At 33.0% G+C, this 59,924-nt stretch overlaps 5 protein-coding genes and 1 long non-coding RNA gene across 7 annotated transcripts; 2 read left to right on the plus strand and 4 right to left on the minus strand.

Moving 5' to 3' along the window:
- The first annotated feature begins 5,854 nt into the window (after positions 1-5,854).
- LOC134249651 (uncharacterized) lies at positions 5,855-23,400 on the plus strand. The gene is made up of 20 exons (XM_062731981.1): positions 5,855-5,882; positions 6,802-7,035; positions 7,129-7,303; positions 7,585-7,691; positions 7,886-8,014; positions 8,738-8,922; positions 9,024-9,125; positions 9,204-9,308; positions 9,421-9,850; positions 11,272-11,505; positions 11,603-11,777; positions 12,061-12,167; positions 12,371-12,499; positions 20,186-20,385; positions 20,506-20,607; positions 20,685-20,789; positions 20,893-21,316; positions 21,487-21,578; positions 21,912-22,063; positions 22,290-23,400. The coding sequence occupies exons 2-20, from the start codon at positions 6,804-6,806 to the stop codon at positions 22,459-22,461; spliced, it is 3,357 nt and encodes a 1,118-aa protein (XP_062587965.1). The 5' UTR covers positions 5,855-5,882; positions 6,802-6,803; the 3' UTR covers positions 22,462-23,400.
- On the plus strand, positions 13,534-14,340 carry LOC134249652 (uncharacterized). Its single transcript, XM_062731982.1, has 3 exons — positions 13,534-13,619; positions 13,697-13,800; positions 13,913-14,340. Exons 2-3 carry the CDS (start codon positions 13,792-13,794, stop codon positions 14,336-14,338), a joined length of 435 nt encoding a protein of 144 aa, XP_062587966.1. The 5' UTR covers positions 13,534-13,619; positions 13,697-13,791; the 3' UTR covers positions 14,339-14,340.
- Positions 23,401-31,533: 8,133 nt separating the features above from the next.
- On the minus strand, positions 31,534-32,699 carry LOC134249654 (E3 ubiquitin-protein ligase TRIM33-like). Its single transcript, XM_062731986.1, has one exon. The coding sequence runs from the start codon at positions 32,695-32,697 to the stop codon at positions 31,534-31,536; it is 1,164 nt and encodes a 387-aa protein (XP_062587970.1). The 5' UTR covers positions 32,698-32,699.
- Positions 32,700-34,608: 1,909 nt separating this feature from the next.
- On the minus strand, positions 34,609-36,535 carry LOC134249656 (uncharacterized). Its single transcript, XR_009988339.1, has 2 exons — positions 36,119-36,535; positions 34,609-36,046 (listed from the first exon to the last, which is right to left on the minus strand). It is a non-coding gene; the product is annotated as an uncharacterized LOC134249656 (long non-coding RNA).
- A 10,847-nt stretch (positions 36,536-47,382) lies between these two features.
- On the minus strand, positions 47,383-50,827 carry LOC134249657 (heat shock 70 kDa protein 12B-like). Of its 2 annotated transcripts, none has more exons than XM_062731989.1 (4): positions 50,468-50,827; positions 49,936-50,154; positions 49,307-49,457; positions 47,383-48,469 (listed from the first exon to the last, which is right to left on the minus strand). In XM_062731989.1, exons 1-4 carry the CDS (start codon positions 50,516-50,518, stop codon positions 47,418-47,420), a joined length of 1,473 nt encoding a protein of 490 aa, XP_062587973.1. In that variant the 5' UTR covers positions 50,519-50,827; the 3' UTR covers positions 47,383-47,417. The 2 variants fall into 2 exon arrangements, with proteins under 2 accessions (XP_062587973.1, XP_062587972.1); XM_062731988.1 differs by having other exon boundaries at positions 50,421-50,827.
- A 3,848-nt stretch (positions 50,828-54,675) lies between these two features.
- Positions 54,676-58,542, minus strand: LOC134249655 (uncharacterized). The gene is made up of 2 exons (XM_062731987.1): positions 56,730-58,542; positions 54,676-54,809 (listed from the first exon to the last, which is right to left on the minus strand). Exons 1-2 carry the CDS (start codon positions 58,540-58,542, stop codon positions 54,676-54,678), a joined length of 1,947 nt encoding a protein of 648 aa, XP_062587971.1.
- Positions 58,543-59,924: the final 1,382 nt, after the last annotated feature.

The following is a 59,924-nucleotide window of genomic DNA, read 5'->3' on the forward strand; positions in this document are numbered from 1 at the left end:
ACAATATGTTTTTCATAAGTTCTCTGTAGTCTTTTTCTTTTTTTACACATAGGTCCTTAAATCGTTTCTTGTATTCAAGGTATTCATCTAACTGTTCTGGTGCGCGTGTTGTTCTATATTTATTAAGAAGTTCACACTTTTTTTTCTTAAGTAGATCACACTCTTTGTCGAACCACTTTTGGTTAGTTTTTTCTGTATTTTTCTCAGTGACTTTTTCTTTTACTTCCATGTGCCTACCACACCTCTCCAAGACACCCCTCAATTTACAGACAGTTTCCTCTGTACTTAAGTCATCTAACTCAATTATACCATTGATTTCTAATACCACATCTGTACTACAGATATTTTGTAAATATTCAACAGATTTGTTCATATCCCACTTGAATTTAGATAAATGCTCTAGTTGTATATCAACCTCCATGACCTCCGTGCTATCTTTGACTACACTTAATGTACAAAGTATGGGTAAATGGAGGGAAATATCTACATCTAACACTTTAAAGTCACTAATATATTCGAACAAAGCAGAATCAGCTATACAGTAATCAATTGTGCTACACCCTCTGTTAGAAACAAATGTAAAGTTTCCTGATAAATCACTATTGGTCCTACCATTTACAAAATGTATACCCTCTACTGCACACAATTCAAGTAATTGTTTACCAAAATGATTTACCTCTTTGTCTTGATTCTTACGCTTTTTAGAAAATTTATCTGAATTATACAGTTCATCCTCACAGTCTTCTAACACAGGAATGTACTTAACTGAATCATCAATCACATAATCTAAACTAACACCTGTTCTTGCATTGAAGTCTCCAGCCAGCAATAATCTACAGTTGCTGTATCTTGTATCGTTTTTTATTTTAAACATATCTTCAGCTAAAAGATCTACTCCAGATTCGCTATCTGTAGAGCTATAGTATATAGATCCTTGTGGGGGTAGATAAATAAAACCCATAAATAAATTGGGGTGCTCTTTATCACTAAATATATTCTTAAAACACAAATACAGTCTATCATCAGCACCAAATATTTTTGTCACACTGTGTTGCAACACCAATGATCTCTTAACTAGAGCTGTTACACCCCCTGCTGGTTTACTACAGACAGTACGCATGGCTGAAAATATTGTCCACTCATTACTATCAAATTCATTATCAAATTCATTATCTCTTGTTTGAAATGATTCGATGAAACCAATGATATCATAATGCTGCATCAAGGAATATATCTCGCTTCTGTTAGAGCGTAATTTGCTTGCTAAGCTTTCTATATTCCATGAGACAACATTAATATTCATCATGGGTTGTACATTTACATCAACATTTACATCAACAATTTCATCATTATTTGTAGCATCAATTGTCATGCAAGTATTTACATTCACATTATTTACAAAATGTTGAGTTGACAGTGGGCGGCCGAATCCCTATTTGTGAGCACTAAACTCCAGATCCTCTAAATCTTCGATGGAATACATCTTGCTATTTATACGCAGCTTGTCTTTAATAAGCGAAGCCTTTTTACCATTATTCTTTGCTTCTATAAGGTATGGTATTAGTTTTTTCCTTGTATCTCTTAGTTCAGGAGGAAAGTCTTCTGATAGCTTTGGACGCTTTTCATACGGTATTTCTCTGCATTTGTTGATTATTGTTTCCTTGTCTAGTATACTTGTGAGCTTGATCAAGATTGGGCGAGGTTTTTGCGAATTCTGATCTATATATGGTTTACCGAGTCTGTATACCTGATCTGTCTTGATATTATCAAGCTGTAGTTCCTCGAGGAGTATGTGGACCTTCTCGTGGGCTTCTTGTGGTTTGGTATCTTCTTCAATTCCATGGTAGATAACGTTATATTTTCTCTTCTGGTCTTCATTTGATTTTAATTTCTTTTCCAGCAGTAGCACCTTATCTTCTAGGTCTTTGTTTTGCATTGTCAGGTTTTCTACTGTTGTTTCATAATAGCTTATCTTTTTCTCTAGAGACTCTAGTTTTATATTGATAGAACGAATGTCCCCTCTTAAGTCTTTACCTAGTTCTCCAATGGCTTTAAGAACTTCCGATTCCCCTCGGCTTTCGAAAGTTAGCCTTTTTTGCGTTTGTCTCGTGAGTCTACTTTCATCCTCATTTCCAGGTCCAGGTCCTGGATTCGTCTCAACATCCCCGCACAGTTGAAGAGCTATGATGAAGACTATAGCGATCACCAATCCGAAACGAGTATTCAAAATGGCGGACGTGGGTTTACCCTCTGATGTTTTACGTGTTGTGATGTTTGTCCGCATACCTCGGAACGAGAACTGTCCAATTCGGATCCTCCAGATTCCAATCTCAATCATGTTTCACGCACTCTGCTTACTCTTTAGATTTTAGCCTATTTTAGCCTATTTTACCACTCGGTTTTACTCTTGGAAAAAATGTCCACCTGTCTTGGCCGAATACCTACTAGATCTTGACCTTAAGGAAAGTGATGATTGCAAAGTTAAAGTCATCACGCTTATCAAAAAGCTTGGAAGTAAGATAACCAGGAACATATTTTCAAGTAAAATATCTGAAAATGACTCACTTGTGTCAAGATTGGTACCTTTTATCACAAGCTCACCGGTATATTTAATTTTATATAGACATTAGAATGAAAACAATCATCATTAACTGACAATACGTCATCGGTATATCGAAATGTCGAGTTGAAGGCCTCAACAAGTGTTTTCTTCTTTTCACGTATAAGATATGGGACAAATTATCCTTAATATGAATACAAAAATAGATCTGCTGATAACGGGGAACAATTGATTCCAATGGAAATTCCAATAGAATTTAAGCATACAGATATATTGTCAATCAGAAACTCAGGCATCCTTTTAACATCAACTTCAGTGTACTTATATGTACAATTTAGAATGTTATGTTAAAAAAAATAATTTTGCAAATGACCATTGACAAGATAAAGATTAACTAAAGAGCAGTTTTATTATAAAGAAGCTGTCAGTAATAAAAGAAAAAAGCCTGGACTTTAATTTATCGTGGAAAATGGCTGTATTTAAAGTTGAAAAGTCATAAGTTTTAAGCTGTTGATGCTGTTGATTTTGGTAAAATCTTGTGATTCCAAATTTTTCAAAATTTCCTTCATGTTTTCAGTATAAACATCTGCTTTACACATGTATATTGTTGCACAATACTCCTGAAGTTTTTCATTCACCACTGTTAATATTCTAGTGAGGGGAAAAGAAGTAGATAGGTAGAACATTTACTGCAACCCATCAAGTATCTTTATTTTGGATTTTGATGAAGTATTGGAATCCAATAATCGTCGGTATATACATGTTTATAGATATGTTAATTCAAATTCAACATTTGAATTCATTCTGGTATTTAGAATATGAAAAATATTCAAAAAATGGCATATGATTTTGATGAATTTTCTCTTTAGACAGGAAGCTATAGGTCTGAGTTGCATTACCGCAAGTAGAATTAAATCCAAGTTCCTGTAAAATACAATACTGCGCCTTACAAACATGTCCAGCAGAACTATAGTTGAACATGAACAGGAAGGGTGATTGTGTTTCAGATATTCGATATCTAGGCTCTGTAAAGTTTTCATGTAATTAAACGATTTGGAAGCAAAGTCGATGGATATTTATAAGAATTACCACTTTTAAAAATACTCCCTCTTGAGAATTTTTCTCTCGTACGGAGACATTGCCATTACTGATGAACTTCCTGTTGCAAGAGGATGCTCCGTTTAGCGCAGTGGTCTTGTTTTTCAATAACTTGCTTTGCTTCAGAAACTTTTCGAGCAAAGAGCATATTATTGTTTTTTTCCTTGAAGTAGACGACAGTTAAACACCAATATGATCAATTTGTTAATGACGAATTATAATCATTTTTCATTTTTAGCGTGTTTTATTAAACATTTTTATGGTGTATACCTTTCATAATTGATATATGGTCTACACCATTACGACTTGATCATTTATTTGTCAGATATTCAAATCATGACCCCCGGTGATAGGGTTGGGCAACTTCGGACGACCAAAAATTTACAAAGGAATATGTAGGAAACATCATTAAAACACTGCAAGAATAGTAAAGCAATGATTGCATGGTCAAATACATATTCATATGGAAGCATCTTCGGGTTGTGTAGAAGTATGTTCAAATCATGAACCCTAGTCCAGAAGTCCACACAGTTCTAGCAAGTCCAACGGCCAAGTCCTCTCCCTCTCCTCGTCTCCCAGTACACCTCCTGTGACACACCTAAGTACTTCATAATTAGTACACTGATATGACAGCCCCCTACATTATTCCAAATAGACATTGTTTGTAATGATACATGAATCATTATGCTTTGGCGACTTGATACGTTGAAATTTATTTTTAAATTTCAGATTACTTGAATATAATCATTGTAACAGAAACTTACCGGTGCCATGTTTTCGATGCTGCCATCGGCCACACATAGCACAGCATAAAGCATGTTGACTAGCTGTTAACTAAAATCAAATCAGATTCAATATAGATATTTACATGCAAATGCCTTCATAGAAAGGAAATTATATTTTTTATACAGGGCTCAAGTTGTCTAGCTGTTACCAAAAAATTAAATCTGTTCTTTTTAATTTTGTTTTACACTAACTTGAGATCGATTTTATTTATTTTAAGCCTATATAATTTTTTTAAATTTAGCCTTCATCATCTTTTTAAATCTTACTTTTTAAAAACATTTTATAGAATGATTAAAAAAAATTAAAGAAAAAATGACATATTAACGGTTTGAATTTTGAGAATAATCAAAAATAAAAATATTTTCATTTTTTTTCTGATAAACATGCATGGCCAGATACTAGTAGAATATCAATTAATTAATATCTTTTGGCAAATGAATATTTTTGATTTTCAAAAGTTTAAACATAAATTTGATGTGATTTGGTAAGTAGCTGAATAGAATATATGACTTTGTTTTTCTTTGGATGCTGGAGCTTGTGGAACTGTACACTCAGTACTGCAGCAGCATAACAAAACAAATGTAGTAAATAACAAATTTGTTGACCCCCACCCAGATTTATATTAATTTATTCATAGAGTTTAAGTATTTTTTGCCTAAAATTATTTTCTGTATTCAATTGTTTTGTTTTTGTTTTGTTTTGTTTTGTTTTATTTGTTTGTTTGTTTGTTTTTTGTTGTTTTTTTTTTTTTTTTTTTTTTTTTGTTCATAAAATTTCATTACTCTTAATGTGGTAAATAATTTTTTTTCTGCATTGTTATTTTTTTTGCTCTTTTGCTCATAAAATTCCATTACTCTTAATGTAGTAAAAAAAAATTAATTTGTATAAATTTACACTTAGAATTTAAGTATTTTTTGCCTAAAATTATTTTCTATCTTGTTATATTTTTTCCTCGTAAAATTCCATTGAAAGAAATGATGATGTACTTTACTTTCGTTGGCATGTACTTCCTCTTTCCAATCAAACTAGCAAATCTAAAATTTAAAAAAAGTGGCAAAAACTCTGAAAGAGGAAAGAGGAAGAAAACCAAGTCAAAGATGTTAGAGTTAAATTATGTAACCTTTTTTAAGAGCCTTATTTATAAATCGGGAACATTATCAGCTAAAATTAGCATTGTATTTCTTATAGAGTTTTAAGACCAAAAAAAAAACATTTTAATTTTTATTCGAGCTTCAGTCCTTAGATTCTAGATTTTTTTTTAACTTCATCTGCTTCTCAAGATTTTTTGTAAATAATTACTCATGTTACTATTCCCTGGAAAATGCAGTCTATTTTTGGAAATTCAACCAACAGGAATTTTCGTAGAATAAAAAATTTCCTGTTATGTTGTATAAATTTCCACTTTCAATTTGATTACTCAAATGTCTTCTTCTTTTGGGTAGGTTCTCCTTTAGATTTTAAATTGATAAATGCACATTTTTAATTGAATCTTTGAAAAAATTTAACAAACAGGATTTGTTTTCATAACAAAAAATTATTTCCAGTTATATTGTATAAATTTTCCCTTTCATTTTGATTAATCAAAAGTATTTTTTTTTCTTTTTGGTAGGTTCTCCTTTTCATTCTAAGTTAATTAATGCACAGTTTTAGTTGACTTTTGTTTTAAAGAAACCAATTCAATTATGTAATAGGTAAATTGTATCTGTAATCTGTAACATCATTTTGTGAATATATCAGTCATATACAATGTAGTTTTGCAGAATATTGTATTTTAGGAAACTTTATTTCACATGGGAAGAAATCTTTTAAAATTAGATCTCTTTAAAAGTCAGACGATCATGTCTAAACATGGTTACAAATTAGGTTCTTTTAAAGCACATCAAATTAAATTAAGTGATATGAAAATAAAATAAACATAACTTTCATTTTGATATTTATGTTATTTATTTTTTACATATAAGAATCAGGAAATATTTTTTCTTCATTCAGTGGCAACCATAATATTATACATTGTATCATAGTTTTTATTACATTTTGTTTGTTTGACATGAAGTTAAGAAAAAAAAACATCCTGAAAACTACCATGTATTGAAGTATATGTTTTGATATTTTAAAAAAAATTGAAAATATCAATTTCTATCTAAATTAACTTTTGTTCATTTTATTTATTTCTACGTTAAATGTTTGTGATGTTTCAAATAAGAAATCTAAAAGAATAAATTCTAAAGTTTGTTTTATAACGTACATAATCATGCATCATTAGGCCTTCTTGAAAAATTTGTTTGGTTGCCTTCTCCCTGTCGACTTACTTTTCCCTGTAGGTATGGTATTTAACATTGGATTGTGTATTATAATAGGTATGGTGTATGACATTGGAATTCGTGTGGTGAGAGGACAGAACTGGTCATGGGGGAACCAGGATGGAGGGGAGGGACACTTAGGGACCGTGTTAGAAATCGGACACGAGGGGAGTTCTGGGAAGGTGCCCCCAAAGTGTGCTCGGGTCAAATGGGACAAAGGGTACACGAATATGTACAGAGTGGGGTATGAGGGGCAGTACGACCTCAGGATCTACGATACATCAGCCCTCGGTTTGTATAACACTACATACCAGCGCATGAATCAGTGTTTTGCAAATGCCCTCCTAAGTACCAGAATATAAATATATGAAAATTCTGATTTAGGATTCAAACATGACAGACAGTGTACGAACCCAGGCTGTGAAGAACCGGAAATATTCGGGATGTTGTGGCAATGTGACCAGTGCTCAGATGTTGTGCTATGTAGTAACTGTTACCATAGTGACAAACATGACATCATACACAATTTCACGCGGTTTGACTACCCCAGTCACGAAGGGTAAGACTATTTCTATCAGTAGTCATATTTCATCATGCGCGTGGACACAGAACTATAAAAGAAAGATTATAATGTAGCAAACAAAGCCATCTCCTTTTGCAGCTATCTATATACATTTCCTTTAAAATGTATAGTATCTATAGTTTTTCACAGAACTAAATAATCCTGATAATAAATTGGAAAATTTTGCTAAATGATAAAGAAAAGTTAATTTTGTAAAGGGAAAGCTTCTCCTTTATAGAGGATAAGTTCATAAGTTCAAATACATATATTTGTTGTAGATGTTCTGTTCCTAAGAGACAATTGAGCAGCAGACAGAAACTATATGGGATTTTTGAGGATGCTAAGGTGACTCGAAGAATTGACCGGAGATGGGAAAATCAAGATGGTACGTTATGTGTAACTGTTGGAAGAAGAGAGTTAGATCCTCTTTTATCTGTGTATTCTCTAAAAAAAAAAGATAAGCCAAACATTATGGTATGTAAAGCAAAGTTTATATTTGATAAGGATGATCATAATGATCACATTTTTGAAATAACTGTTCAATGTATTTCACTGAGTGATGCACATTGATTTCTAAAGGTGGAGATGGAAATAAGGGTATGGTACGTGTTAATGCCCATCGCCTTGGTTACACAGGCTGTGTCGATGTCAAGGATGTTGAAGCTTTAAATGAAAGGTTTTATTACAAGGATCATCTTCCTATCTTCAGTGAGTGTTTGATGTCTTCCAATCATTTACTGAAAACAATTAAATTTTATCAATTTATGTTGTTATTCGTTTCCACTCGAAAAAAAATATAAATAATTTATAAAATAAATAACAACACATTTGTGATAGATAGAGAAGCGCTCTCGTAAGTGCAGTTTAATATTATACACAAAATGAACATTTCCAACTTTTCTTCTTGCCAACTCACACAATCTACAAAACAAAAACATATAATGAATCAAAACAAAGATGATACTTGTGAGGGTGAGTTGGCGGGGAAACGTCTGACTGCACTGAGAAAGATATTTCAAATGGCATTTAACTTTTACATACGCTAAAGCGTGCGTGCTTTAACAGAATACCTGTAGAACAGGTATTCTATAAATACTTTAACCAATCAGACCAACACTCTTCATAGACACTACATAAACACGTGGTCAATTGATAAGCGTGTTGTGATAACTTCGATGAATACATTTATGATTATGTGTGAAGTGGCCAACTACATGTATATTCTTTCAGTCATGTATTCTTCGTTGAATTTCGTGGAAACCAAGTTATCGTAAGCACTAATAAGTACTACAAAGATAATGTCAACAAAAGAACATTCACATGAAACTTAAAAAAAGTTGGTTAAATATTTGGGCGTGTAACTTACAGTCCGTAACACAGTTCTTCAATTATTTTTTTCTTTGATTGATACGTGCATATATCTGGGAACAGAATTGACACATCAGTCCCGACCGTCACCAAACCAGGAGGCTAGAGAGGAGGGAGCTTCAGAAGCCCCTTATAAAGAGGAGGAGGGGAGGCTGAAAAAAGGGGACAAGGTCACGATAGGGGTGGATCTAGATACCCTCCAGGTGATTCTGAAAGAGTCCAAGAACTGGGACGAGAGAATCATAGAGGTATACAGTAAACACAGTGCTTCTCTCATGGAAATTTAATAATTACGAATTACGAATAAATCTTATGGTAATTATTTCTTATATCAAATTTTTTTCTTCAGTGTATTGGAGTGAATGGATCAGTACTGCTTATCAATGGACAACAAATCACGGTGGACTTTAGCGGCAAAGAGTGGACTCTTCCTGAAATGGCTTTAGCCAAGGTAAAAACAAACTTGTGATGCATGAGACGGTAAAACATTAGTGATCAGTGAAATCAATTACTTTTGTGTGATTTTCAGATAGAGCAGTATGTGAAGGACCAAGTCGTGAAGGTAGAAAATGATGCAACAAGTGTACAGCATCTTCAGAGTGGACATGGACCTTGGCAGGAAAGCATGAAAAAGGTATGGGTATCAGCTCAATGCGTTTATTAAACATTTTTCTTTTAGATAAAGTGTTTGATTCGATTCAAACTTGACACGTCATTGCCAAAAATGATGTAAAATCTTATTTTAGTTCCTGGGGAAGAAGGGTCGAGTTGTGAGCGTGGATTCAGACGGAGACGTGATTGTCTGCTTTGGGACCCAGCAGATTAAGTTCAACCCTGAGTGTCTGACGCCATCTGGTGGTAGTCCTGATGAATTTAAAGAGGAGGAGGCAGCACAGCCATCAGAGGACACTGATGAGAAAGGTGAAGATGTTCCACCACCTCAGGCTCAGAAGGAACGTGAAATCCATGACGTCTTGATTTCTGTGACAGGAAGACAGTATCTGGGAGAAAGTTCTACCACCACTCAACAATGCACCTCAGAGCGTACACCACCGCGCACCCCAGATCATACACCCCAGAGCACTCTTCAGTGCACTCCACCTAGGTCTTGCTCTCCCTCCCCTGAGGAACGGAGATCTCGAAGCTCTTCAGATGAACGGTCATGTGAAGAACCAGGTAAACCACCTTAATTCTTTTAAGGGGCGACTGGAGTTTTATTGTGTGAAAACCACAATATCGAAACTCTTCATTTATATAAGATATATAAGTTTGATAAACTTCAGGGTGCATGCAAAAATTTAACGAATTTTCCAGGTTTTATAGAGTACTACAAAATATGACGGGCACAAAAGATTCATATGAAAACATAGATAAAAATAATGGAGAGATTCTCTAATTTCTAGGTTTTGAATTTCAAGAGCGTATGTTTATTACCTTTTCGAAACACATTTTTATTACCCCTTTACTTACGAGCTTCAGTTTATCTTAATAATCAAAAGCACACTACATCGACATCAACCTACCTTTCAGGTGCAAAATCGTTTTAAAAATCAGTAAAATAAAATTGCAATTACATCTCTAAACATGTAAATTCTTAATTTTGTTTAATTTTATTGATTAAGTGGAAAATGCTGTTTTAAAACAGTAAATACGCTTCATTTTACTATGATGCGCGAAATATTTCGCAAAGAACACCCCAGTCGGGCCCCTTAAATGTTAAGTTTCATTTGCTGTCACAGTATATTTTGTCCTCTTTCTAATGACATGGCTGAATTGTAAATATTTGGTGACAAATATATCAAGCAGTATAAAATGAAATTTAAAATTTATTGGTGAATTGTTCAACATTGAATCAAAACTACAGACTCGGGCCTGAAATAAGCATTACATTTCTTATAGAGTTTTAAGACCAAAGAAAAAAATAATTTTAAGAATTCAAGCTTTAGTCCTTAGATTCTAGATTATTTTAAAAACACCATCTTCTTCTCAAGCTATTTTGTAAATAATTACTACTCTCTGGAAATGCAGTCTGTATTTTGAAATGCAACCCTATCTCCCCCCCCCCCCAAGAAAAATCCAGTTTTTTATTAAAAGCATCCATGTAAAGTATATATGCTTTTATTTTTTATATTTGAATTTATTTTTTTTTAAATCATTAATTTCAATCTAAAATTAAATTTTGTTCATATAATTTCTAAGTTAAATGTGTGTGATGTTTCAAATTAGAAATCTAAATGAACAAATATTAAAGGCTTTTACAACTAAAACAAATATAATACATCATTAAACCACCTTTAAATATGTGTTTGGTCGCCATCTCCCTACCGACTGGCTAAACATGGGCTGACTCAACACTTTTAAGAAACTCCAGAAAACAATATTTTTTTATGTATTCTGGGAAAAAATTGAAAATAAAGCTTCAATGTTGAAATTTCTGAGAAAAATAATTTTCCCACCTACCTACTGACCAAATTATTCCATCCTAGGTCGGGAAAGGGCAAACCAGCATTATTTAATTGTATCTTTTTAAACCATTTTGTTAAATATCAGTAGATAATAATTACGGTTAAACTTATTTATATTACTTTTTCCTGTAGGTATGGTATTTGACATTGGAATTCGTGTGGTGAGAGGACAGAACTGGTGCTGGGGGGACCAGGATGGAGGGGAGGGACACTTAGGGACCGTGGTAGATATCGGACTCGAGGGGAGTTCTGGGAAGGTGCCCCCAATGTGTGCTGAGGTCCAGTGGGACAAGGGATACAGGAACATGTACAGAGTGGGGTACGAGGGGCAGTACGACCTCAGGATATTCGATACATCAGCCCTGGGTTTGTATAACACTACACTTCAGCGCATGAATCAGTGTTTTGCAAAGGCACTAACTCCTATGTACCAGAATATGAATATATGAAAATTCTGATTCAGGAATCAAGCATGACAGACAGTGTACCAACCCGGACTGTGAAGAACCAGAAATATTCGGGATGTTGTGGCAATGTGACCAGTGCTCAGATGTTGTGCTATGTAGTAACTGTTACCATAGTGACAAACATGACATCATACACAAATTCACGCGGTTTGACTACCCCAGTCACGAAGGGTAAGACGATTTCTATCAGTAGTCATATTTCTTCATGCGCGTGGACACAAGAACTATAAAAGAAAGATTATAATGTAGCAAACAAAGCCATCTCCTTTTGCAGCTATCTATATACATTTCCTTTAAAATGTATAGTATCTTTAGTTTTTCACAGAAACTAAATAATCCTGATAATAAATTGGAAAATTTTGCTAAATGATAAAGAAAAGTTAATTTTGTAAAGGGAAAGCTTCTCCTTTATAGAGGAGAAGTTCATAAGTTCAAATACATATATTTGTTGTAGATGTTCTGTTCCTAAGAGAAAATTGAGCAGTAGACAGAAACTGTATGGGATTTTCGAGGATGCTAAGGTGACTCGAAGAATTGACCGGAGATGGGAAAATCAAGATGGTAGGTTATGTGTAACTATTTTAAATTTTTGTTGGAAGAAGTGAGTTAGATCCTCTTTTATCTGTGTATCCTCTAAAAAAGATAAGCCAAACATTATGGTATCTAAAGCTGAGTTTATTTTTGATAAAGATGATCATATTGATCACATTTTTGAAATATCTGTTCAATGTATTTCACTGAGTGATGCACATTGATTTCTAAAGGTGAAGATGGAAATAAGGGTATGGTACGTGTTAATGCCCATCGCCTTGGTTACACAGGCTGTGTCGATGTCAAGGATGTGGAAGCTTCAAATGAAAGGTTTTATTACAAGGATCATCTTCCTATCTTCAGTGAGTGTTTGATGTCTTCCAATCATTTACTGAAAACAATTAAATTTTATCAATTTATGTTGTTATTCGTTTCCACTCAAAAAAAATATATAAAATCGATAAAATAAATAACAACACATTTGTGATAGATAGAGAAGCGCTCTCGTAAGTGCAGTTTAATATTATACACAAAATGAACATTTCCAACTTTTCTTCTTGCCAACTCACACAATCTACAAAACAAAAACATATAATGAATCAAAACAAAGATGATACTTGTGAGGGTGGGTTGGCGGGGAAAACGTCTGACTGCACTGAGAAAGATATTTCAAATGGCATTTAACTTTTACATACGCTAAAGCGTGTGTGCTTTAACAGAATACCTGTAGAACAGGTATTCTATAAATACTTTAACCAATCAGACCAACTCTTCATAGATACTACATAAACACGTGGTCAATTGATAAGCGTGTTGTGATAACTTCGATGAATACATTTATGATTATGTGTGAAGTGGCCAACTACATGTATATTCTTTCAGTCATGTATTCTTCGTTGAATTTCGTGGAAACCAAGTTATCGTAAGCACTAATAAGTACTACAAAGATAATGTCAACAAAAGAACATTCACATGAAACTTAAAAAAAGTTGGTTAAATATTTGGGCGTGTAACTTACAGTCCGTAACACAGTTCTTCAATTATTTTTTTCTTTGATTGATACGTGCATATGATATTCTGGGAACAGAATTGACACATCAGTCCCGACCGTCACCAAACCAGGAGGCTAGAGAGGAGGGAGCTTCAGAAGCCCCTTATAAAGAGGAGGAGGGGAGGCTGAAAAAAGGGGACAAGGTCACGATAGGGGTGGATCTAGATACCCTCCAGGTGATTCTGAAAGAGTCCAAGAACTGGGACGAGAGAATCATAGAGGTATACAGTAAACACAGTGCTTCTCTCATGGAAATTTAATAATTACGAATTACGAATAAATCTTATGGTAATCATTTCTTATATCAATTTTTTTTTCTTCAGTGTATTGGAGTGAATGGATCTTGATCAGTACTGTTTATCAATGGACAACAAATCACGGTGGATTTTAGCGGCAAAGAGTGGACTCTTCCTGAAATGGCTTTAGCCAAGGTAAAAACAAACTTGTGATGCATGAGACGGTAAAACATTATGATCAGTGAAATCAATTACTTTTGTGTGATTTTCAGATAGAGCAGTATGTGAAGGACCAAGTCGTGAAGGTAGAAAATGATGCAACAAGTGTACAGCATCTTCAGATGGACATGGACCATGGCAGGAAAGCATGAAAAAGGTATGGGTATCAGCTCAATGCGTTTATTAAACATTTTTCTTTTAGATAAAGTGTTTGATTCGATTCAAACTTGACACGTCATTGCCAAAAATGATGTAAAATCTTATTTTAGTTCCTGGAGAAGAAGGGTCGAGTTGTGAGCGTGGATTCAGACGGAGACGTGATTGTCTGCTTTGGGACCCAGCAGATTAAGTTCAACCCTGAGTGTCTGACGCCATCTGGTGGTAGTCCTGATGAAGATGAATTTAAAGAGGAGGAGGCAGCACAGCCATCAGAGGACACTGATGAGAAAGGTGAAGATGTTCCACCACCTCAGGCTCAGAAGGAACGTGAAATCCATGACGTCTTGAGTTCTGTGACAGGAAGACAGTATCTGGGAGAAAGTTCTACCACCACTCAACAATGCACCTCAAAGGAACTCCACCGCGCACCCCAGATCATACACCCCAGAGCACTCCTCAGTGCACTCCACCTAGGTCTTGCTCTCCCTCCCCTGATGAACGGAGATCCAAAGCTCTTCAGATGTACGGTCATGTGAAGAACCAGGTAAACCACCTTAATTCTTTTAAGGGGCCGACTGGAGTTTTATTGTGTGAAAACCACAATAGCGAAACTCTTTATTTATATAAAATATATAAGTTTGATCACATGCAAAAAATTAACGAATTTTCCAGGTTTTATAGAGTACTACAAAATATGACGGGCACAAAAGATTTATATGAAAACATAAATAAAAATAATGGAGAGATTCTCTAATTTCTAGGTTTAAAATTTCAAGAGTGTATGTTTATTACCTTTCGAAACACTTTGTTTTTATTAAATTTTTACTTAAGAGTTCAGTTTATCTTAATAATCAAAAACACACTACATCGACATCAACCTACCTTTCAGGTGCAAAAGGTAATATAAAATTACAATTACATTTTTTGCAAATTCTTAATTTTGTTTAATCTTATTGATTAAGTGGAAAATGCTGTTTTAAAACAGTAAATACGCTTCATTTTACTATGATGCGCGAAATATTTTGCAAAGAAAACCCCAGTAGGGCCCCTTAAATGTTAAGTTTCATTTGCTGTCACAGTATATTTTGTCCTCTTTCTAATGACATGGCTGAATTATAAATATTTTGTGACATATATATCAAGCAGTATAAAATGAAATTAAAAATTTATTGGTGAATTGTTCAACATTGAATCAAAACTCAGACTCACCTGAAATAATTACATTTCTTATAGTGTTTTAAGGGGGACCTTCAAAGCAGCGTTATTGACGTCACAATCGACGTTTTTTTTAATGTTCAGAAATTTTACAACTGTTATAGGCTTACCATTGTTTAAAATCAATCAAACACAATTTACAAAAAAAAAATACATTTTTAATAGCAGTTTTATTCATTTACTTTTCTCGTCCTTAATTGATAAGCAGCAATTGCAGTTCGAATAAAAACCTCGATAATATGCTCATATTGCAAAAAATAAATTTTTAAAGCTTAAATCAGGGAAATATTTAATTTTATATTTACAATTAATTGTATTTTCTCGATAAAACTAAGAAATTTTTTTTTTTAAACTTGTATAATGCGCTTATTGAAGCAATTTTTTAATTGTATAAAGTCATTCCAGCTTAAAAGTTGGTTGTTGACAAGGAAAGGTGGAGGGGGGGGGGGCAGAATGTTTCAAAAAGAAAAGATTAAATCAGTGTAAATTGTTACTAATCAAAACGAATTACTTGTTTTCAGTGTTATATTCAGATGTTTGTATACCCTTGTCTTGGTGCAGAAGGTCAATATTATGACACATAATTACGAAGAAAAAGGAAAACTTTTTACCTCCATATACTTTTTTCTTTATTAAAATAAAGAGATAATTCATTTCTTTCAAAAACTTGAATTAAAATTTTGATTGAATATTCCTTTTATGCATGTCGGAATTCAAAAAATACGACAGAAAAGCGGATATTGTGTCCATTCTAATTTTTTATCGAGATGAATTATAATGATTTTGCCTTCACTAAAATTTCAAAGATACAAGTCAAATAATTTAAATACATGTTGATTTTAATGTGATTTGACATTTTTGATTCTTTTTAGCGCATATTTGTGGTAGAACAATGATGTCTGAAAATTGCATTTCACACTGTTTTTGCCCCTCCCTGTGTAAAAATAAAATATACAAACTGTTTTTAATACCTAAAAATTAACAGTGGTCATGAAAGAAATAAAAAAATTTATCGGACATAGGTCCCCCCTTAAGACCAAAGAAAAAAAGTAGTTTTAATTAATTCAAGCTTTAGTTGACATTCTAGATTATTTTAAAAACAAGATCTGCTTTTCATGCATTTTGTAAATAATTAACTGTGGAAACCAGTTTATATTTTGAAATGCAGCCCTATGCTTCCCCCCCCCCCAGAAAAATCCAGTTTTTTATTTAAATTACATTAAAGTATTATTAATTTATTTTTTTTTTAATCATTAATTTCAATCTAAAATTAAATTTGTTCATATAATTTCTAAGTTAAATGTGTGTGATGTTTCAAATTAAGATTTTAAAGCTTTAGTCTTTTTTAAATTCTTTGGAATATATATATATAAGAAAAATTGTACAGTACTGTTGAAAATAAAAAAAAAGTAATATTCAATAAATCATTTTACTACTCTGCACTAGGCCTAAATGCTAAATGTATACTACAATATAAAAACTTTAAATCAAGCTGTTCATGACAACATAAGATTAACAATCAGCTTTCTTATTTAGAATTAGAAAAACATTTTAAATAAACTGTATAATAGTTTTTGGAATTTCCCTAAAATAGAAACACAAATTGCTGAAAATTATTCACGCACTAGTCACGCTGAAGGACTCACGCCACCACGTGCTGATCCCCCCCGATAAACTTACAATTGTCAAGATTCACCACGGTAGTTGGAGGCCCGGAAGACCTTTAGTCAAATTTGATCCATCTGTCCATATGTTTGATAAACATATATAGGTCTTTACAATAAATTTTTATGTAATTGAAAATATCATTTTTTTTTCCATTAATTTCAAGAAAAACCCAAACAAAAGACCATTACAACAGTTTGACAAACAAAACAAATGCTTACCGGCAAGTGAGTAGGGAAAACAAAAATATGATAATTTTAATATACCTAGAGTTAAATGTGTGTGATGATTTACCGAAGCCTAGTTTTATTCATCACGTAAAAAAACTTACATAAAAGACATTTATTGTCTAAATAGTCAACAAAAATGATAAACCAAAACTAAACACCCATGCATTCACACAATATAGCAATAATTGAATCCTTTAAATACAACTAAAACAAATATTACATCATTAAACCACCTTTAAAAATGTGTGTGTGCCATCTCCCTACCGACTGGCTAAACATGGGCTGACTCAAAACTTTTAAGAAACTCCAGAAAACAAAAATTTTTTATATATTCTGGAAAAAATTGAAAATAAAGCTTCAATGTTGAAATTTCTGAGAAAAATAATTTTCCCAACCTACCTACTGACCAAATCATTTCATCCTGGGTCGGGAGAAGGGCAAACCCATTGCATGTATTTTAATTGTATCTTTTTAAACCATTTTGTTAAATATCAGTAGATAATAATTACGGTTAAACTTATGTATATTACTTTTTCCTGTAGGTATGGTATTTGACATTGGAATTCGTGTGGTGAGAGGACAGAACTGGTGCTGGGGGGACCAGGATGGAGGGGAGGGACACTTAGGGACCGTGGTAGATATCGGATACGAGGGGAGTTTTGCCCCCAATGTGTGCTGAGGTCCAGTGGGACAAGGGATACAGGAACATGTACAGATACGAGGGGCACGACCTCAGGATATATGATACATCAGCCCTGGGTTTGTATAACACTACACTCAGCGCATGAATCAGTGTTTTGCAAAGGCACTAGCTCCTATGTACCAGAATATGAATATATGAAAATTCTGATTCAGGAATCAAAATGACAGACAGTGTACCAAAAGGACTGTGAAGAACCAGAAATATTCGGGATTTTGTGGCAATGTGACCAGTGCTCAGATGTTGTGCTATGTAGTAACTGTTACCATAGTGACAAACATGACATCATACACAAATTCACGCGGTTTGACTACCCCAGTCACGAAGGGTAAGACGATTTCTATCAGTAGTCATATTTCTTCATGCGCGTGGACACAAGAACTATAAAAGAAAGATTATAATGTAGCAAACAAAGCCACTTTTGCAGTATATACATTTCCTTTAAAATGTACAGTATCTTTTTATTCACAGAAACTAAATAATCCTGATAATAAAATGGAAAACTAAATGATAAAGAAAAGTTAATTTTGTAAAGGGAAAGCTTCTCCTTTATTGATTTATTTAGTTCCTACATATATTTGTTGTAGATGTTCTGTTCCTAAGAGAAAATTGAGCAGTAGACAGAAATGGGATTTTCGAGGATGCTAAGGTGACTCGAAGAATTGACGGAGATGGGAAAATCAAGATGGTAGGTTATGTGTAACTATTTTAAATTTTTGTTGGAAGAAGTGAGTTAGATCCTCTTTTATCTGTGTATCCTCTAAAAAGATAAGCCAAACATTATGTTATCTAAAGCTGAGTTTATTTTTGATAAAATGATCATATTGATCACATTTTTTAAATAACTGTTCAATGTATTTACTGAGTTATGCACATTAATTTCTAAAGGTAGATGAAAATAAAATATGGGTGTTAATGCCCATCGCCTTGGTTACACAGGCTGTGTCGATGTCAAGGACGTGGAAGCTTCAAATGAAAGGTTTTATTACAAGGATCATCTTCCTATCTTCAGTGAGTGTTTGATGTCTTCCAATCAATTATTTATTGATAAACAATAAATTTTAAATTTATGTTGAATTTTGTTTACACACAAAAAAAATATATAAATCGATTAATACCTTAACAACACCTTTAAAATGACCTCAAAATCAAAATAGTCTTCTGTTAGAGAAGCGCTCAAATGGTTGGTAAGATATCAGTGTTAATAGTGTTTTATACACAAATTTGAACTTATTTATGACCTTGAACTTTGACCTTTTGACCTCAAAATCAATAGGGGTCTTTTAACATATAATGAATCAAAACAAAATTTCATTGCAAAAGCTCAAAGGGTTCTCGAAAGATATTTTGTGTTTTGAACTTTTACAAACGCTAAAGTGTGTGTGCTTTAACAGAATACCTGTTAGAGACAGGACTATAAATACTTTACGGACGGACAATCAAGACCAAAATTAATATTCACTTTTCAAGATACTACAAATATACAAAAAAAACAACCGGTTTATAGTAAGCCCTTATAAGTGATACAAAGATAATGTCAACAAAACTTAAAGAGCAGACGTAACCTAACAGAAAGTTGGTTTAAGTCTGTGCAGGGTTCTCCATGAGCTGTTTTACTGTGTCGCTTCCGCTACAGTAAAATTTTCTCCGACACAGTAACGATTCAAATATGCGTGCGACACCGTAAAAATTTTGCCGACACAATAAGATCTGTGATAATTAGAAAATCCAAAGTTATAAATTATCTGTAACTGAAAGTTTAAACAAACAATTCTACAAAAAAATAGTAGAGCACTTAATTAGGGCTTCACCTTGCATAATTAATTATTTTCTACACCCTCGACGAACTTTACCCATGAAGGAACAAAGACAAATAATTTGTTTTCACATTTCCATGTAACGGTTAATTGGTAGTTGCATTAAAAATAAATTGTATTATTATTATTTTTTTTTTTAAAAAGGTATTTAGATAAGTCTTTACTATAGAGCAACGGCTCTAGAATTATGTTGGCACTGTAAGTCAAACATACATGTAACATCGCACCGATATCATTCAATTGCTGTCAATAAATTGTTTCAAATTTTCAAGGAACTCTTTAAAGTATTTAACTATTCTGAAGTTTTTTTTTTTTTTTTTTTGTTTTTTTTGTAATTCGGTTTTTTGATCAAAAAAATGACAAAAAATCACGGCAAATTCAGTTTCAAAAATAACAAGTAGTTCGACTGAATCAACCAGATTTTCCTCTGCAGTCCGCCTTTTCAGAACGTGTTTTTGTTTTTAACAATAAGTACACTGTTCGACCATACAATTTTGTAACGAATCAGTGATTGTTAAAAAAAAGTGTATGCATGTTTACGTTTTCTTTTGTAATTATAATGAATAGTGATTCAATTTCGATTTAGATTACGAAAGAACCGCGAAATTTTAGTGCTTGGCATAAACTCTGCAACACAGTAAAATTTCAAACGATGGCGAACCCTGTATTTGGGCATGTATTACACAACAGTACATGGCACAGTTCTTTGATTATTTTTTCTTTGAATGATACATGTATCTGATTATCTGGGAACAGAATTGCCAGATCAGCCCCGACCTGAACCAAACCAAGCTGTTAGAGAGGAGGAAGCTTCAAAGGCCCCTTATGAGGAGGAGGGGAGGCTGAAAAAAGGGGACAAGGTCAAGATAGGGGTGGATCTAGATACTCTCCAGGCGATTCTAAAAGAGTCCAAGAACTGGGACGAGAGAATTATAGAGAATTATAAAATCATAGAGGTACAGTGAACACGTGCTTCTTTCTTGGAATTAAAAAAAATATCAGATTTAAGTTCATGAAATATCTGATTTACGAATAAATCCTATTGTAATCATTTCTTTTATCACATTTTTTTTCAGTGTATTGGAGAGAATGGATCAGTGCTGTTTGTCGATGGACACCAAATCACTTTGGATTTTAGCGGCAAAGAGTGGACTCTCCCTGAAATGGCTTTAGCCAAGGTAAAAACAAACTTGTGATGCATGAGACGGTAAAACATCAGTGATCAGTGAAATCAATGATTTTTGTAAAATTTCAGATAGAGCAGTATGTGAAGGACCAAGTCGTGAAGGTAGAAAATGATGCAACAAGAGTACACCATCTTCAGAATGAACAAAGGCCATGGCAGGAAAGCATGAAAAAGGTACATATAGGTATCAGTTCACTGTGTTTATGGAAAAACTTTTCAATTCGATTAAACTTTAAACAGGTCATTGCCAAAAAATGATGTAAAAATCTTATTTTAGTTCCTGGGGAAGAAAGGTCGAGTTGTGAGCGTGGATTCAGACGGAGACGTGATTGTCTGCTTTGGGATCCAGCAGGTTAAGTTCAACCCTGAGTGTCTGACGCCATCTGGTGGTAGTCCTGATGAATTTAAAGAGGAGGAGGCACCACAGCCATCAGAGGACACTGAAGAGAAAGGTGAAGATGTTCCACCACCTCAGGAGGAACGTGAAGCCCGTGATCTCCTGATTTCTGTGACAGGAAGACAGTATCTGGGAGAAAGTTCTACCACCACCCAACAATGCACCCCAGAGCGTACACCACAGCGCACCCCAGATCATACACACCAATGCATCGATCAGCGCACCCCACCTAGGTCTTGCTCTCCCTCCCCTGATGAACGGAGATCACGAAGCTCTTCAGATGAACGGTCATTTGAAGAACCAGGTAAACCACCTTAATTCTTTTAAACGTTCAGCTTCATTTGCTGTTACAGTAATATACTCTTTCTAATGATATGGATGTATTGTAAATATTTGGTGACAACTATATCAAGCACTATGAGATGAAATTTAAAATTCATCGGTGAATTGTTCAACATTGAATTAAAACTGCAGACTCAAGCCGGAAAGACAAGTTTACAGAGGCTTTAAAGGAAGGAAAAACCAAAGAAATCTTAGAAATGCTACAGAGAACTCCAGCTTTCGCGGTGAGTGAATTAATTTAACTAATGCTTAACAAGATGATAAGTAGATTTATGGGTAATTAATATAAAATAGTGTACATCATTTCAAAGCTATATCAGAATGGAATAAATAACTGTGCATTGAATATATATCAGAATGTTAAAAAAAACACTTCAGGATTAACTCACTGTGTATCTCCTTCTCTGGCCGCCAGGTGGGTGGGTGAGAAACCCAGCTTATTTTTAAACTCAGGGTTGATTCTTGGTCAATTGAAGGCGACAATATCTATGATTTCAAAATCTCCAATAGTGATGGCATCAAACACCGGGCTATGTGACATTATGAAATATTTACAGATGCAGAAGGCAGACCCTGGGCAGACAGACGGCTCCCTGGAGAAGGAGAAACTGAAGATCGCGGCTTTGAGTAATGAGGAGAAGTCGACGCTGGAGGTTGCTATATCACAGTCAAGGAGTGAGAGAAAGCAGAACCTCGTAGAGAAAAATCAGTGAGTCAACAACAACCCCCTTCTATACAAACACTAAAAGTATAAACAGGCAGAAATTTCTTGGCTTTTAGGGGAACCGTGTCGAGATCTTAAACTTATTGTCAAAAAAATTGTTGTTGAGCATGGCAAATTCAGGATATCAGAATGTTTGATTGAAAATCAAATCAATAAGTAAGGCAATCTACAGAACAACGTAATCAAAGTATTATTTGTTTGATTTATACAGGAATCCAACAGTACCTCCCATTTCACCACCGAAATGTCAAATGTATAAAGAAGATGTTGTCAAGCTCAAGATAAAACCATGCGGATGTCTGGTGTCTGAAAAATGCATCCCAAAGCAACTTCAAAAATGTCCCAACTGCAAAGAGCTTGTGGCCAGCATAGGCCAAATATGAAGCCCTGGATCAAGTCAGAGATTAAAAAAACTTCATCACAGTTGTTTGTGCTAAACAAGAACCTATTTGATTTTACTTGTTGAGCAGTAGATTTACCTCATGTGACACTGAGGACCTGAAGATAAAAAAAATTGTTCTAAGCATCACAATTAATCTCCTGAAAATTATAAAATCTACTGTGATAAATATTCTTTTCGTATAAATTTTCCCCTTAAATTTCTGCACTCTGTCTGGTAAGATTTATAAATTACATTGTGATATACATACAATGCATATGCTCACGAAAGAAAAAATATTGTTTTTCGTTTATGACAGAAATATATCTAAAACATAAAATCTGAAATTATGCAAATGTAAACGTGCCTTCGTAGGAGAATTTTTCTGTTAATTACTACAGAAAAACAGATGAAATCTTAAAATTATATTGCCTTTTCAGCTCACCTGACGTATTGCTTTTTGTTTTTGTCCGTCGTCGTGCGTCATCCGTCGCGCGAAGTGTGATAACATTTAAACATTTTTAACTTCTCCTCTGAAACTGCTCAACCAATTAAAAGAGAACAATAAGCATGAATTTCGTGATCCCTGTCCCATCTGGGGCTTGAGGGATGAGGACAACATTACTGAAAATATTGCAATCTTTAAAAATCTTCATCTTTACCCCTAGACAACAAGCAGTCAAACAGTTGCCATGACTGTAATAAGAATTGGACCCTCTAGCTAAATTGTGAAAATCATGGACCCATGCAGGGTCAGAGGTTCTGATGCTAGTGTGGGACTCTGTTGAATATATAGTGGAAATGTATTTTTTCTGAAAAAAAAACTCTTTTGCTGCTGGGTATTAAACCAATGAACCATGTGCATAGTCATGATAGGGAAGGATGCCTCTTTCTATATGATGAATTTCATGGCCCCTGGGTCAGGGGTACTGTTGTGGTGGTGGTGGGATTCAAATGATCATACACTGAAAATGACTTGATGCTTTGAAAACTGTTCTTTGGTATTAATCAACTATTTATGATTATGTAGTGGAAATAATTTTTTCTTTGTTCGTCTGACCTGTCTCTGGGTATTAAGTAATCAAAGTAGGCATGCTAAGTGTATAGTTATCATAAGCAATTGTGCCTCTTTCACAATTGTGAATATCAGGGCCTTAAGTTTAGATCACGAACCAAATTCAATTGTTGGAAAGTTGTTGCATGCTACTAAGGTGGCCTATAAGGCCCATGGGCCTATGATTTTTGCTTTCTTTTATTAAATTGTCCGTTTGTTTGTTAAGCAGGCTTAATGGTTGCAACCATTGTAGAGAAAATTTATATAACATGCATACATGGTTAAGAATTTTTTCCTGCAGTCATTAATTTCCTATTTTTAAGAAACTTTTAGAAAGAATGTATCTTATTTTTGAAATTATTTTTATCTTATTATGGTATAGACATAAACAGCAAAATTTAAAGTTCATCCATATACGTATTTCTACTGTAGTAGACTGACTTTTCTTATCTTAAAATCAAATGACTGTGTACCAGTCCAATAGATATCTGACTCTAAAATATAATTGTATATCAATGTTCACTTAGTACAGTGTATGTGTTGTTGCAATTCCTCAAATTTTGTTGAAGATTCTTGATTTATCCGTGTATAATATGAATAATTTTAATGATGAAGAATTTCCGTGGTCAAATGTACATTACTTTGAGAATCCTGAGACATTTATCACGTGACTATTTTAATTGTTCAGTACAACCTTAAGTGATATTGAAAATATTAGCTCAAAGAGAGTTATTGCAACTGATGCGTAAAAGCTCCGTTAACATTATTTTGTACATTACTTGAATGCTTTGGAAAATCGTGATCTTTTTCATGCATTATTCAGAAAGAAGTCAATGAACGTCCGAACGAAGAAAAGCCATTAACCTAGTAACAATAATATAAAGAAAAGATGTGAACTGAATTCTGGATATCTTTGAAGATCGATGATAAATCATGAGTTATAGATGTATCTCCATCTTCAGACTTATTTCAGCAAATGTAGACTTCATGGCAATCATTAATTGACCCATCAGAATGCATGTTTAATGTATATTAAAGCAATAGGGTATCATTTTAAAACATCTTTCGGGCTATACATATACGGGTTGGTCACGTGATAAAGTACTTCATTAATATGACAGAATAAACAGGGGAATGGAACATATTTTATCAGTTTTTACAAGAAGAAGAATAGTTCTTTAAGGAAGGATGTAGTTAGAAAAAACTTACTTGAACAATTTTTGACGAGTAATTTCTATTTTGAGATGAAAAGGAAGATTTAAACTTACTTTTTTTTCCGAAAAACGCATTTATTTGGGTAGGATATGACTATATCGCAACTGTAATGCAGTAAAAAGCGGTCTTTTATAGAAACTTTGCAACAGTAAAAGGTTACAGTATGTTTAAATAAAGGGTGATGGCCATCAAGTGGCACGTGCGTGTAATATTTAATTTATGCTAAATATTTTTCATTCATTTTAATTTTTTTTTAATATAAGAAAACTAGCGTTTGTACATTTCCTTAAGATATTAACATAATTCTTAAAGGTTAAAAAATATTGTCGAAAGATTGAATAATTATTTTGTAACATTGGTCTCGAATTAGGAAAACATTTCCCTGACACTTTAACTACTATTCTAAAGCAACAGGTCTGGATGGTGTAACTTTAAAATATTTCCTTAAACAGTGTATTTGAAGATCTTCCATTTATTTTAAATTTTTCTGTATCTTTATGTCAATTTGCAAATGATTAAAAAAAAAGCAAGTGTAGTTTCATTTTTCTTTAATCAAGATATGAATGTTTTATTAAAAGCTATTGGTCTATAACCATTTCACCCTGTGTCAGTAAAATTTTAGAGAGACATTTTATTCAATATTTTAGTATCTGTCGGAAAATTCCTGAATAATAGATTGTCAGTCTGGTTCTAGACCCCGCCACTCATGTGAAAGTACTTTTATTTCTGTAGATGGCTAAAACATATTGATGAAGGAAAAGTTTCTTGTGTTCTTTCTATAGATTTTAGGATCTGACACTTTCAATCACAACCTTAAAACACAAACTAAAACTTAAAATTTCTATTCTGTAGGTAATACTGATTTCAAGAAAATTCTGGTCAATCATTTTCATCTTTTATTTAGTTTTTTTTAAATCTTTAAAACAGTACACAAACATTGGTTGACATATTTCTAAAATCAGTAACGTGACCAGCTCTTTGCATGAGCATGAACAATTTCATAAATAAAGCAAGTCTTTGACAAACATTCAGTGTTAGATCTATACAATAATCTTTTGTCATCAAATACAACCAATACGTAAGTTGAATGTTGACTCACGTTTTACACAGCAAATTCTTAGATTAATGTCATCTTAAAGCGAAAAATTACAACGCAAAAAATAATTAATATGTATTCATTTGGGGAAAAAATTATAAATTATAAACAATGATGATATTGCTAGAGGGATTATTAGTTCTACAGAATTTGATAGGTATGTCACTATTTTTGACACAATGCATCTGTTAAGAATTGAAAATTTATAGAGGTACTTTCTTTTATCTGAAAGTGAAATAGTAAATAAGTTTGCCGTATAAACTTTTATTCGTAAGACAGATTGCGGCTGGCGTAGAGGGCCTGGAAAAGGTAAGTAATATCTATAGGAGTTTATATCAATACTTGTCGTGTTATTTTCTTTATCTATAATAAGAACGCAATCAAAAATTCCATTATGACTTAAATTTGGTATTTTGGAATTATCTATGTTCTTGTCCACTGATAAACACTTTGAGAAGTACCCATACAAATAGTAGTGTGTGTAGCTAAATGTACACCAGTCATCAGACAGAAAAAGCATTTCTTCCGTGCTCGTAATACTTCCGAAAAATATATCAAACCAATGCTCTGCAGATAGAAAAAAAGGTGAAATTGAAATGGTGAATGGAAAAACACAAAGCTTTTCGCAGTTGAGAATTTGTATATCTTGTGTTAAGTTTGATCTCACAACGTCAGCTTGGTTTGGACTGGGGTAATTTCGTGCAGTTTTATTACTGTTAGATAAATACACATTGGGAAACATTGAAGTGGCATTAAATGCTATTCCGTTAGATAGGGACTTTACTGTTATCCTTGCAAAAGACTTTTCACAAAGCCGAAAGTATACGAATAGAGTAGGATATTGCTTTTCTTGCATGTGAAAGGTATCCATAATTTTCTTATTATCTAAATTGGTTATTTTTATGTTTCTGTTCATATTATCTTTAATTACTCGATAGTTCATCACAATTTTTGAATGTGATGTAGCGCTTATGCTATTAATCTTTATGTCTAAAGTATTTAAGAGTTCTAGTCTATCTTCATATTTTGATCGAATTAATTTCCATTCAAAATCCTCCGTTGTTTCATTTTTATAAATTGACCTATGTGAAAACCCTATGCTAAAAAAAGGTTTCCCCCTGGTTTCTTCATGGAAATCTGTTAAGTGAATCTGAAAATCCATAATATCGTATCCATCTGAAAAATTTAAAGTTTTGTTGAGAAAGATGCCACCTTCGACAAAAGGATGATCCGGATTTCCACAAGTTTGTTCGGTACCGATTATTGAAAGACTAGATGCAACTTTTCCATCTTGTGATCGACAAAATGAAGAATGGTAGGAGCTATTGGAAAATGCCAAAACAGCGTCTGAAAAAAAATAATCAAACGAGAAGGTGAAGATCAATATACTAAAATCCATAAATATTTCATTTTTTTGACATGCTATGACATGAATCAAAGATATTTAAAGAATTTTTCCAGAGTATTAAATTCTCTCTCTCTGTCACGAAAAAGTGATTATCGCCATACAAGAAAGACCTTCTTTAAAGATAGCTGAAAGTATTCAGAGGCTAGAAAAAATATTAATGCATTTCAATAATAATTTAATTATCTGAGCGATATGGGCCCTGAGCTTCCTTTATAAAAGACTGCTTTTTCTAAAAAAAAAAATATATATATATATATATATATATATATATATATATTTTCAGAATGTATATCAATGACTTTCAAGTTATTTAAATTTTAAATACATGTACATAATACAGTATTAGGGTAAGAAAGTTATATATTTAGGCAGGGAGACCTTGGACCATCTTTCTTCTCGTTCTAGGTAACCGTAGATCAATTCATTTTTTGCGAAACAAATATAATAGAGTTTTCCCGCGTTTCGGAGAATAGCGGGAAAACGTTGTACGATAGCAGCGTGTTTGAATGGATATGCGTAGTAATACAAGGCGGGCCATAGGAAGGCCAGTATAAAGGGTCATTTGCGTAAAGTTAAGTCATTCTAAGCCAGTCTTTCTCAGTGCACGGAGCACTATTTTTTTTTCTTATTTTGTTTTGACGAGAATGTTTAAATTCAAATATATATTCATGTATTTTTTGTTTTCGTTTTTTATATGAATAAGTCCGATATTCACCCCTAGACATTACTTAACACTTGCGTTCGGACACAAGTTTCCATATTTTTTTCATATATCTTATCTTTGGTTTTTCCTGGGCGGTTTTTAATGTCGATTATGAAGATATTTTGCATAATTGTTTAAATCATGGTTTATTTAAATAATAAGGATTTGTCTTGTTACATAAGGAAGTTAATAAAATTATCAAAAGCCGGCTGCCTGCAAAGCTTGTCTGGCTCACACCTATGTTGTGTTAAGTTTATATATAGAGAGGGGGTGGATAGTATTCTTATAAGTGTATATTATACCAAAATAATGCTGTCTGTTTATTTAATTTAAGTCCATATATTTTATTGTATGCATATTTTTCAATCTTTTTTTGTACATAAAAAAAATCTAAGTGTGTTGATTTTGTCCTCAATTAAATACACTTTATTTTTTCAAATTGCGTTCACTTTGTCCTAATTTTAGCAGTGTTTGATGCAATTTAAAAAAAACTGTTATCAAAAATCATTATTTTTTAAATATCGTTGCCACAATGCATGCACGTCGAAATGTTTGTTTGGTTTTTAAAAAATAATATTAAAGTTAATAGCTCATATATCTACGTGGAGTTTGAGTCCTTTCTGAATATGATAGTTTCTTAGATTATATTATTTCTTTCTTTACCATCACATGTTTGTACTTCACAATATGGCAGGTCCCACCATACTTTGAACTCCTTGTATATAAACATTATTGCAGCCAAACATATCATCGTTTTCAAGCAAACACAAGCAGATTTTGTGAAGAATGACATAACTCCTATAACAAAAATGAAAAAAAAATTACTCTTTTTGTTAAATGGTTTAACGAGACAGTTCTGATGCAAAGTATGTGCTTTTATGTCCTCGTAATCGAAGATTTATGGGCATAAAGTTTTTGTCCTGTCTGTCTGTTTGTATGTCTGTTTGCTAGCTGTCTGTCTATTTGTCTGTACGTTTGTCTATTTTACTGCAAAAACTTTTGCCGATATCGTATGATTGGTTTTAGGTATGGACATCATATTTCAAATGTATATTCACTGTGACAATACCTTTCATTGGATACAACATATTTGACCTCTTGACCTTGGGGTTTGACCATTTTTGCACAGAATTACCAAACTTTAACCTTGGCAATAGCTTTTGAAATGTTGATGTAAGCCCTTTTAAAAGCTTAGTTATTGTGCCAAGACCTCTCCATAAATGTAAATGTGTTTGACTTTTTATCCTAAATCTTTCCGTTTGACCCACTTTCAAATAAACTTTAAACCTGGACACAACTTTGAATAGTTAGTAGTAAGACCTTTATTTTGTCCTTCCCTGGGTATCTTTAATTTGTCTACTTTACCTTAACCTAGTCTATTGACCCATATATCAGAAAAACAGTATTCTTGGCCATAACTTCTTGACTGATTAATGTTATTTTTCATAGTTCAAGTAAATTCACTGAGCCAAGTTCTTTTTATGTAACTTTACATCTATTGACATTGGAGATTTACCTGCATTTGAGAAAATTCAATCTTTACCAAAAGCTGCCATGGGGGGTATAACTGTTTTAGAAATACATTTTGTTTTTCGTTGAAAACGATGAAAAAAGAGAGGTATGGTAACTTGTATTAAATAACCATCCAGGAGACCTTTTTCGAGCCATGCGTGAGTGTCGACGATCTCCCATTTCTTCTTCATCCAACGGTTTATTAAATCCTCCCTCCAAAAAAATTGTCAGGAAATTTTATTTTTCAAGCTCTATTTTAGTATTTTCCCCATCTTGATCCACTTTTACTCAAAATAACATGCTTACCTGGCTATATTTGTTTTTATCATGCCGTTTTGTTAAAAAGCATGGAATGCAAATCTCTAAGACTTTGCAATGTAAATATTTATGGTCATAATTGTTAAATGCTTTTAACGAAAAACAATACTGTTTTATTATGAATCTTTTAATTTTTAGTAATTCTGAATTCATTCAATACAAAATTCAATACAGCAATACAAAATCTTATTTAAAAATGTATCAAGTTTGTATTTTAAAAGATGCCCATACTGTCTCTTTAAATATGAGTTAATTTTATTTAAAAACCAACTTGTGTTCTTGAATTATAGAATTTAGTTTCCGAGGTAAAGCTCATGTCGAAGTTTAATCTTTTTCAAATGCAAGTTTAATTCAAAGTTCAACAAAAATAGGTTGTTACCCAAACAAAAAGCTTGTCTCAGGGAATGTAAACACGAAAGCCCTAGTATCAACCATTGATCTTTATGGTTAAGGATGAAGTGTTTTTGAAAACGAAGTCAAAAGTCACTGTAAAGCCTAATGGGTCAAAATTAATTTGCCCCAAAAGAGAGTCTTGTCAAAAAATAATGCATATATGTATGTGGAAGATGAAAGCCCTACTAAGTAAAAGTCAAAGTGTCAAAAATCTAAGAATCGATTGAAAGCCTTGTTTCATGGAACATATCTTTTAAACGTATACAGGATATTAGTCCTAGTGTTAACCATTCCAATGTTATAGTCAATGTTAAAAATTATTATTTGAGTGCATATTGAATGTTTTAAAAGCTTGCAAACATTTGTTTTCAATAAATGGAACAAAAAATATAGAGATAAGAAACAGTATTCAAGATCAAAAGTCGCCAAAAAACCAATACAAAATAGGAGCAGAGCAAACACGGACCTCTAGAACATCAGAGGTGGGATCAGGTGCCATGGAGGAGTGAGCATCCCCTGCCGACCGGTCACACCCGTCGTGTGAACCTTGTCATGATTGGGAAATAACGGAAAATTCCGTCGATAATTCAGTGTATAAATAATGGACTATCAGTTAGTATGAAAAACGTCAGTAAGCATTTAACTCAATGATATATTGTATTTGCTGATGAGGTCATTGTATCAACCATAGAACTTACAAAATGATGACTTTAAACGAGACTGTTGATATTCTTGTTTCATCAATTTGTTTGTCAATAATTCACCTCGTTTTAGAAATTGTTCATACGTAGAGCATGTTCTTGTGTATCTAATCAACTGAGATATGTAAACTCCGTATCCAGGTGATGAAGGTATATTGCTGCATAAGTAAGGGAAGTTGACGATAGAAAAGTTAAAGTCACAACGTTTATTATAGATAAAGAAGACCCTAAGACAATAATTAAGCGTTCCTCTATCATTCTACGGGAATATTTTAGTTTGATTATAACTATTTCTTTTAAATCTTTAAATTGAAGTTTAATTTATTCTGTAACTAAGCGGTCAAAAATAGATCGAATGTACTTGTAATATTAAATACTCCTATATATTTTTTTTCAAATTACATAATTCTATTCGTTATCTCCAAAAGTTCATTTATTTTTTTCCACCTGAAGACTGAAAATTAAATTTTCGAAGAAACATTACTTTTCAGATATTTATAATGAGATACTAGTTTTGGAAATGATTTCAAATCTTATCTACGTTAATTTGTAAAGTCTACCAAGGTACATGTATAGTCAGCTGACCCTATCATCTGCTTGAAAATATAGCATAATTTTGCAAGTTACACACCTATTAAGCTCATTTTTTATTCGTATTTATTTCTTTTGAATTGTTTTATTTTTTACCTTGGTCATTCTGTCCTTCTGGTGTTATTTCAAACAGGGGATGATCGTCCATCTCTAAATATGGATCTCTCATTTTCTCAATTTTTCTTCTAAGAATCTTACATTCATCATTAAGCAATAAAGATTCACTGTCAATACCTGACGTCTCTTCGGGAAAAGATTCTTTCCCAAACTTTTCCAATTTCTCAGAAATTGTTTTTTCCAGGGACAAAAAGGACAATTTGTTTTCCTTTAGTAGCTCTTCCGATATAGAACAACATTCCTGGGCGTTCTCAATAAAATTCGATAAGAATGACATCTTTTTTTCAAATGTTTCGGTGTACTCTTTGACAATCTGTGTGCTTGCTTGGCACAATTCTTCTATTTCCTGATTAAGATAATCGATTCCATTCTGTTTTTCATTTTGGATGGCCGCTTTTCCCGTTTTATCATTTTGCATAATTTTCTCCTTTTCCTTCTTTATGGCTGATAACACATCTTTTGCCTTTTCAATCTTCTCCTTAGCTAATGATAAACGAGAAAGGGCTGCTTCTTTTTCGTTTTTATAATACAGATCTATTTCTTCCCAGTCATGAGATTTGTGATCTTTTGTTGCACAATTGGCGCAAATTGGTTTCCGACAATCATTGTTTTTACAATAAAACTTCAATATATTTTTTTCATGAAATGGTAGGTTGCATATATTTTCCGCATTCATCTCTAGAGAGTCCAGAGAGGAATCAGGGGATTCATTACTATCCATAGATACTTCTTTCAATTGATGATGCTTGCAATCAGTTGATTTACGGACCTTGAAACAGCTTTTACAGACTTTTATATTGCAGGATGTACATTCATATCTTATACCTTCTATCCTACTGCAAATACAACAAGAGGTTGCTTTAATTCTTTGTAAGACATCCCCCAAGCTTCGCTTCGTAAGATCTTTTGGAAAGCAATCTACACCCATTTCTTTTACTCTATAACTGCGTTTACATATGGAACAATTCAGCTTTCCACCTTTTACGCTCTTTTCAAGGCATTCAGTGCAGAAAGAATGCTGACATGGAAGAAGCCTTGGAACATGTTTTTCTTCATCATATTCCTCAGTACAAATAGGACATTCACAGAACTCATCCTTAAGCGCATCTAGTATTTTACCACCTGTTGCCATTACAAGAAATCTAAAAATAAACGTTAATCAAATAATAATAATATTAGAGAATTATAAAATTATTAAACAATAATAACTGAAATGTGAGTATCAGCAAGATTTTAAAAACGAACTAATTTTCACAAATCGTGAATTTAAGATTGAATGCTCTCATTTGTGAAGTATTTTTGAAAATTTTCCCTTTGAATGCAATTCAGTTTGAAGACGAGGACATATTCCTTTTGCTCAAAGTATAACTATGTTCACAATCAACTACAATGCTCTCATGACGGTAATAGGAATTTTTACCGGAAGGCATTGTGGGGATAACCACTGATTGCAGTCATGGATTACATTCAATACTCAAAATGACTTACGGAAATGAAAATTGTGTGTCAGTTTGACATACTGTATTTCGTGTAGGCCTATTACAAAAGTTTCTCTATAATTCCTGTGATGTTCTAAAACCTTTAAAACAGGGATTGATTATTAACAGTTACATATTGTTTTATTAATAAAATATCTATAGAGTAAAGTTTATCTGGTTTCCAACAAATTTCTTGTATTTTTAGATTAGGTTTAAATTCAAGCATTCTGAGTGATAAGTACAAAAAATTATTCCATATTCACTAACTGTGATGTCTCCATTTCACATCAATAAAAAAGTACTTAAAATGTCTTATGCTCCTCTTCATGGAAATGCTTCTGGAATATGCGTTTTGAGAGAGAGAGAAAGAGAACGGTCCATTTGTCAGAAATGACCAAATTTCGAAGATAGTATGGTTGGACATGGATATCCTTTCCCAGTTAGAACATGGTGACCATCACAACCTGAGATCTCCTGTCTTAGGAATGTCGTTTATCAAACATGGATATAGTCAACTGTATGTAGTTTGGGTGCCTTCTTTTTATCATATTTAATATGATAAAAGTCAAAGTTAAAAGATATTTTAGGGATTTAATAGTAATATTGATAAGGTACTCAACCATTTTTCGAACTGTAACTTCGCGATCTTTCATGACAAATTGCCTAATAAAGTATTCATCTCTTCCCCATTTTGCTTTCCCTGGCGGTGCAAAACAAACTTCATTTTTAACCATCTCCCTCCCTTCAGTAAAACAAACAATCCAATCTATGATTGAACATCTGGAAAGTCTATTGTCTTCATAAACCTTGTACAAATTATTATAAGATACTTTAAAGGAATTTCCAGTGATACGTTAAAATTAAATTTACAGCTGTTCGTTGAACGAGTAAGGCTGAGACAACAATATTTCGTCACAAGTAACCTACATATTGAAGTCATTTTCACATTGTGACGTCACAATGATGAAGAAAATCAATACCTTTCATATGCTGTCTATAGAACATGTGCATAACTATAGGTGTGTCAAATTTCATTCTGATCTGAACCGAGGTTTTGAAAATGGTTTAGAGATATTTCGCGAACTTCTTGAACAACCCCCTCGTATTTTGCTAAACCGAAGTTAATCTATTGATAAAACTATAATTAAATGTCAATTAATATTAAGGATTTGAATGTTAATCACCTTATTTCATCCCTTACCCGAATCTTGATGTAATGTTAAGTTAGTTAATTATATTGTTCACTTGATCTAACAATATTTACATAATTATGAGTTTTGAAAGGATATTTACCTTCCCTCAATTAAATAATCCAATATCGAGTAAACCCTTTGCTTGCACCAAGTATTCCGGTAACTAACAAAGTGGTGCAACCCTTTTGTAAGTTTTATCGATTAAACTAGACAGGCAATGCGAATTTAAAATCTTTTTGTAATTATGCAGCAAACCAATGAATAACGGTATGTTGTAAGGACATTTACACAAGTATATTTATGTCTTCTAATGCTTATAGGCAAGATCACCGCAGCTTGTTTTTGCTAATTTTGTAAAGTCAAATAAAACACTTTGATGTTGATGAAAAATGTCATTTATTAAAATGACGGTATAAATGTGAACAATTTAACAAACAAGAAGGGGGATCAGATTCACAAGCTTTGCTTATCAGTTACGTAAAATATGATAATGTCTGATCCCCCAAAACTGACTATAAAAAAGTATCTGTAAGACAAGACAATCAAAACATCATATTAAAAAGTTAGCAAATAGATGGCACATCAAAATAAAATAGGCAAACATCACAAGAAAAAGTTGGCAAAAAGATGGTACATCAAAGACACAAACAAAACCTCAAAAGAAAAAGTTTGCAAAAAGATCATAATCAAAACCAAATACATGAAAGCGTAAAACAATTGAGTAAAAACTATAATATAATATAAATTTTACATGACACATTAATGATCATATTAAGGGATAGGAATGTTGGGGTGGAGGTGGGTCTTCAAAATAGACGTGCTTCATGTTAGCGGTGGTGAGCGCGCGAGTGTGAATGACTCGCTGAGCTGACCACGTGACCTTACACATTCCATTACAATTAGGCAAGGCGTGGATCTGAGAATTTTCACAATTTACCAACGTAAATGTTTCCGAAAACCTCCAAACAAATTATCGCATTAAATACATAAATACAATTATTATTCTAATAATTGCTGTTTTATGTCTTCTAATGCTTATAGGCAAGATCACCGCAGCTTGTTTTTGCTAATTTTGTAAAAGTCAAATAAAACACTTTGATGTTGATGAAAAATGTCATTTATTAAAATGACGGTATAAATGTGAACAATTTAACAAACAAGAAGGGGGATCAGATTCACAAGCTTTGCTTATCAGTTACGTAAAATATGATAATGTCTGATCCCCCAAAACTGACTATAAAAAAGTATCTGTAAGACAAGACAATCAAAACATCATATTAAAAAGTTAGCAAATAGATGGCACATCAAAATAAAATAGGCCACAAGATGTGATATGCAGGTCACATCCATGTAAGATGTGACATGCAAATCACATCCGTGCCATCCAAGGTGAGCTTGCACAAATCAAATCTATATGAAGGCAGTTAATCACTGGCCTCTCCAAACATCTTAAAGTAATGAAATGAAAAACAAAATTCTACCTTTCATTAATTATTCCATTACCAGTTATCACTAAAATGTAGTTACATGTCAAATAATGGAGGAAATACCGGTATTAATATAATCTCCGAGCAATGTTAATAAATAACAATATTGAGTAATACATGTAAGTATGGAAGAAAACTAATTTCAGAGAAAATGACATATCGAAAAATATTGTTTATTGAGCCAGCAAGTAAGCAAAGTCAGACGAGGAGTATTTAGATATCCAACAGCAGGTATTCACTGACCTGTCAATGTGGGAATTAACATGTTCCTTACGGTATTTTTAATTGTAAGAGTAGAACAAAACAGCAGTGAAATCACTGACCTGTATTTAAACTACATCCTAATATTTAACTATTTATCATGAATATAACAAAACAGCAGTTAAATCACTGACCTGTATTTACACTACATACTTAGTGAGTATCAAAATATTTATCGTGAGTATAACAAAACAGCAGTTAAATCGCTGACTTGCATTTAAATTACATCCTAATATCTTACTAATTTTCACGAGTAGAACAAAACAGCAGTTAAATCACTGACCTGTATTTAAACCACATCACAGTATCTAAGTATTTATCATGAATAGAACAGAACTGCAGTTAAACACCGACTCGCAATTAAACTACATTCTAGAACAAACATAGTAATTAAATGCTATATTATTATTATTATTATTATTTTTATTCATTTATAATTATTTATTTATTTTTTATTCATTTATTTCTTTATTTATTTATTTTTAAGTGGAACAAAACAATAATTAACATTGACTAATATTTGATCTTCGGACCTATATTGTAGTTCCCTCCATTTGAAATCAAGGTACAATTAAATTACTGTACATACTTTAGTTCCACAAAACAGGTATAATAAATTGAGAGAATTATGAAGATTGAAAAAGAATCATGCGGAGAGTGCTCATGAGGAGGACACACGTTCAGATATCATTCTACTTATTACAACCTTGAATTATTTAACTTTATATCTATGCGAGTGTTTATTTTATATTTATTTATTTATTTTTTTATTTTTTATTAAATTTTTTTTTTTATTATTTTTTTTTTTTTTTTTTTTTTTTTTTTATTTTTTTTTTTTTTTTTTTTTTTTTTTTTTTTTTTTTTTTTTTTTTTTTTTTTTTTTTTTTTTAAATTTGTATCAGAAATTCAACAAATATAAACAACCCCAAAATATTTGCATAACAGCCCTTTCTCTTGGAACTGTCGGACCCAAGAGGTTGTATCCATTAATTCCATGAAGTATGCCCTTTTAATGGAGGAATCTACCATACTTCTACTCCAAAAAGTATAAAGAAGTTTTGCACGATGAAGGTTAATTCATTATGTTCCTAAGCGTTTTGGATAGAGTGTAACATTCCTAGATTAAACTAAATTCACCATGTAATATTGTGTCAATTGAAAAGTTGGTTCTAAAGATCAGAATTTATTGTAAATCTAAAAATCTAAATTTCACAAATTTGGAACAACTTTCGTAGATGGAATACAAAACTGAAAAACACAATAATGTTCCTAGATTGCCTTCCTTACAAACTCACAAATCGGTTCTTTGACAACTCTGCCTACTTTCAAACTGACCGGCCAATTAAAATTAAGGATAGAAAATTTCATGAGCATAGGGAATCCGTAAGACATTAATTTACCACACTGAAATTATGTAGAGCTAAGCATAGCAAATTCAAAGAACGCAATCCTAGGATCTAACCATAAATTTGATAACAAGAATGAGTTTATAACATTGCTATCGTCAGACAGGAAAGAGATGTCAAGAATGAAATACTGCCACCATGTGCAAAAATGCCCTTCCTAAACATCAAAAGAAAACGGATTATCTTTCAACTACAGATGTCAAACAAGACTGAAAATTTATAGAACATTTATATAAATAAATGATTGAGAAAATTTTACATGGGGTTAATTAATGCAAATCAATATTTAAAGATAAAGACCGCAGAAACGTACAATGTACCACATGAGCTAGTAAATCAAAACAATGTCTTTCATTATGCTGTCTATTAGAAACATTTTAAAATAATTTATTATAATTATTATTATTGTATTCTAGCCTGACAATGCTTAATTTCCGAAAAGGGACATAAATTGAAAATCCTTTCCTTTAATGTACTGACCGTGCATGGGGTCTGTACTCATTTATAAAAATAAATTAAACCTATATTTCATAGCTATATAGGGAACTTATTTGAAATATCATGGAGGGAGGGGTCGTCGTATATTATTTACTTGCTGACTCGCCTGTAAATGTTTTCTTCGAAACCAAATTGAATGCTCTAGCTTGTATGGATGCTTTGTGAACCAATGGTAGTGGATATCCTGGTTACCCGGCTGATTTGGGGCACACCTGTAGCAGCACTGCAAGCAGTTAAGCTAGCAAACATATGGATCTTATACCGGCGGATAGCATGAAAGTTGTTGGTAAAGTCAAAATGTATTTAGAAAACACTAGTGGACGGGCTGGTTTAGGACATTATCCATCGGCGGTGCGGATCTTATGCAATTTGTTAGATAGAACCGCTCGCTGAGTCAATATTTGTTAAACAGTTCAAACCTGTGTCATTAACATTCATGGCATCCGGCACAATTCTGCTAGGCTCTCTGGGCTATTAACAGTTATAGCTACGCTTCCTCTTCACTCGGGCTGCTAGGATGTAGCAAATTTGCACACTGGCAAATTCATCAAAAGGCATCTGCAACTTAAACATGAAAATTATATGAATACTTTTAAGTCTAAGGTGTCATTTAAAGAAAGGACGCCAAAAAAAACCAACAACTGAGTTGTAAACAATGTGATACATCATGTACATTATCATGCTCATAGAAACACTAAATGTAGCAACATTGAACAGAAAGAGTAAATTTCCTCCTGTAGAATAACCGTTATATAAAATATATATTGTATTACAATCATACTGATAGTAATCGATTAATTCTCTGCTGAGAGGATTCGCTTTGACGAAATTCTACATATTCCATGATTCTACCAATTTTATCAATAGCAAATTAAAGAAATGTCGATAAATCAGAATAAATATGTTAACTCCATTACAAAAGAATAAAATGTCACATGTATAGGAGATACCACTATTTGACAAGTATTTGTAACATGTACTTTGTAGCAACTAAGAAGTATTGTGATACTCTTTCTTGCAATTGACTGCAATGAACATGAAATGAAGTTGCCACTATGTTTAGATGTAATAAGGCATATATACTTTAAAACCAGACAGTGAAAGTATGGATAACTTCGACCCATAAGCATACATATAAACTCCGCACAAAACATGAACATCGAGCGTACGGATGACTCTACACTAAATGAAATCCTGCCACATTAGACGCAAATGTCATAATGTGCAAATAAATGGATAACTATTTCTTATTGGTATATATGTAAAATCTACAAGGATACCAGGAACAAACTCCTTGAATATAGGTATGCCAATGCACAACGAATTAAAGCCATTGATCTTGAGAAATTTCATTTCTTCGACCACAATTAACTTAAAAAATCTCCAAATCAAAAAGTATAACACGACATAAACTGTTACTAGTACAAAGAAACCCTTAGCCTTGTTCTCATCTCTACATATGGATAGGTACAAATAAATAATGAACCCTAGACTCCATCACAATAAGAACATATACGCGGCTTACTCTGTGCTATTGATAAACACCGTGCGTAGGCTCAGATAAACTTTGTACCCAAAACTCCCACACAATAAGTACATATATGCAGCCTAATCTGTACTATTGCTTAAAAGCGTGGGTAGGCACAAATAAACTTGTACCCAAAAACTCCCACACAATTAGTACATATATGCGGCATACTCTGTACTATTGCTAACTGGAAACAATACTAAAATCGTGTAAAACATACCAAAATGATAGAATCTTGATTATAATGTTTACCTGTTACCCAACAATCACTTTACATATCTTGTCACCTTACGATATGTGCAAATTAATGACAAATTTAATTCAACTAGACACTGGGTAACGTATCAACAATTACTTAAGTGAAGCACACAGTGCAATTGCAATTGAACTTCCTCAAACAATCATTAGCAATATAACAATATAGAACTTATAAATCCAATGTTTATCCCTAGGTACAAACCTTAAACATAAGCACAGTTTAGAAACTTGATAGACAAAACCATTTAATCAAGTGCAACTGGTAAAAAAATACATTAAGGAAGACTACAATTCTGTACTATTATTTAATACTTGGATAGATAGGTACATAACAACTTTGAACCTAAACTCCCACACAATAAGTACATATATGCGGCCTACTCCGTACCAATGTTAACTATGGGTAGGCACAGATAAACTTTGTACCTAAAACTCCCATACACTGAGTACATATATGCGGCCTACTCCGTACCATTGTTAACTATGGGTAGGCACAGGTAAACTTTGCACCTAGACTCCCATACAATGAGTACTTATATGCGGCCTACTCCGTACCATTGTTAACTATGGGTAGGCACATATAAACTTTGCACCTAGACTCCCATACAATGAGTACTTATATGCGGCCTACTCCGTACCATTGTTAACTATGGGTAGGCACATATAAACTTTGCACCTAGACTCCCATACAATGAGTACTTATATTCGGCCTACTCCGTACCATTGTTAACTATGGGTAGGCACATATAAACTTTGCACCTAGACTCCCATACAATGAGTACTTATATTCGGCCTACTCCGTACCATTGTTAACTATGGGTAGGCACATATAAACTTTGCACCTAGACTCCCATACAATGAGTACTTATATTCGGCCTACTCCGTACCATTGTTAAACATGGGTAAGCACAGATAAACTTTGCACCTAGACTCCCATACAATGAGTACTTATATGCGGCCTACTCTGTACTATTGCTTAACACGTGGGTAGGTTCATATGTTGATTGTGTACCTTTACTTCCAAACGATAAGTACATAAGACCTAAACGTCATACCGATTGTAATTAATAATAATCAGACAGAATATATACTTTGACTTCTAGTTTCCTACCTATATTGTACGCAAGAATGAACAATAAAGAAACGAGATAATGCGAAACAATGCCCAGATAGATAACTGCTTCATAAGACGAAACCATTGTCATTATGAGCCACCTGGTCCTGAATATGTCTTGTCAGTAACAAGTTCACCAAACATGCATGCATGATTCTAAATATTTCGAACATTGATTTTATTGCCTAACAGCAAACAGCCATCAAGACATCAACTAACCTTTAACGAATAGCACTGACTGACAGAGCAATTAATTCTCTCTTATGACCTTAAAACTTGGTAGCCTACCACAAACATAAGCACCCCAGTGTGCAATTCATGTAGAATGAGACAAAAAGTTATACTGGCCTTAATAAGCTTGGCAATTGAATAACTGCATTCCTTATACTTCAAAGGAACTTCCGCATAGGTTGGACGCGCGAGGGGGTGCAGCACAGATTTACACCATCTGGACCCAGATAGTTTAGGTCATGCCAGAAACCTCTATGACACCAAAAATAGATTCCCGGCAAAGAATGGGTCCTGATCTCCAATTGTATATTTGTTTTTACTTCTTTGTCATTAAAGCCTTCTTCAAAATAGACGTGCTTCATGTTAGCGGTGGTGAGCGCGCGAGTGTGAATGACTCGCTGAGCTGACCACGTGACCTTACACATTCCATTACAATTAGGCAAGGCGTGGATCTGAGAATTTTCACAATTTACTAACGTAAATGTTTCCGAAAACCTCCAAACGAATTATCGCATTAAATACATAAATACAATTATTATTCTAATAATTGCTGTTATATCTAATGTGTTCTGCTAAAGCTTAAATATACCGAAAATATACACAAAAGGTTATAGAAACGTTCATGGACTGGTGCGATAAAACAAAATTAATAAAGACTGTGCTCACACTAAAAGAGAAGAATTGTAAAATGAAAAAAATGAAAAATTAAGCTGGATATGTTAATAATTTTTCAAACAATCTTCATCTTCTGATTGCCGATATAATATGGTTTTCGGTGCCGTCGTCGTTGAGTTTTATGACGTTGATTATGTTAATGTTATTAAAGCTAAATTCCTTTCATTTGATGGTGCATTAGCATTTTTTTCTAACGTATTTTGATCAGATTAATTAGTATAATTAAAATTGCTTGCCAATATGTTCTGCATATTTTAAAGCTTGTTTTACCCGGCGATTTAAATCCCCTGATTTCAGCAATTGACGAGAGCAGAAGCGTGTTAGGCATCTCGTCTTTTCCTTAGTTGTTCATTTGCTTGATTAATAATTAATGACCAGAACTCCAATTGTTCTGGATGTGTGTATTTTATTAATTATCATTAGCTGTATGAGTTATTGACATTTTTTATCCCTGAAATGACCACAGAACTTTGTTCTATAATTTCATTCGTACGTTAGATATGAGGTAGTATTTATTCATGTAACGTTTATATATAATTATAAGTAAAAGTGTAAGTGTATGAGTATATGAATAATGTAGATAGTGTTGTATGTATGATAAAAAGAAAAAATTTGCTGTGGCCTTCAACTCGACATTTAGATATCTCGACGACGTATTTTCATTTAACAATGATAATTTCCACTCTTATGTCGATACGATATATCCTAGTGAGCTTGAGATAGAAGATACCACAGTGTCTGACACATCTGTTTCCTATTTTGATATTTTTCTTGATAAAAAAAAAACGTAAATGTAATCTAACAACCAAGCTCTATGATACACTCGATGACTTTAATTTTTTTATTGTCAACTCCCCAATACTTATGCAGCAATATACCTTCATCACCTACATAAAGTTTATATATCTCAGTTGATTCGATACGCAAGAGCATGCTCTACGTATGAACAATATATAAAACGAGATAAATAATTGACAAACAAGTTGATGTAACAAGAATACCAAAAGCCTTGTTTAACGTCATCATTTCGCACGTTCTATGGTTGAAACAATGACCTCGTCAGCAAATGCAATTTATCATAGAGTCAAGTGCTGACTGACGTTTTTCATACTATTTGTTAGTCCATAGTTTATACATCGAATTCACGACAGATTTTTGCGTTATTCTCTGATCATGACAAGGAGCACACGGCGGGTGTGACCGGTCGTTAGGGGACGCTCACTCCTCCATGGCACCTGATCCCACCTTTAATGTTTTAGAGGTCCGTGTTTGCTCTGCTCTTAATTTGTATTTTTATAGACTTTGATATTGAATACTGTTCGTTATCTCCACATGTAAAGTAAGATGAAGTGCAGTAAAATGCACCCAGGCCATTGAGCCATCAGCCAACAAACCATTTAGCCATGTAGAACTAAGCATGTTTTCGTAAAAATTGTGCATAAATACTGTTTTAGACACATTGCCTTGTGATTTTTGGAAGCCGACAGCCCCCTTGTGGCAAAGTATAAAACAATTGTTTTGACCTTAAAATTCACATTAATAACAAGATGTGTTTGTGAAACACTGATACCCCGTATGGCAACATAGCGAAGATTAAACTTTTCTTAAGGTCAAGATCTACTTAATGAAAGATGCCTACAGATTTATCAAATTTGAGATATAAATTCCCTTAATAATGCTTTACAACTTTAGCTAGGTCAAATAAGGTGTTTCGGGGCAAAATTTGTAGATAAACAACATGAAAAACCATACTTTAGGCAGTTATTTTCAATGAAAAATTAACAAAATCCGTCATAAAAATAGGACTTTTTTCATATCCGGCAAAGGAAATGCATCCAGATTGCCTACAGTCTCTCAGAAAACGGTAGAATGCATGTTTATGGCCTCTTCTTTAAAATAATATCAAATTTAATATAGTTATCGGGGTTGCTTTTCTTCATTTCAAATTGAATGCCATGAAAATACCATATTTTTACATAATTCTACTAAATCTTTAAAGTACAAGAAAAAGAAAGTTGATATTGATTATGACGTCATAATGGCTCTAGCACCAAAAAATTAGTCTAAAGTCATTTACTAGATCTTGACCTTAAATGCAAACTCACTGGAAATACAATTCTGAAATATGAAAGTAGGCCAGGGTTAAAGTTTTTCCATAATTTTGGGATCTCCAAGATCAAGATCAAAAGATCAGAGAGTAATTGGTATGCTATGAAAGGTCTTGCCACAAAAATACATATATGAAGTATGGAAACCCTATCTTTAACCCTTAAAAAGTTATGGCCAAGATTATTTTTTAAAAGAGTAGGTCAAACTTCCTGGTCAACGTCAGAGTGTAAAAGGTCTTGTCACAAGGATTAGATATGTAAAGTATGAAAGCACTAGCCCTAACAATTTAAAAGTTATGGTCAAGGTTTGCTTTTAAAAAGTAGGTCAAAGGTCAAGGGGTCAAAGTTCTTAGTATCCGTTAAAAGACTTTCTCACAAGGATTACATACGTGAAGGATGGAAGCCCTAGCCCTAACCTTTCAAGGTTAATGTTTTTTTCATTTTTCATAAGTATGGATATCTCTATGGTCAAGGTCAAAAGGTCAAGGTTTTTGGTATCCAATGAAAGGTGAAACCTTTAGCCAAAAGGTATTCAAATGTTAAGTAAAAATGTCCTGGTATCTAATGCTGGAAAGACATGGCCAAAATAAAAGTTTGGAATTTTGTGTTACAGTGCGTCAAACTCCAAGGTCAATGTCAACAGGTCAAATTTGGTGGTACCCAAAGAAAGGTCTAGTCACAAGAAATACACATAAGAAATATGAAAGTATTAGCTCCACTTAATTAAAAGTTATGGGCACGGTTAAAGTTTTTTGCGTACAAACAGACAGAGATACAGACAGGTAGTCAGACAGACTAAATACCGGCGATGTAATATCAATTGACAATAGTTACTTTGATGCATATAAAGACTTAATATATCACAGTCCAAGTCTTAAAAAAAGACAATTTAAAGTACGCTTCATCTTTTTTATATCTGAAGGTTTTACTGAATATAGAGAATAAATACATTCTAACGGTCAACAACTAATAAATTAATTGTCTGACAAACGTGATCACTTTAGTTTGTCAACCTTCCTTATTTTGCAATTATTTGAATGAAGCAAGCTTCTGAAAGATGCTGATATAACAGGGATTTCAATAATCTGGGGGAATTTTCTGTTTATCTATTTATTTACCACATTTTGAATAATAATGACTTCTTTGTTATTATTCGTGCAAATTGTTCACAAAAAGAACTTGATTGACATATTGATATTCATTTTAAATCGTTATAAAATAATTTTTTGTTACGAGGGCTGTTCAATAAATAATGTCCTGAACTGTATGATAGACAACACAGCTATCATATGACGTTAAGCTTGACTTTCTTTCATGATGGAATCTTGTTAAGAATCCAAAAGGAAGATTCACTGAATTTGTGAAATTTACAACAACCACTGTTTTATAGATACGAGGGTCATTCCAAAAGTTCGTAGACTTATGTCCTAACCTTTTTATTTAACGTCATATTATATCCAAATTTGGTACAAATATTTTAACAACAGATTCAAGTAATTTGAGTAAAAAATTGAAATGTATCTTCATACAGTGTATTTATTAAAACCACCAAGGATTAAGAACAGCAAAAATGGGGCCACGGAGCACCGTCAAAATTGAGTAATTTTTTTCTAATTTTCACTTTATAGTATTTACAGCTATACCTCTGATAAATGGAGCTGAAACGAAATAAATTTTACATGTTTAAATAAAGTATTGCTGCATTAATTAAAATGAAATCAGGTTATGTAATATCTCGTTCCATTTAACAGCTTCTAAATACATATGGACTTGATTAACAAAGGCAAAAAACCATGACGTTGGAGGACGTCACGGAGCAGCATTCGGGAAACTTTTTCTACAAGCTTTAGAAATCCTTATAAACCAGGATCTGTATGAAAAAAAATCCGTGTATTTGTATTAAATTGAAAATACAATTTTTGAGTGGTAGCGAGTTTGAATCGGACGATGAATTACCTGCTAAGAAACAGGTTAAAGTTTAAAATATTGTCAAAAGAGTTAGGAACGTCATTGAACATGACGTGTGCTTCAATGTTGCAGAAATAATACAGTTGCATGGTAAATCAAAGAATTTGAAAACAATAACATTCTAATTCAAGCTATATTTGTACAATTGTTTGCAAACTAGGTGTTAAGTGTTGTTGATATGTGTTTTGAATGGAGAAGACGTTACAAACCGTGTTTGAAATAACAAAAATGTGTATACCTTTGACAAACTTTCTCAGCGTTGCTTTTGACGTTACAATATTGGTTAACCGTGCTCCGTGGTAACAAAACATGTTGCTTTAAATTTTGGCTAACATGAGTTCTATTTTATCAAATGGAATGAAACTTCACACATCGATAAAATAAATGTTTATGTTTTCGAAAATGTGTTGATCTATAATCTTGTAATAATCATATGACGATGAGAAACATTGTCTACGTATTTTTTGAATGACCCTCGTACACTGTACATGGGCAGATGGATTTCAATTTCAACCAATGTTCTGTTTAATTTCTGGAGGAGTCTAGAAAGCAAAATTTTTACAAAAATCGAAAGGTTTATGAGAGAAAGGAACCAGAATCAGGAATCCACTACATCGAATCTCTTCATAACAGCATCCAAACCCACACTCCTTGAAGAGTAAAGGTGTTTTGGGGATAAACAGAAAGTTAATGTTTTGCACACCAACTATATTCGCCAGTTCTGTCAACCTTTGACTTGATTCATTTTTCAAACTTTTTCAAAAATACCTTTCAGAGAGGAAATCATAGGATCTTCCATATTCCAGTATGCGAAGGGGCATACTGAAAAATGAGTTCTAAAAGCAATCAGAAATTGGTTAAAGTGTTATGGCCATGTGTTTCAATTACAAGAGAATATTTAAGTTAAGGTCATACGCAACACAGTTTGAACTTTATTGTGCTCTTCCTTGGAGTTGAAGATTTCCACTACATGAAAGACCTGTGTGCAATACTTTTTAAGTCTATATATGGAATTGTACACCTCTTTTAAAACATATTTTAATGTTGAAAAATCAGGAACTTTTCTTTTGTATATTTTCGTATATATTTCAGTATAATTTTCTTTGAAAAATGCTACATTTTTCATTATTTGATATCTTCAAAAAAAACCTGGTAATGCATGACGATTTTTTATCTAAGAACATCTAATGACACTATAATCTCAAATTAAGAATATCTTGAAAAATTATCAGTATGTAGGGTACCTTGCATATATTCTTAAATCATTAAAACTAAATCATTGAAAAGGTTTTTTTGTGTCTTTCCGAGCACCGAGGACATTGCTTATTGAACAGTCGTTGCAATTGTTCATTGTACAGCTATTTTTCCAATCTCTCAGACAAAAAGACCTGATTTTGCGAATTGCTAAAAATTAATGAGATTGAATATTTAGACAATTAAAATAAAACTCTATTTTTAATTAATTTCAAATTTTATAATAAAATAATGAACCATAATTTTCTATCGTTATAAACTAGCGACGCAAAGGAAGTAATTCGAATTACACGCCGTGCACGCTAAAGAAAAGTAGTTTTTTTTATTGAAACGGAACAAATTAGATATGCTATGGGTTTTATTTCGAAAATGACTAGACTTGAACTAGTAACATTATACAACATCAAATACATTGAAATGTTTCACGACAGTTTGTTGAGTTTCTTGGATTGTTGCGGTATAAACTAATTCTGTCATACCAAATGTAAATTCTTCTTCCAAAGTTGGTTTAAACCCCAGATAAGGCAATGGAATTTCAACTTTACCTAAATATCTGCAATCTTCTTCGTCGATGTAAAGTACATCGCTCTTTTCCGAGAAATAAATTTCAGAAATGACAGAGGATTGGAACTTATCCAATGGAACACTTTTTAAGGTACATTTCTTTCCACTTGCAAGCACTTTAGTTCCAGAAGAAATAATGGGATCAAATGTTCCACGGCATCGAACTATGCCATACTGATCAATGTATTTCCTCTTTTCATCATGTTTTCCAGTCTCGAATCTGAAATCCGTATTTGTTCCATAAGTGTATCTTAATACACGACAAGAAACGATTGATGGGTTGTGGCCATATAAAACGGCTCCTTTCACTACTGCGAGGCCACATTCATTAGGAATTATTACATTCTTATCTGCGCACATCAATGATATTTTTTCTTGCAGAATACTGCATTCGGAATATCCACCTACTAATATTATACAGGAAATATCGGGATAATCTTTCAACAAGTTTTGAAGGTGATTTGATATTTCATTTATGGAATCCTCGAAAAGCTGTAGCATAAAGTGTCCATTAACTTTTATCCTGTCTCGCATTACTTCAAATTCCCTTTTGACTGATAGGCATTCTCTTCTTTGTAAATCAACTTTGTTCCCTTTTGCAAAATCATTCAGTGATAATGGAATACGAATGTTATACTTCTTTGCTAACTCTTTAGTTACTGTTCTTTTCTTAACCTCAAAATCTCTTAAAAACTCCAGATAATCTTCCATTTCCTCATGTTTCAGTCTCTCAAATGATTTTACTCCGTAAATGGACTGTATTATTTCAACATATTTCTTGTCAACGCATGTACCGCCATAAGCTTCACCGCTTGCTTTGTGAAGTTCGGTGATGGACCCATCAATTTCCAATTCATGGACACTAAAATCTGCTGTTCCCCCTATATTAGAATACACATTAGAATGCAGCCATTTTCAGACTATTTCGATCTCCTTTAAAAGAAGAGCTCCATATATACAAAAATGATTAAATTTTAAAACTAAAATGTATGATTTTTTTCTTTGCCAAATGATTGTTGACAGCTTAAGATACCGTATCTAAATCTGGTGGTTAATTTGTGGTTATTTTGTTGACCCCCTAGATAGAACGTTCTATCGTTAAAATGCCATTGTCCTACGGACCCGGTTTAACGATAGTATTCGTAATGTAGCAAAAGAAACATGGGCGTTAACTCGCACTCAGTATAATCAGTGTTTTTACTACAAACATTCTAAAGAGTTCTGAATGTAAACATGGCAGGTAAATTATCGAAGCGAGAGAAAAATGTTGAGAAAATTTATTGGATTTTCATCTTTAGATGGATTATTTTCTGGGATAAAAGGCATAAGCAATCTCAAAAAGGTTTGTTTTGATTTATTTGGTAGTTATTTCCAGTGCAAATCAATTTATATTCTTCAAAATCGTTTCGGACCGGATCCGCTTCGATTTGCTACATTGCAAGTATATGGGATGTATTTTAGCTGTGGTGAGGGCTTGTACCGAGACACAGTTAGATCATTCTAACTATTGACCCCCCAGCCTTCTTAAATTCCTTTAATTATATATTGCAAGATTAAGTCAAATTTCTAAATTGTTATAAATCACTAATAAATATAGTTGTCGGTTTTGGGGCAAATAGGGGCCTATCAATTCCTCTCTTATCTAAAAGAAAAATATACCAGTTTATTACAGCAAGATTTAGGGAATGATATTACTGTATGAAACTTCAAAACCCTACCTCCTATATCTGCAACGACATATTGCGTTCTTTTTCCATTTGCTGTAAGACATTTTCCACGTGACAATTTATCAGGAGCAATATCTTTACAGTAAACTGACGCACACTCTGGTTCAAGAGCAAGAAGTAAACGTTCAGATGCAATGCCAGCCTGAAACGAGAGGTCCAGGGACCACAATGCTCACCTGAGTAACAATGACCTTTATATTCTTCTTAACATATTTCCCTACTAATTCTTTTGTAAAACTTTAACTACTTTTTATGGCCCAATTCTATCCCAGCGGACATTATTTGAACAAAATAAAAAATCTACACCTTAAATGTTTCTTTATTAATATTACTAAGCATGGATATACTAAAAAATTAATTTCTGTTCTTGTTTATTTATTTGCAAAATCTTTTTTTAACATATTCCTATGTTAACTTTGATTCCCCATTTCTGCCCACCCAGTACGACAAACAGACAAACTTTGGTCAAAAAGGATGTTTTTGGCTAATTTTAATCAAGAAATTAAATAAAATGATTTTTTAACATACCATAAAAATTGAAAAAGAAGCAAAAGGGAATAGAAATACATGTAAACCTTATTTGAAAAATAGTTATATGAATAATCCAACCCAACTACCACCTCTTTTGCTGCTTCTCTCATAAAAAGTTTGGCTGCATCCGTCCAAATGGCGGGAACAGTTAGGACAAATTTTACATCCTTTTCCGAAGCGTCAGGCAAGCTCATTTTTAGAGTGGTCATAAAGTGTTCCTTTAAGTACTTAATCGACAGAGCAAAAACCTTAACTGCACTAATCTGTTTTCCGCTGATGTCGCTTAACATTGTTTTTCTGTTCAAATTCTGAATCAAATAGAAAACTTCTTCAATTTCGATCTATAATAGCATATACAATGTTTATGCATCAACACATATCCAGGATCATTAAAAAGGTGAGAGGATGTATTTTTTCTATTATTGTGTTTTTGCTTTAATTTGGAATAAAAAAACAAAGAATTTACATCATCTTATGTCTGAGAAGGTATTTTCCTTTAAACATTTTTGACACAAATAGCAGTTGCGCAATTACCGATCGGCAAAAAGATAGCTTGACTTATAAATTTACATACCTTGGAATGATAAAGTTCCATTTTAAAATCAAAGAAATAAAAATAACCCAGATGTTCTCCATTTGATGCCAATGTTGTATAAGCATCTTGCGCCTCATATCCAAAGGAATTGAATGTTTCGTCCGGATTCAATAAAATACATGTTGGAGTTTTCTGTGATAGAAGATTTGACGTTCCAGAACACCAATTTTGGGAAGTGTGAAAATCCTTCGCCGTATCACGAAAAGAAAAGGCATATCCACTATACGTAGTACCAAAGTCTATTGCTGCTACGACCAGCCAATTGGAAGGTGAAATTTCAGACATAATCTACGAGGTATACAATAAATTACTTCCTTTATTCACTACTTTCATTTTGTAATGGTGTAAATGGGACATGGCAGACAAACATCCATCCTTCAAATGCACTTGATAACAATCAGTTCGTATCGCTTAAATGCCTTTTCTGTTTTTTGCCATGTACCCGTTATATTTTTCCATATATGGAACTACAGTATAAAAGAAAGCTGACTTAATATCTTTAAATATTTTTTTTATTTAAATGACAGAAAAAAAAACATTATGATACCTTTAAATTTTTAAAGATATCAAAACACGTGTTAAAGGCGTTTAAGTTTGTTGATCGTTTTCTGTGTAATCATATGTGAAGATAAGTGCAGTAATCAAGCTTAAAGTTCAATGAAACAATACAAACAGGAGCGAAATAAATACGGACCCCTTATATCAGAAGAAGGTTCAGGTGCCATGGAAGAATAAGCATCCCCTTTTGACTGGTCACATCCACAGTGTTCGTCTGCTTTTTGTCATGATAGGGCAAACGAAAAACATGCATAGACACTTCAATGTGTACGAAATTATCTGAAGTTTGTTATTATTGGTACTACGATATATAAAGATAACAGTATATATGTACAACCTCAAAAGTGCACTAAAGAATACAGATTTAGAGCAGAGAAAACAAGGACCTCCAAAACGTCAGAAGTGTAATCAGGTGCCTTGGAGGAGTTTGCATCCCCTGTCGAATTGTTACACTCGTCGAGTGCTCCCTGTCATGATAGGGAAAATACGGAATACGGAAATTTCTGTCGTCGATTCAGTGTATATAAAAGTACAATAAAAAAAATAAACGTCAGCAACTTACTCAATGACACAATCTATACGCTGACAAGGTCATTGTATTGACCATAGATTATACGAAATGTTGACTTGAAAGAAGACTGCATGCTGATATTCTTGTTTCATCAATTTGCCTGTCAAAAACCTACCTCGTTTTAGAAATTGTCCATAGGAGCATGCTCTTGCGTATCGAATCAAATGAGAGATATAAACTCCGTATGCAGGTGATAAAGGTATATTGCTGCAAGAGAAGTTTTTCATAAAGCTTGGTTGTTATATTACCAATAACGTATTTTTTAAGTAAAATATCCAAATATGAAACAGATTTATCGGACTTTGTGAAGGCCACACCCAGTGTTTTCTTTTTTTCACATATAAGATTTCGACAAATTCTGCTTCATATGAATACAAAAAATTCTGCTGATAATGGGCGCAATTGATACCCATGGGATTTCCAATACATTGTTGGAAGACATGGTCTCCAAAATAGACATAGATATTGTCAATCAGAAACTCAACCATCTTTAAAATGTCAACATCAGGGTAACTTGTGTGTACAATCAGATTTTTTAAAAGAAAACAATTTTGCAAATGTTTGATGAATAGGTAAGTTAATTTACAAATTACGTTTTTATTGAAAATGTAGCTGTCAATGATATCAAAAAGCTGGTCTTCAATTAATTGTAGGAAATTGATGTATATATAAAAAGTTGAAAAGTCATAGGTTTCTATGTTGTCGATTTTGTAAAAATTTTATTATTTCAATTTTTCAAACGTTCTTTGGAATTTTACGTATCCACGTCTGATATTCACCACTTCTCCATACAGGGTTGTACATGCAGTACTCCTGAATCTTCTAATTTATTACCGTTAATATTTAGGTGAGGTGTATAGAAAGAGCCTTGGTAGAACACTTACTGGAACCCGCTATGTATTTGATTGTAAGGATCTTTATGAAGTTTTTGCAATAACATAATAGGACAACCCCTTTGTCAAAGACTTAATTTTCAGAGGTAACTCGTCATACTGCACTAAACAAAGAGTGTAACTCAGAGATTAGATGTTACTAATACTGGATGTGCAATTGCATCTTAGGATGAAAAAGGTTTTAAACAAGAGAGATTCAAATCGATTTAATCGCCTCCATGCCGTAGTGGTAAGGGCATCTGCTCTAGCGTCATGGAGTAAGAAATTGATCCTTACGTCGCTGGTTCGACTTCTTTAAAATGACATGGAAACCAGTCCTTAATTTCTGATGATTGACGATATCCATTTCCTAACATCTGTCGGAATTCCGATGAGTACTAATTACACTGCATCAGCAGACTTTTTTTGTACTCATATGTAGCATAATTTGTCCAAACATTTTTGCAAACGAACACTTGTTATGACCTTTAACTCTGACATTTCGACAACGTTTTATTCATCAATTACATGTAGTTACTTCCATTCATATGTCAATTAAGTTGCTTGATAAAAAAAGAACCACAAAATCTGACACATCTCTTTCATATTTGGATGTTTACTAAAGACGATTACAGCAAACTTGAAACTAAATTGTATGAAAAAATGGGATGATTTCAACTATTCTATTGTCCGCTTAACTTATCTCTGTGGAAATATTTCATATATCATCTGCATATGCTGTTTCTAGTATATTTCCTAACTTGTTGGTACTCAAAAACATTCTCTAAGTACGATTTATTTTTAAAACGAGGCAGAAAACTGACACTTTTTTTCAGTCAGCATCTCGTATATAAATGGTCGGTATGACGACTATGCTTAAAACAAAAACCTATCATTGGGTCATATTTTGTCTGTCACAAGTTGTTAACCCTTTGTTTGATATTCATATTTCGTTTTAACCTGATCAGTCTTTATCATTATGGCTTACAGCGGGTGTTTCTTTTACAAGGAATTTTTGAAAGTCCATGTCTCATGCCTATTTCAACCCCTTTGTAATGTTTGTAGATTTTTGAAATTCATCTCTATTAGTTATCTCCACCTATTTTCATTCAGATTCAAATCTGCATTTCCATGTGAACAAATATAAGTTGAATGCACTTTTTCCAGAAAAATCATTACAGAAGCAGACGTTAAATATACAGAATGAGGCGTAACTATAGAATGTCAATTCAAGTTTACATTTCAAAAAAAGAAATCTTACTACATAGAAAAAATGCATTTTCCATAGTAATTTTTTGTTTTTAAGATTTCGTGTACTACGTATCTTGGCGTTTTGTAATTCTGTTTCTTATATTTCTTTCTCTTTTATGGACTTCTGATCTTGAATACTGTTCGTTATCTCCATATTTTAATATTTAAACTTAAGACTAGTACATATCAAGATTTATCCATCGTAAAATCCTCTTGGTCTTCACCTTCAAAGATGCCTTTGTTTTGTTTTTTATAACTTAAATATAAATTTATGACATGGGCAAATATTTATTTTTCATTGGATTGATTAATTGATTGATTGTGTGTTGTTAAAGGTCTCTCTCGAGAATTGTTCACTTGCCGGTGGAGAGCTGCAAATTTTGTCTTATACGTGGCACTCTGGACCATTGAGCAGTGAGTGATCTTATTCGTGTTAGAACCTAGTGCGATTCGGGACCTGGGTTTATACGAGCTCATTCGAATAACCGATCTCCAACCGGTCTCTAATTCCCCCAGTGGGATTCGAATCCGGATTCGAAGGATCTTTTTCAATAGAAATTCGTTAAATCACAATGAAAATGAACTTAAGTGCAATATAGACGTTCATTTCACATAGATGCACTTCCAGTGCAAACATATGAGTTTATACATGTGAGTCCTTCAGTGGTTTATAGTATATTCTTTTTTATGTCAAATATAAAGTTATAAAATCTCTTCTTTAAGTTTAAAAAACAATTTCATCAGCAAGAAATTGAACGTGGTATCTTGGCAAAACAATTTTGCGACAAATTAAATAATTCTTTTGTAATATTATGTACATAGAGTATATGTTTGATAAATACATCTAAAAAAAATTTAAAAGTTGTACACTAAAATCATTTTGATGGTTGTTATTTCAGGAAATGGGACTTCGCCACACAGCAGCACTCAGTTTGGATGAGTCTTTTTATGTATATTTGTATTATTCGTAGTGTCGCAATGTTTAGGTTTTGGCTTGGTGGTATGGACCTCTGGAGTTCCTTCCTCTAATATAAACATAGCAGGCAATGACAACGATGAGAAATGCAATGATACAACCGACGACGATCCCAGCAAACATTCCGACGTCTGTAACAGCTGAAAAAGTATAATTAATTATGTAAATGTCAATGTTACACAGCTTATCATTTTATCTAAGATTGCTGTTAATTTCACATGTGATGTCATAGTTAATATTTGTCAATTAGGCATTACATCCCCTTTGCACCTTAACTGTGCTGCGTAACTCCTTTATTGAAAGGAAAAAGAGTAATTGAGGATTTCTGTTGCATGAGAATATTGTGCTTGACAGTGTTCTTGTTTCATTCCTTTTAATTTACTGAAGAGTTTGGTTAAAACTAAAGCAAACGTATCTAAAAAATTACCAAGGTATTTGTATATGTCTTTATTGGTATATATTTACATCCGCTGAATATTTTCTCCTTTATTTCTTTAGAAAACCCATTGCGTTAATCACTGCATGAACTACAGTCGGCATGTCGCCTGTACAGTTTTCTTGATCAGTGGCTGTTCCATCAATGAAACGTATAAAGACGTGCACATCATTAATACAATAATTAATCTTTTTAATCCTACTTTAAATGATTATTTAAACAGATATAAATATAAACAATAAAATGTCTTTCTTTGTTTGTTATTACTGGAATTAACGGTCGCAGCTATTGCAGAAAAAATTACATAACCCGCTTACGCGGGTTATGTATTTTTTCTGCAACAGCTGCTTCCATTGATTCCAGTAATAACAAACAAAGAAAGACATTTTATTGTTTAAAAATAATACAAAAAAGATTGCTACATATTTATAGGTTTCCATCCATATTCTGTATATAAACACATGAAAAAGGAGGTTATCGAATATTGATGATAAACGGGGACAATTCTAAGTGTGTATATATATATATATATATATATATATATATATATATATATATATATATATATATATATATATATATATATATATATATATATATATATATCCAAAGTCTCTTTGTCAATACAATAAAAAACTTTAAAACACTTCTCGATTTTTAAAGTTTTTTATATATATATAAGTTTTTTCATATAAGTTATATATATATAAGTTATATATATATATATATATATATATATATATATATATATATATATATATATATATATATATATATATATATATATATATATATATATATAAAATAAAAAAATCACAACACCGAAATAAACTCAACCGGTTTCATTTCCAATCTTCAGGAGTTTCTCCTGAAGATTTGAAACTCAACCGGTTGAGTTTATTTCGGTGTTGTGATTTTTTTATTATAACAATACGTGTGTGGATTTATATTATATATATATATATATATATATATATATATATAAATCAAAATTAAATCCAAGATAAACAAACAAGTTTACGTTTAATTTTTTACACTAAGCGCTTTCGCCGTTACGGCTCTTCAGAGTGTAACAATGATAATAAAAACAATACAACTTCGTTGTTATGACGTCGTTATTATGACGTCACAAAGGCAGCGTTATACATTGGCACAGGTAAATGTCAAAAAAGCGCCAAATGTATAGAGTTAAACACATGTACATTGTAATAAAATGGAACATTTCTTTAGAGCTACAATGTTCAATTTACATTTAATTTAGGCTGAAATAATTTAACAAAATAATCTTCCTTGGCCCTCCGTAATTGTTCATTATCTTCTGTGATTTTATAAAACGGAAATATCAAAAAGTTTCCATTCGCACATGAATCAAAATGTTCACTGCAAGGTGTATTCCTGACGGAGGGGTCTCGTATTTGTTGTTTATGGACTCTTACACGGTCAGCTAGTTTGTTACCGGTCTGTCCAATATAGTCTTCCCCGCATGAAGTACAAGTCATACAGTATATTAAATTTCTAGTTTTGCATGACATATTCGCATTGACGGTAAACGTTTTACCACATTTAAATGTAAAATTTTCTCCGGTTTTTAAATAAGGGCAGGTTCCACACAGGGGATCCATACATTTGGCTACAGTGCGTTTTTCCTCATCCGATGAGAATCTGGCTCTTGTTAGGAGTTTCTTTAGGTTTGGAGGTTGGCGTCGGCTATAGATGATGCTCTTCGGGTCAATTAATTCCTTTAAATTTTGGGATTGCTGTAAAATAGGAAAACACTGTTTTACGGAGTTATATATATTAAGGTTCCGTGGGTTATGGGTAACGACCAGCGGGATTTCCTTATTGTTTTCCTGGCGTCCTCGTCTAGTAGAACGGAGATCTGCAGTCGGTATTGACTTGGCCTTTTCAATTGCTATATCTATTAAGTCGTTAGGATATTTTTGTCTGAGCAAAAATGTTTTTAATTCTTGTAGACGGCCATTTCTTCTGGTTTCATCTATGACAATGGTACAAACACGTCTTGCCATATTAAAAGGTATGTTACGTTTAACGTGTGACGGGTGGCAAGAATTAAATACGAGATATTGGTGGGAATCCGTTTTCTTGTAGTATAAATCTGTTATGATTTTGCGACCCTCCTTAATTATAAGAATATCCAAAAAGGGTAGTTCTAACCTGCTCTTTTCCAAGGTAAATTTAATAGAAGGATGCAGATTGTTAAGAATGGTATGGTATTCTTGTAAATCCTCAGTAGATCTCGTCCAAAAAATGAAACAATCATCTAAGTATCGTTTCCAATTAAATCGTATGTATTGCGCAAAAGGATTTCCAAATCGTCTCTCTGTTTCGTTGAACAGTTTTTCTTCTAAAAAACCGAGAACTAGGGTTGCATAGGTTGGGGCAACTTTAGTGCCCATCGCTGTTCCCTTAATTTGTAGAAAATTTCTCCCGTCAAAAACAAAATGATTATTCTCTAATACTATTTTTATTCCTTCTAGAATAAAGTCTTTAGAAAATCTTTCGTGAATTTGATTGTGGTATTTGTCAATCCAAAAAGCGATTGCTTCTAGTCCAAGTGTATGCGGTATGTTGGTATAGAGGCTCGTTACATCAAAACTAACCATCTCAGTATTTAGTTCAACTGTATCTGGAATGTGGCCGAGAAAATCCAAATCATCCCTTACATAACTTGGTACAAGTTGGCATAGAGGCTTTAGAAGTATATCCAACAAGTTGCTGAGTCTGTGCGTGGGGCATGCAGGGCCTGCCACAATTGGTCTAAGTTTTAAATCCGTTGGTCGAGGTAATTTTATATATAATGAGTTTTTACCTTCAAGTCCGTTCTGTATTTCTTTGGATTTGTGGATCTTTGGTAAACCATAAAAGTTACTAGATTTAATTTCAAAATTGGTTAAATAATCCACTTCCTTTTTGGTTAAATTATCCGCAAAATTATTTGTAAATTTCCTAATCCTGCGCATGGTTTTACTGTCTTCATTAGAGACTAATTCTTTGTAAAAATTGTTGTCATTAAGTTGGTCCAAAACCATTTCTTTGTAATGATCCGTATCCATAATGACAATTGCTCCCCCTTTATCTGCTTCCTTTATAATAATAGAATTATCACTTGCAAGGCTTTTGATAGCTTCTCGTTCCCGTCTAGTGATATTATCCTTAATATGGGTATTCATGGAGATGTCATTACTTCTGGCGGAACTTTGTAAACATCTGATAAATTCATCTAAATGTTTATCCCTATTAGGTGGTGGTTTGAAATTACTTTTATTTCTCACAAGTGATTCGTCCGTATTTTCTTCATTTTGAAAATATTCTCTAAGTCTAAGTTTCCGACAAAACTCCTCGGTATCTTTTATGAGATCCACATTATCCTGTTTTGGTGTGGGTGTAAATTTCAAACCCCTATCTAGAATTTTCATTTCATCTTCTGTAATATCTCTCCGAGATAAATTAACAATTTTCACATCGATTTTCTGATTTTGACTTACTTCTGAGTTGTCTAAATTTGCAGAAATCGGAATGGTTTTTGGCGGCCCTTGTGGAAGTGTCCTTTCCACAAAAAATTATTTTCCGAATTATTCCTTGTTTGGTTTTCTTGTTTACTGTTAGAATTGTGTAAACTGTTCTGTTCTTTCAGCCATCCTTGGTTTCTTTTAGGGGGTTTATTCCAATTTCGATCCCCTATTCCGACATTGTTTTGTTGTGTCATTCTTTGGTTATTCTTATTTCTCGCCATATTTGCTGAGTTTTTCTTGCTCATTTGGTTATTCTTATTGTGAAGATTAACTGGTCTGTTCTTATATGAAAAGTTGTTCTTTTGAGCACGAAAATTGAATCCTTGTGGTTCATTATTGCGTACAGCATCAGCGTAAGAAGATTGGTTTTCCTTCCTATATCCGGAATTTTTATTTCCATTAGTTTTGTTCCTATGATTTTTTTGTTTTTTGGGGGAATTTTTCATCACTTCTTTCCCGTAATTTTTCTCATAATTATTGAGCCACTCCTGCTTTCTCTCAAGAATCATTGCAGATTTATCCATTTCATATTTCACTTCTGTTTTCCATAGATCAAGAAGTTTGGCTTTCATATCTGCGTTGGTTTTCTCTGAAATTTCTTTTTCCATTCTTGAATCACATTCCTCAAACTTGGTTTGATACTTCGGGACGCGAATTCGTAGGAGAGTTATTTCAGCGTCAAATTTCTGGATGGCTAAATTTAACCTAATTTTTATTTCTTCGTCAGGTTCCTGATTGATTGATTTAATCCTGAATTTCCGTGGAAGAATAACATCTTCTTGTTTTCTCCATTTCTCGTATGTATCAGCGAGATTTTCACATCTAATGGTGTTCCAATATGCCTGTCTTCTTTCATTAAGATTCTTTCTCCATGTTTGAATCATTTGTCGTTTTTCTCGATACATTGTAGAAATGATATTGTTGTCATATCTACTTTGTAGAATGAAATCCACATTAGATTTGTAATTTATGTTTTCCTTTTTCTTTGATAAATCCAGTTTACACAATTCTAACAGTAAACAAGAAAACCAAACAAGGAATAATTCGGAAAATAATTTTTTGTGGAAAGGACTCTTCCACAAGGGCCGCCAAAAACCATTCCGATTTCTGCAAATTTAGACAACTCAGAAGTAAGTCAAAATCAGAAAATCGATGTGAAAATTGTTAATTTATCTCGGAGAGATATTACAGAAGATGAAATGAAAATTCTAGATAGGGGTTTGAAATTTACACCCACACCAAAACAGGATAATGTGGATCTCATAAAAGATACCGAGGAGTTTTGT

This window comes from Saccostrea cucullata, unplaced genomic scaffold (assembly GCF_032062105.1).
Source record: "Saccostrea cucullata isolate Sc308-1 unplaced genomic scaffold, CSIRO_AGI_Scuc_v1 ctg1896, whole genome shotgun sequence".
NCBI classification, from domain to species: domain Eukaryota; kingdom Metazoa; phylum Mollusca; class Bivalvia; order Ostreida; family Ostreidae; genus Saccostrea; species Saccostrea cuccullata.

Coding starts and splice junctions, on each gene's coding strand:
- LOC134249651 (XM_062731981.1), top strand. CDS start 6,804: ATGGTGTATGACATTGGAATTCGTGTGGTGAGAGGACAGAACTGGTCA. Junction 21,317..21,486: donor ACGGTCATTTGAAGAACCAG/GTAAACCACCTT, acceptor TTAAAACTGCAG/ACTCAAGCCGGAAAGACAAG. Junction 22,064..22,289: donor AACCTCGTAGAGAAAAATCA/GTGAGTCAACAA, acceptor TGATTTATACAG/GAATCCAACAGTACCTCCCA.
- LOC134249654 (XM_062731986.1), bottom strand. CDS start 32,697: ATGGCAACAGGTGGTAAAATACTAGATGCGCTTAAGGATGAGTTCTGT.
- LOC134249657 (XM_062731988.1), bottom strand. CDS start 50,726: ATGTCTGAAATTTCACCTTCCAATTGGCTGGTCGTAGCAGCAATAGAC. Junction 50,155..50,420: donor TGGAACTTTATCATTCCAAG/GTATGTAAATTT, acceptor TATTTGATTCAG/AATTTGAACAGAAAAACAAT. Junction 48,470..49,306: donor TGTCGTTGCAGATATAGGAG/GTAGGGTTTTGA, acceptor ATTCTAATATAG/GGGGAACAGCAGATTTTAGT.
- LOC134249655 (XM_062731987.1), bottom strand. CDS start 58,542: ATGAAAATTCTAGATAGGGGTTTGAAATTTACACCCACACCAAAACAG. Junction 54,810..56,729: donor AAAACGCACTGTAGCCAAAT/GTATGGATCCCC, acceptor ATACTTTTTCAG/CTGTTACAGACGTCGGAATG.